At 41.7% G+C, this 72,089-nt stretch overlaps 1 protein-coding gene, 2 long non-coding RNA genes, 7 other non-coding genes and 2 pseudogenes across 10 annotated transcripts; 2 read left to right on the top strand and 10 right to left on the bottom strand.

Moving 5' to 3' along the window:
- Positions 1-36,973: 36,973 nt before the first annotated feature.
- Positions 36,974-37,095, bottom strand: LOC120105357 (small nucleolar RNA Z278; annotated as a pseudogene).
- Positions 37,096-37,443: 348 nt separating this feature from the next.
- On the bottom strand, positions 37,444-37,559 carry LOC113461265 (small nucleolar RNA Z278). Its single transcript, XR_003383416.1, has one exon. It is a non-coding gene; the product is annotated as a small nucleolar RNA Z278 (small nucleolar RNA).
- Positions 37,560-37,745: 186 nt separating this feature from the next.
- Positions 37,746-37,835, bottom strand: LOC113461255 (small nucleolar RNA Z223). Its single transcript, XR_003383406.1, has one exon. It is a non-coding gene; the product is annotated as a small nucleolar RNA Z223 (small nucleolar RNA).
- Positions 37,836-38,479: 644 nt separating this feature from the next.
- LOC148714631 (metacaspase-5-like) lies at positions 38,480-40,428 on the bottom strand (annotated as a pseudogene).
- Positions 40,429-45,695: 5,267 nt separating this feature from the next.
- LOC103696878 (uncharacterized) lies at positions 45,696-49,473 on the bottom strand. Its single transcript, XR_015975209.1, has 2 exons — positions 49,321-49,473; positions 45,696-49,190 (listed from the first exon to the last, which is right to left on the bottom strand). It is a non-coding gene; the product is annotated as an uncharacterized LOC103696878 (long non-coding RNA).
- On the bottom strand, positions 46,684-46,778 carry LOC120108147 (small nucleolar RNA snoR109). The gene has a single exon (XR_005509635.1). It is a non-coding gene; the product is annotated as a small nucleolar RNA snoR109 (small nucleolar RNA).
- Positions 47,681-47,795, bottom strand: LOC120108145 (small nucleolar RNA Z278). Its single transcript, XR_005509633.1, has one exon. It is a non-coding gene; the product is annotated as a small nucleolar RNA Z278 (small nucleolar RNA).
- Positions 48,082-48,198, bottom strand: LOC120108155 (small nucleolar RNA Z278). Its single transcript, XR_005509643.2, has one exon. It is a non-coding gene; the product is annotated as a small nucleolar RNA Z278 (small nucleolar RNA).
- LOC120108151 (small nucleolar RNA U36a) lies at positions 48,527-48,611 on the bottom strand. The gene has a single exon (XR_005509639.1). It is a non-coding gene; the product is annotated as a small nucleolar RNA U36a (small nucleolar RNA).
- LOC120108153 (small nucleolar RNA snoR134) lies at positions 49,042-49,185 on the bottom strand. Its single transcript, XR_005509641.2, has one exon. It is a non-coding gene; the product is annotated as a small nucleolar RNA snoR134 (small nucleolar RNA).
- Positions 49,474-51,477: 2,004 nt separating the features above from the next.
- On the top strand, positions 51,478-54,323 carry LOC120105351 (putative disease resistance protein At1g50180). Its single transcript, XM_039117717.2, has one exon. The coding sequence runs from the start codon at positions 51,602-51,604 to the stop codon at positions 54,299-54,301; it is 2,700 nt and encodes an 899-aa protein (XP_038973645.1). The 5' UTR covers positions 51,478-51,601; the 3' UTR covers positions 54,302-54,323.
- An 8,437-nt stretch (positions 54,324-62,760) lies between these two features.
- On the top strand, positions 62,761-65,722 carry LOC148714630 (uncharacterized). Its single transcript, XR_015975208.2, has 2 exons — positions 62,761-62,939; positions 64,497-65,722. It is a non-coding gene; the product is annotated as an uncharacterized LOC148714630 (long non-coding RNA).
- The last annotated feature ends 6,367 nt before the right edge of the window (positions 65,723-72,089 follow it).

The following is a 72,089-nucleotide window of genomic DNA, read 5'->3' as shown; positions in this document are numbered from 1 at the left end:
TCGTCTATATGTCTCTAATAACTGTTAGGTGAGGTGACATGCAGATTGGTGGGACCGCAGCACCCCACTCGAAATTCTAAGTCGCAGGTTTCCGTATCTTTACCAGGGGAGTGTGAGAGATCCGAGAAATAGTGGAAGGATTTGATCCAATTTTGTTTTAAAAGTCCCTAAAACAAATTAATGTCAAATACAAATTTCTAATTAGAATCTTTACTCTCTGTAGATGTCAATGGCTTCCAACCCGATAATTCAAATTCTAGATAACAATAGGTTGACCGGACCAAACTATTAAGATAGGCTCCGCAACTTGAAGATTGTCTTGAGTTGCGAAAAGATAGCTTATGTTCTTGACCATGAACTCCCGGTGCTACCAACCCGTACAACCAATGAGCAGCATGAGACGCATGCAAAATGGTTGGATGATGACAATAAGGTTAGGTGCTACATTTTGGCATCCATGTCCAATGAATTGCAATGCCAGCATGAGAGCATGAAGACTGCTAAGGACATACTTGATCACCTACAAGAGTTGTATGGTGAACAGAGTCGCGCAGCAAGGTTTGAAGTGTCCAAGCAGCTCTTCAAAGCCAAGATGCGTGATGGGCAGTTCATCCATGAACATGGTTTGACCATGATCAAGGATCTTAAGGAGCTTGAGAAGCTTGGCATGACCATGCACAAGGATTTGCAAACGGATTTGATCCTACAATCGTTGCCATCTTCATATGGGCAGTTTATTGTAAACTACCATATGAATAAAATTGAATGCACCAAACTTGAATTGTTGAATATGTTGGTGACAACTGAGGGAGCCTTGAAAGGTTCAAGGGGCACAGTTCTCGCTGCTGAGCTAGCTTCTACTTCCAAGAGAAAGTTTACTGGGAAGAAGAAGAAACCTGCGAAGAAGCAGAAGATCGAGAAAAAGCCGAAGAAGGAAGTTCCTAAGAAGAAGGCCGAACCCAAAGAAAAATATTTCCATTGCAATGAAGACAGCCATTGGAAGAGGAACTGTCCTATCTACATGGAAAACATAAAGAGCACGAAGGGTGACACGTCTTCTGAAGGTATGTCTAATTTGCTCATTATTGAAACTAATCTAACGGTTTCTTCTATTTCCAGTTGGGTTATAGACTCTGGTTCTGGTGTTCACTTGTGCACTACCATGTAGGGTCTAAAAAAAAGTAGAAGGCTTACGGAAGGTGCGGTAACCCTAAGGGTTGGCAATGGAGCAAGAGTTGCTACTGTTGCTGTGGGTACATTTCCTTTGTATTTACCGTCAGAATTTAGTTTGATACTTAGAGATTATTATTTTGTACCTAGTGCTAGCAGAAATCTGATTTCTGTATTTTGTCTAGCATAGGAACATTATGAATTCAATTTCAATAAAGACTACGTTTCTATTTATTTGCGAAATAAACTATTTGGACGTGGTTTTATGATTGACGGTCTCTATCACTTACATATGGATGTATCTGTGAACGTATCTGAGCATACAGTGAGTACCATAGGATCAAAAAGATCAAGAGATGAGATAAATCAAAAGTATTTATGGCACCTCAGACTTGGTCATATAGGAGAAGACAGAATTAACAAATTGGAGAAACATGGACTTTTGAGTTCATTGACTTTTGAGTCATATCCGATTTGTGAATCCTGCCTTCAAGGAAAAATGGCCAAATTACCCTTTGTAGGACACGGGGAGAGGTCCACTGAAATACTTGCCCTAGTACACACTGATGTATGTGGCCCATTCGATGTACAGGCTAAGGGTCAATTTTTCTACTTTATTACTTTTACCGATAATTTCTCACGGTATGGTTATGTCTATCTTATAAGACATAAATCTGAAGCATTTGAAAGGTTCAAAGAATTCAAATTTGAAGTAGAAAAACAGACTGGAAAACTCATTAAGGTTCTTCGATCAGATCGAGGAGGAGAATACCTTAGTGGAGAGTTTCGCGATTATCTCAAACAAAATGGTATAGTTTCATAATGGACACCTTCTGGAACACCTCAACTCAACGGAGTGTCAGAAAGAAGAAATCGGACCCTATTGGATATGGTCAGGTCCATGATGAGCTTCACTGACTTACCCTTATTCTTGTGGGGAGATGCCCTACTTACAGCTATCTATATATTGAATAGAGTTCCCTTAAGTCCGTTCCTACCACACCGTATGAGATATAGCATGGTAAGAAACCAAGTCTTGGTTATCTCAAGATTTGGGGATGTCCAGCCCAAGTTAAGCGACAACAGGCGGACAAGTTAGAGTCTAGGACAATTGGTGCTCGTTTCATTGGATATCTTAAAGAGTCGTTAGGATACAATTTTTACATCCCAGAAGATCATAAAGTATTTGTGAGCCGACATGCCATCTTCTTGGAAAAACAGTTTATCCTTGATAGAGGCAGTGGGAGAAAAATTGAGCTCGAAGAGAAAGTCTCTGAAGAGCAACGAGCAATTGAGCCTAGTGAACCTATTCACATTGAGCCAATACTTGAAGAACCTCGTCCACTTCGTAGATCCAGTAGGATCTCCCATCCTCCTGAAAAATACTTAGGTATGCTTACAGAGGAAATAGAGGAAGAGTTCCTCATGGGAGAAAGAGATCATAGTAATGATCCCAAGACCTACAACGAAGCGATGTTAGACATCGACTCCGAAAAATGGATGGATGCGATGAAGTCAGAAATAGACTCCATGCATTCCAACCAAGTATGGACCTTAGTAGATCCGCCTGAAGGTATAGTACTTATTGGGTGTAAATGGATCTACAAAAGAAAAATGGGTTCGGATGGCAAGGTAGAGACCTATAAGGCAAGGTTGGTGGCAAAAGGTTATAGTCAGCGCGAAGGCATTGACTATCAAGATATCTTTTCACCGGTAGCTATGCTGAAGTCTATTCGAACGTTGCTTGCCATTGCAGCTTATCATGATTATGAGATATGGCAAATGGATATGAAAACTGCTTTTCTTAATGGATATCTTGAGGAAGATATCTATATGGAACAACCTCAGGATTTCACTTCTAGTGATGGTGATCACAAGGTCTGCAAGCTGCAAAGATCCATTTATGGACTAAAGCAAGCATCTCGGAGTTGGAACACTCGTTTCAATGATGTGATCAAATCGTTTGATTTTATCAAGAACGAAGAGGAACCATGTGTGTACAAAAAGGTCAGTGGGAGGGCTATAGTATTCCTCGTATTGTACGTGGATGATATACTCCTAATTGGGAATGATATTCCCATGCTCACATTGGTCAAGTTATGGCTGTCTAAGAAGTTCTCCATGAAAGATCTAGGTGAAGCATCTTATATTTTGGGGATTAAGGTCTATAGAGATAGATCTAAGAGGATGCTTGGCCTATCACAGAAAATGTATATAGAGAAAGTGCTGAAGAGGTTCAGCATGGAAAACTCTAAGAGGGGATTGTTACCCCTAAGGCATGGGATAAATCTCTCCAAAAAGATGTGCCCCAAAACATCTGAAGAGATTAAGCGCATGAGTAGGATCCCTTATACATCGGCAATAGGGAGCCTCATGTATGCCATGCTATGTACTCGACCTAATATAGCACATGCTGTAAGTGTCACGAGCAGATATCAGTCAAATCCAGGCGAGGAGCACTGGATAGCTGTGAAAAATATCCTTAAGTACTTGAGAAGGACTAAGGATCTATTTTTGGTCTTTGGGGGAGGCACAGAGTTAAAGGTAGAAGGATATACTGATTCAGACTTCATGACTGACCCTGATGATAGAAAGTCTACATCAGGATATGTATTCTTATACAATGGAGGATCGGTAAATTAGAAGAGTTTCAAGCAACCGATTATTGCAGATTCTACCATGGAGCAGAGTACATTGCTGCATCGGATGCAGCGAAGGAAGCGTTCTGGTACAAGAAGTTTGTCGAAGAGCTAGGAGTCATGTCATCAGATGCCATAACCCTTTTCTGCGACAACAACGACGCCATAGCACTGGCTAAGGAGCCGAGGTCTCACCAGAAGTCCAAGCACATAGAGCGGCGATTTCATCTAATTCACGACTACCTCAAAAAGAAATATGTAGAGGTGCAGAGAGTAGACTCCACTGACAACGTGGCGGATCCATTCACTAAGCAGCTGAGTCAGAAGAAATTAGAAGTCCATCTTGAAAAAATGGGACTTAAATATATGTCTGATTGGCTTTAGTGCAAGTGGGAGATTGTTAGAAGTATGCCCTAGAAGCCAACGTGGCTGACGCATATTTATAATTTGGGGCATAAATTTGTAATTTGACACTTATTAATAAATAAGATTGGGCAATTTATTTTTCATTCATGTTTGTATGCGTCCATGAATCATCCAAAAAATTAATAGATGATGACACATAATTTCAAAGAGTTGAGAATTTGAGGCATGTGTCATTAGAGATTAATTTCTAAATGCTCCTGATCGATGGATCCATCACGAGGGATGATGATCGATCCGCTGAGATTAGTGCACAGATCACTTAGTTAGATGGACGAGTCTCGAGTCCACGGTGTAGAGACACTGGAGTGATTATGCAAGTACTTGTTAGAGAACAAGGTACTGAGCGTGACCAAAGATAGTAGTCACATGGATGTCTATCCACTCGTCAATGACTACTTATGCTGCAGTTGTATGACTGGTCCTTTGACCTGCGATGCCTCAGCTATTCACTGTGAGGTTGCTGTAGTTTGATGAGCATGTGAATTTGGGCCCTAGTCATTCGGATCCTTGTAGTGCAAATTGGCTGCAGTAGGTTCATTTTGGAATAGGGTTGCATCTAGATGGGATCTATCGACCTTGATAGATTAAGAGTAATCCTATGTGATTTATGAGACTGAGTTCGATAAATTTCTGGCCAGGTATTTTGGAAAAAGAGTTTTCCATATCTCGAACTGGAGTCGTATAAATTTGACATATGACATACGATGGGATTTGACGAGATATCCATAACCTCCGTCACATCGGGATCCATGATAGAGGGACTGTATCATACGCTAATTGCACCAAGAGGTTCAGATATTCCATTCTGCTGGGTTGCCACCACATACTGCTAGGTGTCACAAGTGGATTGTGAGACTCGAAGGCATTCACTTAGTGATCAGTGAACCCTAAGAGTAGAACTGAAATCATTTCAGTCCATTGAAAGGAGTTTCAGTGATATTGAGATGGAGATCTCAATATTTCTCACTACCAGTCAGAATAGAACCTACGAGGTCGCACACATAGAGGATTTAATTAGTCAGACTATTATAATTGTGATTTGGAATCATAATAGAAATCAATCATCAATATGATTGGTGATTGAATTAACCCACTAAGTGTTAGTGAGTTAATGGAAGAAGAATTAAGTGGAATTGATTGCAATTGGATTGCAATTGGGCTGATTTAATGAGCCAAATCAAATTGGGTTCGACCCAAATTGATTTGGGTTCATGATTGGGTCAATTTGATTAAACCAAGGTTTGTGCGGATTTTAAAGACCACATGTCGTTGTAGGATGAATATAACTTAAGTCATGTTCACACTATGCGGACTTTAAACTCCACATGGCGTCGTAGGATGCACGCTCCCAAATCAATTAATTCTCCTAATGAGATTAGGAATCCTAATATGATTAGAAAATTAATCAATTGATTAAATAGACACATGTCATGCATCTATGAGCACAAGGATTGGACACTTGGCATTAATCTAAGGGTGGGTTATAGTCCCATACTCCTAATAAGATTAGGAGGAGCCCTAAACCCAATCTATAAAAGGATAGCAAGGGAGAAGTTATGAATTAAATTTTTTCCTCTTCCTCTCCATGCCTCCTCTTCTTTCTTCCTCCTTCTCCACGGCAGCAAGGGATCTTCATCCTCCTCTTCTTCCACGGTAGCAAGGCAAGGAAGATCCACGTGCAAGGTTCCTCCTTCCTCTTCCTCCATCGCGAGCAAGGTTGAAGAAGAAAGGGTTCTTCTTTAAGGAGGTATGTTGCAGATTTTTATCTTCTAATCTATATGATAGTCATGAGAGGTCTTTGCAAGGAGCTAGCACTCTGGTAAGACCCTATCTCAGATGATTAGATCCTCGTGTGGATTAATAAGTGCTAAATAATGCATAAACTAATATCTTATTCATAGCACTTATCATTATTTTAATTCATATATTTTATAAATTTAACTAAAAAAAAATATGTTTCCTTCATCATTGCATTTTAATAAATTATTAGAAGTAATTCAAGTTTGATTGATTTTATTGGTCATGTCCAATCTATGCAGGTCAAATCTAATGTATGCAAGTCGAGTCAAATTCATTTGGGATGACCCCTGAACCCAAATCGCATGCACTCCAAATCGCTGATGAGCTACCCGATTCCCAACCAACATCTGCGTACGCGAACAAGGCACGAATCAGATCCTCCCACATTTCGATTCAGCCGTCCGTTCCAATTCTCTTATTTCTTTCCCAACATTGAGCTCAACAACCAACTTCCCTGTTCACACCTTGCCATACTTCCCACGTCCGCATTTTCCAAGTGTCTTCCCTCTTCCGAACCAACCCAGCCAAATTAAATTCGCATCATTTCATCCTCATGCGATTTACTATCCCCCATGTCCACCGAATTTCCCAGCTCATGGTTCATCATCTTCTTCCCAACGAAAGGATCAGCTTCATCCGCATCAAATCCCCTGCATCTCGGATTACATCCTTATCACATACATCCCGTTCGTAATCCATCTTTATCCCAAAGCCGTCCCAGCTTCATCCCTTCCGTGTTCAAAGCCTCAGCTCATCTCCCCTTCATTTCGTTTAGCATCCATCTTCATTCCATCAACTGCATTCATCCCATAATACGACTCCATCCTCCCGAGCCTCACGGACCAGCAAACACGGCATCTAAGCTTATTCTCCCCTGTTCCGGATCACTTTACATCCGTTCCCAACCGTGAGCTTCATCCAAACTCTCGGATTAATCTCAACCTCATCCGCGAGCCATCCCGCGATGCAGATCAAGCTTCCAGCACCTTCACTCCCAACGCCCGAGCTGCCGAATCCCATGAATCATCCCCTGTTTCACGCGTCTTCATCTCAGCCATTTTCGCTAGTTTATCCTCTTCTCTGGATCATGTCCACTCACGTATCCCCTGTTTCAAATAGAGTGCCAGCCTATCCACCCAACCATGATGAATCCAACGAGTCCTAACTTCCTCCCATCATTTTAGACTGATTTCATAGACTATCTCCTGGATCACCTCTTCCGAATCAAGCCAACCAACCAAATCTTAGCATCCCGTGCCATTTTTTCTTCCGTTCGCTCCCAGCAAATCTGATACGCATCTCCTCTGCGGTGAAACGACAGCAGCTCATCACTTCCCAGACTTCACGGAAACAGAACTGGGAGCTTCATTTTGAGCATCAGTGGATTCCGAAGTGCCCGTGAGGATCAGATCAAGCAACCTTTGCTTCCAGCGCCCGAATCAAATCATCTACGCGTCTCACCCGTGTCAGTTTCTTGGCCCTTATCTTCCCACGACGCGATGAGATAAGAGGAGCCGGCAGCCTATAAAAGGGAACCAGATGTGAAAGAGGGGGCATTCTTCTCTTCCGTTCCTTTCTTTCTCACCCGATCCATCCTTAAGCTCTTCATAGGCCAAGTCCCACGGAAATAAAAGGAGGAGGAGACGGATCCCATGGAGGAGGAGGGGTTCGGTTCCATAGCTTCTTAGGTGACTTCCCATATAGTGCATAAGAGAGATAATAGTTTGGGCATTTCGGGAATTCCCATATAAAAAAATGAAATGCTGAGGCAGAGGAAGCCGATCGTGATGGAAGCCCGTTGCTGTGCCGCTACTGCCGTCCACCACTGCATGGAAGCTTGATCTCCTCTCTAGGGCCGGATGCAACCCTAACAAAGGGCCAAGGGTTTTGTATTTTTGATTTATGTTCTTGGAATTGTATAAACTTTTTTGATCTTAATGAATATTTCTTTAATTCCATATTTGAAATTTGTGATTTTAAATATGATGTTTATACAATTGTTCTTCATGATCACTAAGTAAATATAAGATAGTCCATGCTTAAGGAAGATGCGATGTGCTGCCACCTTAGATTAGGGTAGACATTTCATGCTAACTAAAGATGGATTATGCCTAAATTACTTTTGTGAAATTTTATTCGAATGCTTATTAGGCTTGTAGCCAATTTGCATGTTAATCCAAGAACAAATTAAAATACAAATAACCCTTGTTCCGATGTTAGTGGTGAATTTCTTGCCCTAGGTCCCCTCACACTGATATCACTTCAATTGCATTTTTATTAAATTCCTTAGTTTAATTTTCTTCACAAATTTCTTTTTTCAAATATTTTTAAGAAAACAACTGTACTCCAATCCTTGTGGATCGATACCCGTAATCACTATCCTATCAGATACGTGCTATTACGTGGTCTTTAAAGTTGACTATCATGGATACCTGTAGAGGTCGGACAATTATGTGGCTCAAACAGGAACCTAGATAGATCATCAGGCTACAGTGTTCTTCACCTGCAGAATTTTTGAAGATGAGATCTTCAAATTAATTTCTTCTGATTTTAGTTTCAGTTTTATGAATCTTAATCAACCTTCCTCAGATCCTAATCTCCCTACCCTAATGAATTCAAAGATCTTCTGGATTTGGATCCAGAAAATTTTTTGAATTCTATGATCCGAGGCGCGTTCATGCGATTAACGACGTCCCATTCGAATTCCGCTGCGAACGTCGCATCAAACGGGGCGTAACCTAGCATCAAGGGGTCTAGTAGTAGAAACACAGTTTATAGACTTAAAAGAGCTTCTAGATTGTTTGCCAAATTGACATGCTCTACAAATTTTATTTTTCTCAAATTTCAGCTTTGGCAAACCAATCACAGAATCTCTTTTAATTAATTTAGGCAGTGTATTCATGCTTGCATGACCTAATTTACGATGCCATAACCAACTTTTCTCATTTAGCTTAGTATCATCAGCTATTAAGCAGCGGCTGTTTTTAGCAAGATCATCAAGATTTACTACATACACATTGCCACGTCTTATTCCTTTGAAAACTAGGCTATTGTCAATTGAATTGGTTATGATGCATGAAGATGACTTAAACAAAACATCAAAACCTTTATCACATAATTGACTAACACTAAGTAAGTTATGCTTGAGACCATCTACAAACTGAACATTATCAACAAGAGTTGAAGGTGTGATTTGTATTTTACCGATGCCAATGATGTAACCTTGGTTATTGTCTCCAAAAGTGATAAGTGCTAAATAATATATAAATTAATCTATTTTACATAGCACTTATTACTATTTTGATGCACATACTTCAGATTTAAATATAGAAAAATGTGTTTCCCTCCATGATTGCATTTCAATAAATTATTAGAGATAATTCAAGTTTGATTTGATTATTTATTATCGAGCCTAATGTATACAGGTCAAGTCAAACTTATTTGGGATGATCCCTGAACCCAAATCGTATGCACCCCGCAAATTAAATCCTCTCAAATTCTGATTCGGTCGTTCATCCCAACTCCCTTATTTCTTTTCCATCATTGAGCTCATCCCGAACAACTTCCTTTCACGAATCTCCGTGCATCCCAAATTGAGTCACCTGCATTCAATTTCTTCACACGTTCACCCACTATAAACAAGTCTTTCTACGTGTCCAACCTTCCTAAAATTCCTCTCACACATTAGCTCCTCTGCATCCACGTCAACCAGCCAAATGAACCTCTTCATTACAGACATAACCCCATATCCAAAGAACAGAAGCTCGTGTAAACCTCCTAGCTTAACAAAATGAGTTCAAGCCCTCTCTTTCATTCTCCCAAACTCCTTATCACATCCGTAGATCAGCTTCCATCCCAACCTCCAGATTTCCCCTCACGCCCGTCTCCACCCTCCTGGCATTTTGGTAGAGAGCCCCAGCTCATCTCCCCTCCTCTTCGCCCGTGGGATAAACTCAAATCCCTGTTTCTTCCTGATTGATCCCAACGTCCCAAGCTCTCCGAGCTTCCTCCTGTGTCCCACGAACGAAGCTAATGTCGTTCCATCCGCGATTCAAGGCCCCTTCCGGATCAGCTGCCAGCCGAGTCCCAAGCATCCAGCTTCATCTCTTCCGCATTCCAACTCCCTAGCCCTCCTCCTATCTCGGTTCATCCTTATCTTCCCGTTCACGTATCCTCCAGCTCATCTTATCTTCATCTTCCGAATCAAGCTCATCCCAAGTTCACGTGCTCACCTCCCCTATTCCGAGTCCATCCTATATCCAAAGCAGCCTTATCCCACGGACCAACCATCAGCCGAATCATCTACGGATTCATCTCAACATCCATGGTCTTCTCCAAATCCCGAGCTTATTCTCCCACGAATAGAACCAAGTCAAACGAATCCAACATTCTTTCGGATCACCTCTTCCCAGCCGAGATTCTCTCAGCCTCACACAATCCTTTCCTCCCCTGTTTTAGCTTCAAAACAGAGCCAATCTCCCGTGTCAGAGCTTCCAATCCCTCTTCCCAAATTTCACGGAAACAGAACAGAGCAAGGGAGCTTGATCTCTAGCATCCATGGATTTCGAACTCCCCGTTAGGATCAGATCACGTCCTCCACAGCTCTGCGATCGAGTTTATCTTCCTAGGTTCATGGATCGGTTCCTAGCTCGCATCCAGCGATTTCATCCCCCTGCATCCAGCTCTCATCCACGAGTTCCTCCCAGCCGTGAACATCATCCCTGTTTTCAGCCGAAGGATTCCCAGCTTTATCCGCGATCTGGCTTCATCCTCCCGAGCTTCACGGACGGCAAACTCGGCAACCATCTCCTCTTCATCACGGATCAGCTTCTTCCGGATTCAAGGCTTCTTCTACATGATTCACCAAATCCAGCTCCTCCCAATCTCCTTGCTATTTTCTGCATCCAAGGATCAATCGGCATCCAGCTTTTCTTCTTCCAACTTCCAGATCGGCTCCAATCTCGTCGTCCAAATCTTCCACGCACGCGTCAGCCGTTCCTCTACCCTTATCTCTTCACTCGGGAAGCTTATCCTCCGCACAATAATAGAGGCTGGTGAAGGCTATAAAAGGGGAGGAGACGGATCCCATGAAAGCATCTTTCGGAGGCTGAATCCCATTAAAGACAATGGGGAGAGAATACTTTTGGGTATTATGGGAAGACTTCCCATGGAAAGAAAAAAAATTGAAATGGGAAGGAGGGGAGGGGGAAACAGAGCTTCTTCTACCATCGCATCATCACGCTTCCTTCTCCGACTAAAGACACCAGCCATGCCGTCTTCGTCCTTCTTCACTGCCGTCGTCCACCACTCCATGGAAGGTTGAACCCTTCTCTACGGCTGGATGCAGCCCTAGCAAAGGAAGACGGGTTTTGTTTATTTAATTTCATATTCTTGGAATTGTATAGACATTTTTGTTCTTAATAAATATCCTTTTACCTCATACTTAAATTCTGTGATTTCAAGTATGAAGTCTATACAAAAGTTTTTCATGATCATTGAAGTAAAAATAAGATAGTTCATGCTTAAGGAAGATGCGATGTCCTACCACCTTAGATTAGGGTAGACATTTCATGCTAACTAAAGATGGATTATGCCTAAATTACTTTTGTGAAATTTTATTCAAATGCTTATTAGGTTTGTAGCCGATCTGCATAATAATCCAAGAATGAAATAAATTACAAATAACCCTTATTCCTGAGTTAGTGGTGAATTCCTTGCCCTATGTTCCCTCAAACTGATATCATTTTAACTGCATTTCTTATTAAATTGCTTAGTTTAATAGTCTTCACAAATTTTCTTTTTCAAATATTTTTTTTTAAGAAAACAACTGTACCCCAATTCCTGTGGATCCATACCCGTAATCACTATTCTACTAGATACGTGCTATTGCGTGGTCTTTAAAGTTGACTATCAAAAAGTCACTACACCTCCTTTCTTAGATTCTAGGGTGAAGAATTGGTTCTTGTCACCCGTCATGTGTCTTGAGCAGCCACTATCCATGTACCAACAGTGTTTATTGAGCTTGGCCGCAAGACACTCCTATACACAAAGAAATCAAGCAGTCTTAGGTACCCAAGTTTTCTTGGATCCTTCTAGGTTAGCTATGTTAGTTCCTTTTGGAACCCAAACCTTTTTTAATCTTTCTTTTAGCTTCTGTTTTTCTATAGTTGCATACATTAGCTTTATGTCCTATTCTATTACAACAAAAATAGATTACATCTTTAGCTTTACTTTCACCGGTATTTACAAAGAAGTTTTTAAGAAATTTCTGTTTGTTCTTAGGCTTATACCCTAACCCGGCTCTATTAAACACAGCTCTTTGACTATTAAGAATCATTTCTAGTTTTTCAGAGCTATAGGTAAACTTCTCAACTATAGGCTTGTATTTTTCAACCTCTTTAGTTAATTTCAAGTTTTCTTCATTTAATGATTTAACATTGTTAATTGAATTATCTTTTAAAGTCTGATTACTGTTTTTAAGTTCAGAAATTTTCTTAGTTAATCTTTCTTTATCTTTAATTAAAGTTTCAGTTCTTTGAGTTAGCAATTGGTTGCTTGTTTTAAGTTCTAAATTTTTTTTTGATAATAGTGTCCTTATCATTAATCAATTTATCAGTTTTATGAATGTAAGATTGATTAATTAGCTTCAATTCTTTGTTTTTAAAGGATATTGTCCTATATTCATCCATTAGCTCATTAAAAGCATCATACAATTCCTCAAAAGCAAAATCTAAATGATTTTCAGTACTTACCTCATCCTCGTTGGCCATAAGGCATATGTTGGCCTTCTCTTTTTGTTCTTCTTCCGATGATGAGTTATCGGATTCTATCCAAGTAGTGAAGAGGGCTTTCTTCTTCTTGAATCTGCCTCCCTTTTTCAATGTGGGGCAGTTGGCTCTGAAATGACCCAATTTTTTGCACTCATAGCATCCGATTCCCTCACCTTCCTTCTCCTTACCCTTGTCCTTGTGGAAGGAGCTTGAAGGAAACCTTTTCTTGTGGAAGGTTTTCTTTCTATTGATGAACTTCCTAAATTTCCTCACAAGAAGTGCCTCTTCTTCATCCTCCTCATTGTCCTCTTCTTCACTACTACTACTACAAGAAGGATCTTTGTTAGAAGAAGTGGACTTGAGGGCAATTATCTTTTTCTTATGGGAGGATTCTTCTTCGCTGTGTTGTTTCATTGTGAGCTCATGTGTCATTAGAGATCCAAGAAGCTCCTCAAGTGGCAGCGTGTTCAAGTCTTTTGCTTCTTGGATTGCCGTGACCTTGGCTTCCCATGACCTTGGTGGACAGCGAAGAATCTTCCTGACAAGATCACTGTTAGTATAACTTTTGCCAAGGCTTTTTAGGCTGTTGACAATATCAGTAAATCTGGTGAACATGCAAGTAATAATTTCATTAGAATCCATTTTAAGTAGCTCATATTTATGAACTAGAATGTTGATTTTGGATTCTTTGACTTGATTTGTGCCCTCGTGGGTTACTTCAAGTCTATCCCAGATCTCTTTTGCAGAAACACAAGTAGAGATTCTATTGAATTCATTTGGGTCTAAGGCACAATATAGTATGTTCATTGCCTTAGCATTAAGTTGTACTTTTCTTCTATCAAATTCATCCCAATCTTTTTCAAGCTTGGGAATGGACACATTATCTATCGTGTTTGTTGGAATGTGTGGTCCATTTACTATGATGCTCCATACATCATAGTCTTAGGCTTGGATGAAGATTCTCATCCTAGCCTTCCAATAGGTATAATTTGTACCATTGAACAATGGTGGCCTATTGGTGGATTGCCCTTCACTAAGGTGAAAGAGTAGATACCCTATAAGCCAATCATTTGATGGGTTTCTCTTTGTAATCCTTCAAATCATGTACTTTGACACTCGATATATATCAATAAAAGTATTGTGTTTCATCATTTGCTGCTTATCTGTTTTATTATTGGATGATGAATCCCATAAATTAGGACATTAGTTTTAGGGTTATGATGAGATCATACCAGTGAGACCTAAAATCCTAAAATCCTAATTTAGAATATTTCCAGTCAAATTGGTATATTGAGTCAGGGATCAATATTACCGGAAAGACAAGCACATCTTATGTATGCTCGATGAAGAGGATGATTGATCTCACAATCACTTGTGTGAGACACTAATACAAAGATGTGGGTGCTCATTAGAGGAATGAGTTCACTGAAATGACCAGCCATAAGAACATCTTATGGATTCTTACTTAATTATCAAAAGATGGTTCTTATAGTGGGAGTTGTGCAAGTGATCCTTAGACCTGAGATCACCATGGTACCTTGTGCACTTGAAGCTATGTTTTGGTTTACCCTCATTCACGACATTGCGTTGTGTACGGGGTATTCTGGATATGGTGATTTTGTATGAAGGTTGTGAGTAGGTCAACAAGAAATCAGTCACTTCTAGTAAGAGAAGGTAACATCCTACTTACTCTAATCTTATGATGATTCAAGAAACCTTTGATCAAAGCAAAATGAATATTAGAAAGAGTTTCTAATGTTTCATTGTTTGAATTATCATATAAAAGATTGAGAGAGACATGAATAAGTGATTGAGTTTGATATTGATCCATACTCATGCACTTATTCAGGATGTAGTATGACTGAGGGATTGAATTGCATGGTAACTTGCCACTGAAGGATATGTTTGAATTTGTCCAATACATTCCTCATCTTCCGGGTAGACATGATACGTTCCTAGACGTCAATCATGTCTTGTGGGTTGATCGGATCAAAGAGTTTGATTAGATCAAAGCATCAGAAAGGTTCTGATTGCTAAGTCAGGTTTAGCACTAAATTGAACCTAAATTGGATTAGAGGTATTCTAATCAGGCTAGGTCAACTTGCACCTGCACCTACTGCTGGCTAAGATAAGGAACCCAATGGGTCACACACAAGGGAATTGATCAAGGGTCTAATTGGATTAGATCATGTTTGCAAGATGAACATGCTAGCACGTGTTGCAAACCCTAGCTCCTGATTCAAATTAAATTCGAATCTGATTCTTAGATTAGGTTGATCTAATATGATTAGATCATGACCTAATATGGGTTAGCCAAGAGTTGGAACCCATTTGGCTTTAATTAGATCTGATTTGATTAGGTTTAATGTTTTCTTTAAGTTGGTTAAAACCCAATTGGATTGGGTTTGATAGGGCCTTCACTTCTGGACCATTGGATCGCTCCCTGGATGAAGGATCTGGTCCACTGGTTGGCACCTTCATCTGGACCATTGGATGGATTTCTGGATGAAGGATCTGGACCATTGGTCAGCGCTTGAATCTGAACCACTGGATGGCTCTCTGGATGAAAGATCTGGACCGTTGCTCAGCGCCTGAATCTGGACCATCGGTGATGGCAGCTTGCTTCTGGACCATTGGATGGCACCCTGAACGATGATGCCTTGATCTGGACCATTAGATGGTGCCTAGATCTGGACCATTGGCTTTGGTTCACTGCATTTGGGCCCTTGGATCATCAGGATTTAAGAGAGAGATGTGAAAAAGAAGTTGATACACCCTTCTCCTTAGCACCCCATCATGATGGGATGCCTCTCTTGGCACATGCCTCATCATGATAAGGTGTGTGGATGGGATGCATCCCTTTATGATGCATCCCTCTATCTCTTATAAATAAGAAGGTGCCTTGGGGTTCTAAAGATCATCAAAGAAAAAGTCTCTCCTTCTCTCTCCCTTATCCCTTCTTTCTTACAAGCCTCTCTCTTTTGTCCTAACCCAAGACAAGAGGGGCTTCTTTAGGACAAAAAGGCTAGTGAATATTTTAGAGGTAGAAAGAAAGAAGGAAGTGAAGGAAAATCAGCCAATTAAATTCTTTGGAAGGATTGAACAATTAGAATCAAGTTTTGGTAGAGCTAGAGTCTTGAACCCATTCCTGTATGGATCAACATCGGAGGGTGAACATTTGGGCACCTTAGGACATCTTCAGACATATTGGATATAGCGTGATAGGTATTCTTCTATACCAAGATTATATTTTCTACATTATTTGGTTATACTATTAAGGTGATCTTGGCTTATTAGGGTTTCATATAATGGGTTTTATAAGAAAATTTTATAATCCCGTATCTTCCGCTTCGCCCTAGAGCACTGGGAAACCCAACAGTGGTATCAAAGCCACCCTTAATCCTTTTAACCAAAGGATAATACATGCTATTATCTTGATGCTATGAGATAGCTAGGTTGTTCGTATGCATGATTAGTTTATGCCATGAGATAGTGTTATATTCATGTTGTAGCACTGTATAATTGCTAGTGCTAAATTATAGAATGTGCAATGAGACCAATATAGTAGTATGAAAACTTTGGGCTAACCCATTCTGGAACAATCGACTCAGTTGGTGTCTAGGAAGGAAGCCACAGGTGGTTACTTAATTAGGACCTCACTCTCTGAGTGAGGGGTGCCTCCCACCTACTTTCCTAGCCAATTATTTGATTGTCCTTTATGGTTGAGCTTAATGTTAGTAAGATACTACTATTTGAAAGCCCTCACTAAATTCATAATTAAGTCGTAGTGTTAATTGCTTTAAGCTGAGCCATTCTGAATCAATTGACTAAGTTGGTGTCTAGGAAAGAAGCTACAGGTGGTTATTTAATTAGGATCTTACTAAGTAAGGAGAGCCTCCCATCTGCTTACCTGGCCAACTATTTGATTGACTTTCATGGAAAAGCTAATTGCTGATATAACACTATAAAGGTCCTTCCTTCATGCTTAGATATTATTATGTCAATATCTATGCTAGCTTGTTGTGATTCTCACAAGGCTAGTATTAGGGATTGATATTGTAATATCTTGGTGCATTGATGCATATGGCATATTTTAATGTGTTGCCTTGTTGTGATTCCCACAAGGGCAACATTATTCAAATATGACTGTATAAAAATGAAAGGTTTGACTTAACTAGACACAATAGTTTGTTGTGATTCCCACAAGACTATATGTGTGCTAGAGGACAGAATAAAGTTGAAAATTGCATCGGATGTAATTGGAAAGAGTTTCCTACCTTTGAACTTATAAGGGCTTGTTGTGATTCCCACAAGGTCTTTTATAAGGAATTTGGATCTCAACCCTACTAAGAAAATTAATATTTTCTCGTTCATCATACTTGAGGGTTATGATATTCGATAAAAATAGTGGAAGTAACAATTAGATAAAAGTCCTTGTCTGATTGAATACATGTCATCATGATTGGTCTGCTTATATTAGTGTTCTTTGTAATTATAGATTAATTCTGCAAAAATGGCATCTTCACTCTCACTTAGAGGTATCTTAGATACAAACAAATTGACTGGTCCCAACTATGTGGACTGGTTGAGAAATTTAAAGATTGTTCTCATACAAGAAAAACTTTCCTATATTCTTGAAACCCCTGACCTAGGGTCAGCAGGGGAAGATGCAACTGAGGAGAAATTGGCCACATATCGTATGTGGAAAAATGACAGTTTGACTGTCAAATGTATCATGCTTGCTTCTATGAATAATGAATTGCAGAGGCAGCATGATAGCATGGATACTCACTCCATACTCCTTAACTTGAAGGAGTTATATGGTGAGCAGAGCAGAACTGCTAGATATGAGATATCTAAGCAGTTGTTCCGTGCTAGAATGATCTAGGGATCGTCTGTGCAAGACCACTGTTTAAAGGTTATAGACTTGATCACTCGATTGAGTCAACTTGGCTTTGCTATGGACAGTAAGCTCAGTCAGGATTTGATCCTGCAATCACTACCCAACTCATTCTCGCAGTTTGTTGTGAATTATCACATGAACAAACTGAATTCCTCCCTGCCTGAGCTTCTAAATATGCTGAAAATAGAAGAGTCTCACATCAAGAAGGACAAGGGTCCGATGCTTCTTGTTGGTGAGAGCTCAAAGAAGAAATCGGGCAACAAGGGTTCAAAGAAAAAATTAAACCCTAAGAGTCGCATCAAAAAGAAGAAGGAAAAGAAAATCTCTGGACCCGGTACCTATTTCCACTGCGGCAAGACGGGGCATTGGAAAAGGAACTGCAAGAGCTTTCTTGCAAGTGTGAAGCCTGATGCAAGTGCTGCATCAAAAGGTATGTTTTTATTACATGCCAATATAACATTAAGTTCTTCTGATTCTAATTCATGGGTATTGGATACCGGTTGTGGTTCTCACATATGCAAATCTTTGCATGGACTGCAGAAAATTAGAAGTCTGAAGAAAGGTGACTTCGAGCTATATGGCGCTGGAGGAGAATCCATCCAAGCTGAAGCTGTTGGCACCTACATACTAGAGCTACCCTCCGGAAAGTTCTTGAAGCTAGAAGACTGTTATTTTATGCCAAAAATCATTAGAAATGTAATTTCAATTTCTTTGTTGCTTAAGAAAGGATTCGAAATAAATGGAAAGAGCAATGGTTGCTCCATTTCTTTATCTAATGAGTATTATTGTCATGGCACTATGGAAAATGGTCTTTTAGTATTATGTCTTAATAATGTTATGTTTCATATTGGCAAAGATAATAAAAGAAAAAGAGAGAATATTAATAATACCCTCCTCTGGCATTACCGATTAGGTCATATTAGTGAGACAAGGTTACACAAGTTGTATAAAGATAAATTCTTTGACCCTTATGATTTTGAATCATTAGGAACTTGTGAATCTTGTCTTATGGGTAAAATGACCAAGTCTCCATTCTCAGGACATGGAGAAAGGGCAAGTGAGTTGTTAGAACTCGTACACACTAATGTGTGCGGTCCTATGTCAACTCCAGCTAGAGGTGGATACTCTTACTTCATCACATTTACTGATGACTTATCAAGGTTCGGTTTTGTGTATCTAATGAAACATAAATCTGAAGCCTTTGATAAATTTAAAGAGTATCAAAGTATGGTCGAAAAATAAACTGGAAAGTGTATTAAAATCCTTCGATCTGATCGAGAAGGAGAATACCTTTCTAGTGAATTTTTAGACTATCTTAAATTAAAGGGTATACTCTCTGAATGGACACCTCCATATACGCCACAATTAAATGGTGTAGCTGAAAGGAGGAATCGTACCTTATTAGATATGGTATGGTCCATAATGTGCTTCACAAATCTTCCAATTTCCTTCTGGGGACATGCCCTAGAAACTGCTGCATTAGTATTAAATAGAGTACCATCTAAGTCTGTATCTAGCACTCCATATGAGATATGGAAAGGAAAGAAACCTAATCTTAAGTATCTTAAGATATGGGGTTGTCATGCTTATGTCAAAAGAAATTTTGGACATAAGCTAAGTGCTAGATCGGACAAGTGTACATTTGTAGGTTATCCTAAAGACAGTTTAGGATATATCTTCTATGATCCTACCGAACAAAAGGTATTTGTTGCTAGGCATGCCACTTTCTTGGAGCAAGAGTTTTTCTTAGAAAAGGGCAAGGATAGAAGAATTGAACTTGATGAAGTTCAAGACTTACAAGGTGAGACACATAATAATCCTCAACTAGATGTACCCATGGAAGAGGTACAGCCACTACACTCTACTCCTCTCTGAAGGTCAGAAAGAGTGCGAAATGCACCTGAGAGGTATGGATTTATCATTGAGAATGATGAAGCCCACATCATTGATAACGATGACCCTCTGACCTATTCGGAAGCTGTCAAGAGTAGGGACTCTGACAGATGGCTGGACGCCATGAAATCCGAGATAGATTCTATGTATACAAACCAAGTGTGGACTTTGGTTGATGCACCTGAGGGAGTGATTCCAATAGGGTGCAAATGGGTATACAAGAAGAAGATAGGAGCTGATGGCCAAGTAGAAACCTACAAGGCCAGGCTAGTGGCAAAAGGTTTCAGGCAAAAACAAGGTATTGATTATGATGAAACTTTTTCGCCAGTAGCTATGCTCAAATCTATTCGGATTATGCTTGCTATAGCTGCATACTATGATTATGAGATCTGGCAGATGGATGTCAAAACCGCCTTCCTTAATGGTCACCTTGAGGAAGAGGTTTATATGACACAGCCAGAGGGATTTGTCTCAAGAGGGAGAGCAAATCAAGTATGTAGGCTAAAGAAATCCATTTATGGATTAAAGCAGGCACTAGGAGTTGGAACATCCATTTTGACATGATAGTCAAAGAGTTTGGCTTCTTTAAAAATATAGATGAACCTTGTGTGTACAAGAAGACTAGTGGGAGTGCTATTGTCTTCTTGATATTATATGTGGACGATATATTGCTCACTGAAAATGATGTTCCAATGATGCAATCGGTCAAGACTTGGCTATCAAAGAAATTTTCCATGAAAGACTTGGGTGAAGCATCCTATATACTTGGTATAAGGATCTATAGAGATAGATCTAAAAGGATGCTAGGTTTGTCCCAGTCTAGGTACATAGATAATGTGCTGAAGAGGTTTAGCATGGATGGAAGTAAGAAAGGTTTCTTACCCATAGGACATGGCATACAACTCTCTAGGAAGATGTCTCCTAAGACATCTGAAGAGATGAATAGAATGAGTTCTATTCCCTATGCTTCGGCAGTAGGGTCGATCATGATGCTATGTTATGTACCAGGCCTGATGTAGCTTATGCCTTGGGTATGGTAAGTAGATTTCAGGCAGATCCCAGGGAGGATCATTGGAAAATTGTGAAAAGCATTCTCAAATACTTGAGAAGGACTAGAGATATTTTTCTGATTTATGAAGGATCAGAATTGAAACTAGAAGGCTATTCAGATTCTAGCTTTCAATCTGATCCAGATGATAGCAAGTCAATCTCTGGATATATCTTCACTTTGAATGGTGGAGCTGTGAGTTGGAAGAGTTCCAAACAGCAAATTGTAGCTGACTCAACTACTGAGGCAGAATACACAGCTATTAGTGAAGCTGCAAAGAAAGCAGTCTGGATGAAGAAGTTCATCACAGAGCTGGATGTAGTTCCTGAGATTGCCAGACCAGTCCCAGTTTATTGCGATAACACTAGAGCTGTTGCACAGGCTAAGAAACCAAGGTCTCATCATAGATCCAAGCACATTTTGAGATGCTTTCACCTTGTTCGAGAGATAATCGAAAGACAAGACGTCAAGATTGAACGAGTAGACACAAAGAACAATATAGCAGACCCATTTACTAAAGCTCTACCATAGCAGCAATTCAATCGTCACCTCGATTGTATGGGGTTAAAATATAAGGGCGATTGGCTTTAGTGCAAGTGGGAGATTGAAAGAGTAGATGCCCTATAAGCCAATCATTTGATGGGTTTCTCTTTGTAATCCTTCAAATCATGTACTTTGACACTCGATATATATCAATAAAAGCATTGTGTTTCATCATTTGCTGCTTATCTGTTTTATTATTGGATGATGAACCCCATAAATTAGGACATTGGTTTTAGGGTTATGATGAGATCATACCAGTGAGACCTAAAATCCTAAAATCCTAATTTAGAATATTCTCAGTCAAATTGGTATATTGAGTCGGGGATCAATATTACCGAAAAGACTGGCACATCTTATGTATGCTCGATGTAGAGGATGATTGATCTCACAATTACTTGTGTGAGACACTAATACAAAGATGTGGGTGCTCATTAGAGGAATGAGTTCACTGAAATGACCAGCCATGAGAACTTTTTATAGATTCTTACTTAATTATCAAAAGATGGTTCTCATAGTGGGAGTTGTGCAAGTGATCCTTAGACCTGAGATCACCATGGTACCTTGTGCACTTGAAGCTATGTTTTGGTTTACCCTCATTCACGACATTGCGTTGTGTACGGGGTATTCTGGATATGGTGGATTTTGTACGAAGGTTGTGAGTAGGTCAACAAGGAATCAGTCACTTCTAGTAAGAGAAGGTAACATCCTACTTACTCTAATCTTATGATGATTCAAGAAGCCTTTGATCAAAGTAAAATGAATATTAGAAAGAGTTTCTAATGTTTCATTGTTTGAATTATTATATAAAAGATTGAGAGAGACATGAATAAGTGATTGAGTTTGATATTGATCTATACTCATGCACTTATTCAGGATGTAGTATGATTGAGGGATTGAATTGCACGGTAACTTGCCACTGAAGGATATGTTTGAATTTGTCCAATACATTCCTCATCTTTCGGGTAGACATGATACGTTGCTAGACGTCAATCATGTCTTGTGGGTTGATTGGATCAAAGAGTTTGATTAGATCAAAGCATCAGAAAGGTTCTGATTGCTAAGTCAGGTTTAGCACTAAATTGAACCTAAATTGGATTAGAGATATTCTAATCAGGCTAGGTCAACTTGCACCTGCACCTACTGCTGGCTAAGATAAGGAACCCAATGGGTCACACATAAGGGAATTGATCAAGGGTCTAATTGGATTAGATCATGTTTGCAAGATGAACATGCTAGCACGTGTTGCAAACCCTAGCTCCTGATTCAAATTAAATTCGAATCTGATTCTTAGATTAGGTTGATCTAATATGATTAGATCATGACCTAATATGGGTTAGCCAAGAGTTGGAACCCATTTGGCTTTAATTAGATCTGATTTGATTAGGTTTAATGTTTTCTTTAAGTTGGTTAAACCCAATTCGATTGGGTTTGATAGGGCCTTCACTTCTGGACCATTGGATCGCTCCCTAGATGAAGGATCTGGTCCACTGGTTGGCGCCTTCATCTGGACCATTGGATGGATTCCTGGATGAAGGATCTGGACCATTGGTCAGTGCCTGAATCTGGACTACTGGATGGCTCTCTGGATGAAAGATCTGGACCATTGCTCAGCGCCTGAATCTGGACCATCGGTGATGGCATCTTGCTTCTGGACCATTGGATGGCACCCTGGATGATGATGCCTTGATCTGGACCATTAGATGGCGCCTAGATCTGGACCATTGGCTTTGGTTCACTGCATTTGGGCCCTTGGATCATCAGGATTTAAGAGAGAGATGTGAGAAAGAAGTTGATACACCCTTCTCCTTAAAACCCCATCATGATGGGATGCCTCTCTTGGCACATGCCTCATCATGATAAGGTGTGTGGATGGGATGCATCCCTTTATGATGCATCCCTCCATCTCTTATAAATAAGGAGGTGCCTTGGGGTTCTAAAGATCATCAAAGAAAAAGTCTCTCCTTCTCTCTCCCTTATCCCTTCTTTCTTACAAGCCTCTCTCTTTTGTCCTAACCCAAGACAAGAGGGTCTTCTTTAGGACAAAAAGGCTAGTGAATGTTTTAGAGGTAGAAAGGAAGAAGGAAGTGAAGGAAAATCAGCCAATTAAATCCTTTGGAAGGATTGAACAATTAGAATCAAGTTTTGGTGGAGCTAGAGTCTTGAACCCATTCCTGTGTGGATCAACATCGGAGGGTGAACATTTGGGCACCTTAGGACATCTTCAGACCAGGGCCGGCCCGAGCCTTAGGCGACCGAGGCGGTCGCCTAAGGCCCCGGGCCAATGGAAGGCCCCCCGGGAGGTGAAGAGAGAGAGAGAGAGAGGGAGGGAGGGAGGGAGGGTCTGACCGTGACCAAAAGGAAGCAAAGGCCCCATATCGAGTCTTCCCCCTTGATGGAAGGGAGGTGGAGAGTTTCTTGGCCTGCAGAGGGGAAATTTTGGAAGTTGGGGACGGTAGTTTTGTCTTGGATGGAGAGAGAGAGAGAGAGAGAGAGAGAGAGGGGAGGGATTTGGTTGGCTTGATACACGCCTGAAGCCACTCTTATCTTTCATCCTTTCTCTTGTTTGGTTTTGGTCTTGGTTTTCCTTCCCTCACATTACTCCTGATCCAGCTGGGCCATCAGGAAGAAAGGGGGACTGGAAATGGACTTCTTGGAGTGTGGAGATTCTTTTAATTTTCTCCTCTCGGTTTCTTCTCCCCCCTTGGGTGGTAGAGAGAGAAGGAGGGAGGGGGTTGAATGGCTGCTGTGCTGTGATGTTGCGGTTGCTGGGTACTCACTTGAAGGGGAGATGGAGGGATGGGACTTTTATTAATTAGATGGAGTCAATTTCCCATAATGCCCCTACTTTCTCTTATAGAGAAGCTTCTTCTTGGATAAATACTTTTCTTTACCTTGTCCATGAAGTGCCATGGAATGACCTTTTCCTATTCCGCTCGACATGATAAACAATATTGCCAAGCATTATCTCAGTTATTTAATTAGTTTTATGGCCCTTTTTTTAGAATAATTACTTTTCTGCACTTCCATTCAAAAATAATATTAAATAAAAAAGATTTCTTGGCTATCTTTGTTAGATTCATGTATCTTTGTTGAAATAGTGTACTTGATAGCTATATATTTTCATATCATTTTTTAAATATTTTATATTTATTAAAAAAATTATTATTAAAAAAAGGCCCCATTCATTGGATTCGCCTTAGGCCCCCAAATGTATTGGGCCGCCCCTGCTTCAGACACATTGGATATAGCGTGATAGGTATTCTTCTATACCAAGATTATATTTTCTACATTATTTGGTTATACTATTAAGGTGATATTGGCTTATTAGGATTTCATATAATGGATTTTATAAGAAAATTTTATAATCCCGTATCTTCCGCTGCGCCCTAGGGCACTGGGAAATCCAACATAAGGGACGATCCAAATGGGATTGTCATCTTAATCTCTTACTCTTTTTAAAGATTGGAACACTAATCGATATGAGAGCACCTGCTCTGATACCACTTGTTGCCCAAGGAGACAACTCAAGAGGGGGGTGAATTGGGTTTTAATTAAATATTGACCAATTAAAAATAAGATGAGTGATTAACTAAATCTATTGCAAGTGAATTAGTTAGATCACTAGATGCAATGAGTGAAGGGAGAGAAAGAGACGACAACCAATACAAACACAAAAAGATTTATAGTGGTTCGGAGCCAACTCTTGCACCTACGTTCACTCCCTAAGCCGTACTTGGGAGTTCACTATAATCTCTAGGATTACAGCCGGTTGTTTTGCAAGCTCACAACCTAGCCTGTTTTTTTTATGAGGTCACAACGAACTCGGTCGGTTTTGACAGGCTCACCGACTAGAACCACTCGATTATTTTTTTGGGTTTACAATCAAACCCAGTTGGTTTTTTTCGGTACACCAACCACAACCTTACACCGTTGGTTTTTTCTTTGGCTCACCAACAAATCTTACAACCCTTGATTCAATCCCCTGATTGAATCAAGTATACAAAATAAGAGTTTAAAGTTCACAAGAAGAAGCTTCTAAAAAAAGCAAATATGAAACAATATAAGCAAGGTTGAGTTAGAAGCCCTCAAATAGATTTGAGATGAGGAAGTGGGGGCTTCTCGATTTTTGAGTCTCCTCATGACTGAGCCGAAGGATGGAGAACAGTAGGTGGAGCCTTGAATGTGAAGGAAGCCTTTTTGGTTGGAGTTAAATGCACTTCTTCCTTCTTTTGATTGGATTCACTCTACGGAAGCTCTTGGTGGTTGAAACCCTTTAATGTTCAAATGGAATAACTCTCTTCTTGTTTACTATTGTTCACTCTAGCTATTTAAGTAATTCCTTTTGAGAACTAGCCGTTAGAAAGTGATTTGAAGCCGTTCTGACCCGTTTGCACAATCTGACAATGTATCCGTTGGGATCGGAGTCGACTCACGCGATCTGGAGTCGACTCGTCTGTTACTGGAGTCGACTCGCGTTTTACTGGAGATGACTCCCCTACTATTTCAGATTTGAATTAAAGTGCATGCCTCATCTTGGGGTCGACTCGCCAATAGCTGGAGACAACTCGGGCACTTAGGGGTCGGCTCGTTCTCAGGGTTCCAGAAATCCAACTTTCTGTTTTTCTTCCTTGAGTCGATTCGGGTTTACTTGGAGTCGACTCGGCTGACTTGAGAGGTGACTCGAGATCTTCGGAAGACGTCTCATTCTCAGAGACCGAAAAATTGATTCTCTATCTTTTGAACTGATCTGCCTCGGAGTCGACTCGGGCCTTATTGGAGTCGACTCGGCTAACTTGGGGGTCGACTCTGAAACACTTGGAGTCGACTCGTTCACAGGATCTCCGAAACTGAGTCTCTACCTTTCAGATTGTTTTTCTCTGGGAGTCGACTCGGACAAACTGGGAGTCGACTCGGCTGATGTGGGAGACGACTCGACGTCTTTGCGAGTCGGCTCGCTGACAGGGTCTCAAAAACTAACGTTCTGTCTTTTTGTCAGCTTTGCCATGGAGTCGACTCGGGACCATCTGGAGTCGACTCGCAACCTTTTGGAGTCGACTCGTTAACAGGATCCAAAATTCATCGTTCTGTCTTTCTGTCTGTTCTCAGTTGGAGTCGACTCGAAGAGTTCCGGAGTCGACTCGAAGAGTTCCGGAGTCGACTCGAAGAGTTCCGGAGTCGACTTGAGCTTGTGCCAGAAACTCCAATTGTGCCGGAGTCGACTCGCAAGGTTCAGGAATCGACTCGTGATGCAGACTTTGGTTCAAATAGAGTTCAATACTTAACCAAAATATCTTGAACCAAAGCTCGAGGCACTTAGATAGAAATTCACAAAGATTTATCTGAAACACTAGATTGAATTCATTAGAACAACATAAGATATACTCAAATGCTTTGAGCTCATCAAAATCAATTAGGAATTTACTCAATCACTCCACAATATATATATATATATATATATATATATATATATATATATGAGTTAGTATTTTGCACTTATACATGAAAGTTAAAAAAGTATACCTGCGATCATAATATATTTAATTAATATGGATATGTCTATATTATAATATATTTAATTAAAATGCATACCTCTAGGGGGTGTGGAAATTGGAGTTCTTCTCTGCGTATAGCATCTAAAAAAATACAAGTATCATGAGCAGTACCTTCCCATCCAGCACAAACAAAAGTGAAACATATGTCAAAATCACAACAAGCCATAACATTTTGTGTAGGAATCCCTTTTCGGCCAATATATGGTACTTGTTTGGATGGGAAAATTTTTACTGGTATATGGGTGCCATCAATTGCTCCAATGTAGTCCTTAAAATATGACCACTAACGACTATCATCACGGATTTTACTTGGAATATTTTTGAACTCTTTACCCAGCGGGCTAATAATATCCTTGGACATTCTTAAAACATCATTTAAAACATAGATGAAACATCTACTAACTGTTTCTCCGGAATGTTGAAATCTTTCTTGAACCATCCTATTTCCAAACCCATGTCCTAGAATCATCAAAAATATAGACACCAGCTCCTCAATAGGAATATATCTAGAAGCCTTTAAACCATATCTGACTTTCAATTCCATGCACAAATGAATAAATACATGTTTTTCCATTCGAAATTGTTGTTGGCATCTATATGGATTGCCATGTAAAATTTCTGATACAAACTTGTATCTGGTTTGATAAGAGGTCCTACAAGGCTCCTTCTTAATATATTTTGTGTAATATTCAGTAACCATACCAACAGTTGTAGTTACTAGAACATAAAAATTATCATCATCAACTATCTCATCTTCACTGGATAATTCTCCTCAGAACTATTGTCAATGCTGCCCATACTTGTAGAAAACATACCTTTATTTATACGTTCATTCGTATATATATTTATTTATGCATTTATTTATTTATTTATTATTTTATTCATTGAAATATATTTATTTATTATCTTATTTATTTATTCATTCATTCATTCATTTATATACATATTTATTTATGCATTTATTTATTTGTTTATTTATTTATTCTTTTTTTCTTTTTTTCTTTTCTTCTCTTTTTTTTTCTTTCCTTTTCTTCTTTTTTTTCCTTTTCTTTTTTTTCTTTTTTCTTCTCTTCTTCTCCTTCCTTCCTCTCCCCCTTCTCCTTTCTTCTCCTCCTGCGCGGCCAGCGACGCCAAAAGGGGGCCAGGCCGTGGCTGGCGGCGCCTATGGTAGTCTCGGCGGCCGTGGCTGGCCCCCGCGAAGTACTCTCCTCCCGCGACGCCGACGGTGCCGGAAAGGGGCCGAGCTGTGGCGGACGCGGGAGGGGGCGGGTCATGGCCAGCGGCGGCCGCAGGAAGTGGGAGGGCGCCCCCTTCTTCTTCTTCTTCTTTGGCACCTCCCCACCATGGGGGTGGAGACATCTACGGCGACCGATCGACCTCCTTCTTCTTCGGCACCTCCCTATCCGTGACGGGGACATCGTGGCCGGCGGTGGCGGCGGGAAGGGGAAGACCGCCTCTTCATCCTCTTCTTCGGCACCTCCCCACCGTGGGGGCGGCGGCATGGGGGACGACGGCGGGGGAGAGGGAGGGGGGGTGGGAGAGAAACGGAAGGGGGGTGGAAGAGAAATGGGCGGTGAGAGCGTTCGGAGAGGAAATTTTTTTTTAAAAAAATGGGGTTATTTTGGTCAAAAATACAGCTTTCCGACAAAGCTCAAAACAGCGTTTTCAGAAAGCTCCAAATTAGAGCTTCTGCCAAAAAGCTATTTCAGCTTTTCAAAAAAGCTGAAACAGCTTACCGAAATGTTTACCAAATACTATTTTTTATCTAAAAGTACTTTTGGAGGGCCAAAAAGTGCTTTTCGGCCCTCCAAAAACTCCCCCAAATGGGGCCTAAGGCAGTTGAACTATATCAGTTTTCTTTTCTTTTTTTGCCTTGCCAGAGAATGCTCTCATTCAGATTACTCGAGCAGAGAATCCTGTTCTTCCTATTAGGTATGGTTCTGCCATTAGTTGCATATGATGGAGTTTTCAGCAAGCTACATCTTCTCTGAGATATCCTCTTGGAAGTCAAATATGATTGAAGCATATTATGTCTTGCTTACTGTCACGCCCCGAGCCCGAGGCGCGGCAGATGCCGCACGCCCGCACGGCGGGCCGCACAGGCTTGCAAGGTAGCAGATCATATCAAAGCAATCACATATATTTAAAGATAACATAATTATTTAAGTTGGTCAAAAGCAGTCTTACAAAATTTCAAAATAGCATATGTCAACATAATTCAAATGTCCAAGCTAATCTAACTAAAATGTCAATAACTGAAGGAATCATCGGAAAATCTAACGCACTCCCCCAATCCCGTACGATCAAGTCTCTGGATTTGAAAAACAGAAAACAGAATAATGAGCTACACTAGCCCAGTAAGCAACAAAATATCCCAAAGTGGGGTCAGAGCATATCAGATCAAAATACAGGATAATGACTGGAATAAATCATAAATAACATCATTTTACTGTTTTCAAAACTTATTATCATTTTTCCAAAAACTTTGATACCAGAATCTCAACATAATAGGCTACGGCTACGTAACTCAGTGGCATGGGTTGCACAGAGTGCCAGAAACCACTATTGTTAGTCACCGGTGGCAATGGTGTCTAGAAACCACTATTCTAATCACCGGTGACGCGGTGTTGAAACCGGTTCCTTACAGATTACAAGTCGACAGGTCCAACGTATAATCTTCATTGGCGGGGCCAGAACAGAGCAAAACAGATCATAGCCATGCTGAGAATGCATATATATATATATAGAAAAATAGATTTCATAAATTATCCAGTCATATTTTACGAATTTCAGAGCATACAACAAAATTTTCAAATAAAATTTAACATGCCTGATCCATTTTACTAAATACGAAACATATGTCAAAATTTAATCAATTTATCAAATAATTTGGAAATCACACTTGAAGTATTAAGTTACTTACCTCTTCTCGCTTAATTCCTACTTCAGATCGGCGGATCAGGTTCACCTGTTTAAATTTAGTTAATTTCTTTGTTAATTTCAGAGCTAAGCAAAACTAAAAATAATATTATTGCACACGGCCCAATAGGGCCCAGAGTCGGCACATAATGGGCATGACTCGATAGGGCCCACATAGACCCGGCCCAATGGGGCCCCCAAGGTTGGTCTCAAATAGGTTCATTTATGCAATAAAATTTATTGCAGGGACCAATACTTAATCACAGGGCACTGTTCCATAATAAAACTTGAGTAAAGAAACCAAACAACATATTTGAGGACCTTTACGTAATAAATCTTTCTTATAGGGATCCAACATAAATTACAGAAGATCCTTTTGATGAAATAATATACTGTCAAGGGCTTAATTGCAAAATTCCATTTATTGGCTAAATGGGTTCGGGTTTCAGGTGTCGGGTTCCGGATTTCGAGTCAGGTTTCGGATTTCGTATTTCGGATTTTGGGTTTTTTTTTTAATCGGGCCCAAGTTGGGCCCATAGTAAACCAGGCCAAGTCGAGCCCACGGTGAACAGGGCCCATGCTTGGCCCTGTTCGGCCCGTAGGGGCCTTCTTCCTCCCCAAACCCCCATGGACAGGGAAGGGAGAGGAGGAAGAAGGGAAATTGGGGGAGAGGAAGAGGGCCGGCATGATGGTCGGACTGGGTGGCCAGAGGCCATCCCTCGGTTGACGGCCGGCTGACTGCGGTGGCGGCCGGTGGCCGCTGCGGTGGCCAGCGTCAAAAGAACAACCGAGAATGATCTTGGTTTGGGGGCAAAACAAAGAAAATATGACATGATTGATCTTGTAATCAAAGGCTGGAGAGAGTTTACCGGCGGTGGCAGAGACGGCGGAAGGGAGATCTCGGCTCAGTTCGGAAGCTAGAAGCGGTGGCGGCGCTTGGAACCGAGGGGACGAATCTCAGAACAGGGGAAGGCTTGCGAAGGGGATTCGGACGGTGATCGGGCAGCACCAGCCACTCGGGAGGCAAGAGCCGAGGAAGGATAGGAAGGAGGGGGAGGAGAGGGAGAGAGGGAGGAGGTTCGGAGGTGGCCTTAGGGGAAGGGAATGGGGGTTTTTATCACCCCTTTGTAACGCCTCTCCACCGCAAAAATCGCTGCAGTCGAGCGGAATCCGCGATCGCAGATTGGCCGCGGATTGATCGAAGGGGGGTGGCGCGGGATACCCGCGGCGCCTTCGCCTCAATCAGCCTCGGAGGAGCCGGAGAGGATCGCAATCGCGATCCTCTATTCCGGTTCTTCCCAAAAGAAGAACGGGGCTGAAGTCGGCTGGGGTTGCCGACTTCAGCCTGTATCTCATATTCTCTCCTCCTTAAAAAAATTTCGTCCTCGAAATTTAACATATCTTAGTTTGCAAAAAAAAAGTCCGAATATTTTTCCTTCATCTCGTCCTCCAGTTCCCATGTAGCCTCTCATTCTGAGTGATTGCTCCACTGGGTCTTGACATAAGGAATTGTGTGCCTTCTTAATTCTTGTTCCTTTCTATCAGCCACACGTACAGGCTGCTTAATGTGCATAGCAGAGAACTCGAGGGAAAGTATAAGCACTACTATCTATGAAGCTAAATTCAGTGTCTCCAGGGATCTAAAATTTTACCCGCTTTTCATGGCAGTTAATGGTAACGAAGTGTGACGCTAACCAGTCCATACCGAGAATTATGTCAAAGTCATACATATCTATAACTATCAAATCAGAAGGCAAGTCTCTACCTACTATCTGAACTGGACAAGTCTTGCAGACCTGATTACCAATCCTCCCACTTCCGGCAGGGGTGTTAACATGCAAATCATAATCTAACGGCACACAAGGTAGGTCATATTTTCGCACAAATATCGATGACATAATGAATGTGTAGCACCAGAATCAAATAGTATATAAGCATAAACAGAAGCAACCGGTAGTGTACCTGACACCATAGTATTGGATGCCTGAGCATCCTGCTGAGTCAGTGCATAAATACGATCCAGTGTGCGCGGTCTCCCTCCTTTCTGCTGCTTAGGAGAAGAAGGCTGAGCTGACTGAGCCGGAGCAGGAGAAGCTTGCACTTGCTGGGTTCTTGTAGTTTGAGGCCTCTGAACTGATTGAGAGTTTTGCTGATTATAAGGGCACTCCTTTATCCTATGACCCTGTTGGCCACATTTGAAACAAGCACCGGACAACCGTCTACAGAGTTCTGTCTTATGGGCGCCTCCACATGCTTCACATTTAGGCTTCTCTTGTTGAATAGTCTCTCCATAAGATCCCTGCTTTTCTGATTGCCCAGACCTATTACGAGATTTTGCTGTCCTGCTAGAATTTTGTCCACTATGAGTATCATCATCTCTGCTCCTCTTCTTTTGTATTCTATCTTTTGAATCTTGTGTTTCCTTCCAGAGTTTCCTTCCAGACAATTTCTATATTCTTGGCCCTGTCTACCAGGTCATCATAGTTTGTTGAGTGCACTGCGGCCAAACCCCGACATAAGTGAGGCTTCAATCCTTCTTCAAATCTCCTCATCCGGGACTCTGCATCTATGACGAGGGTGGGAGCAAACCGAGCTAACATGTCAAACTCTGCCTCATACTCATCCACGATCATAGTTTCTTGAGACAGATTTAAAAATTCCCTCTCTAGCTCCCTAAGGCGACTTGAAGGGAAATACTTGGAGTAGAAGGCTGTGCGGAATCTCTGCTAGGTAAGTGCCTCCTGTTCGGGTGCCAATATGTGCTCCACAGACATCCACCAATGACGAGCTCGGTCCTGAAGCATATAGGTGGCAAATCTGACCTTCTCTTCATCGGTGCACTCCATTGCCCTGAAGGCTTTCTCCATTTCATCTATCCAGGCTTCGGCCTCTTGAGGACTAGTGGTGCCTTTAAAAGCCAAAGGTGTCATTCTCTTGAATTCTGCTATACTTCTTCTTTGCTCAGGAGGAGCAACATCCTGCTGGACTAGTGGCTGAGGTTGTTGCCTCTGTTGGCGTACTAACCCGACGACCTCCTCGATTAGTTCGAGCACTCGGGTTTGATTTTCGACGGCCGTTTCTGGAGTTGATTAACCCTGGGGCCCTGAGCTATGCGATGCCTCGCCCGCTTGGTTAGTGGGGGCTCTTCCCCGAGAGCCCCTAACCATCCGATTCAAGCTACGGACACGGCGAGGCGGCATTCTGATTCAGTAAAAATATATAAATTTTATAAATTTATCCAAACAGAATAATACAAAATAGTTAACAAAACAAATGAACATTATCCCTTTGTCTAGTTACTACCCCATCTCTCAACCTTTTCGACGAATCTTAGGAATCCTTTCATTTAGGCTCTAATATGACTGTTTTACTTATGGTCTCTAGTGATCTTAGCCTGAGCTCTAATACCACCAAATCTGTCACGCCTCGAGCCCGAGGCGCGGCAGACGCCGCACGCTCGCACGGCGGGCCGCACAGGCGTGCAAGGCAGCAAATCATATCAAAGCAATCACATATGTTTAAAGATAACATAATTATTTAAGTTGGTCAAAAGCAGTCTTACAAAATTTCAAAATAGCATATGCCAACATAATTCAAATATCCAAGCTAATCTAACTAAAATGCCAATAACTGAAGGAATCATCGGAAAATCTAACGCACTCCCCCAATCACGTACGATCAAGTCTCTGGATCTGAAAAACAGAAAACAGAATAATGAGCTACACTAGCCCAGTAAGCAACAAAATACTCCAAAGTGGGGTCAGAGCATATCAGATCAAAATACAGGATAATGACTGGAATAAATCATAAATAACATCGTTTTACTATTTTCAAAACTTATTATTATTTTTTCAAAAATTCTGATACCAGAATCTCAACATAATAGGCTACGGCCACGTAACCCAGTGGCATGGGTTGCACAGAGTGCCAGAAACCACTATTGTTAGTCACTGGTGGCAACGGTGTCCAGAAACTACTATTCTAATCACCGATAGCACGGTGTTGAAATCGGTTCCTCATATATTATAAGTCGACAGGTCCAACGTATAATCCCCATTGGCAGGGCCAGAATAGAGCAGAACAGATCATAGCCATGTTGAGAATGCACATATATATATATAGAAAAATAGATTTCATAAATTATCCAGTCATATTTTATGGATTTCAGAGCATACAACAAAATTTTCAAATAAAACTTAACATGCCTGACCCATTTTACTGAATACAAAACGTATGTCAAAATTTAATCAATTTATCAAATAATTTGGAAATCACACTTGAAGTATTAAGTTACTTACCTCTTCTTGCTTAATTCCTACTTCATATAGGCGGATCAGATTCACTTGTTTAAATTTAATTAATTTCTTTGTTAATTTCAGAGCTAAGCAAAACTAAAAATAATATTATTGAAGACGGCCCAACAGGGCCCAGAGTTGGCACATAATTGGTATGACCCGATAGGGACCGTATAGACCTGGCCCAATGGGGCCCCCAAGGTTGGTCTCAAATAGGTTCATTTATGCAATAAAAATTCATTGCAGGGACCAATACTTAATCACAGGGCACTGTTCCATAATAAAACTTGAGTAAAGGAACCAAATAACATATTTGAGGATATTTACGTAATAAATCTTTCTTATAGGGATCCATCATAAATTACAGAAGATCCTTTTTATGAAATAATTTACTGTCAAGGGCTTAATTGCAAAATTCCATTTATTGGCTAAACGGGTTTGGGTTTCAGGAGTCGGGTTCCGGGTTCCGGGTTTCGGATTTTCGGATTTCAGATTTCGGATTTCGGATTTTTTTTAACCAGGCCCAAGTTGGGCCCACAGTGAACCGGGCCCAAGTCGGGCCCACGGTGAACAGGGCCTATGCTTGGCCTTGTTCGGCCCGTAGGGGCCTTCTTCCTCCCCAAACCCCCACGGACAGGGAAGGGAGAGGAGGAAGAAGGGAAATTGGGGGGGAGGAAGAAGGCCGGCATGATGGCCGGCCTGGGTGGTCGGAGGCCATCCCTCGGTCGACGGCCGGCCGACTACGGTGGCGGCCGGGGGCCGCTGCGGTGGCCGGCGTCAAAAGAACAACCGAGAATGATCTTGGTTTGGGGCCAAAATAAAGAAAATATGACATGATTAATCTTGTAATCAAAGGCTGGAGGGAGCTTACCGGCGGTGGCAGAGGTGGCGGCGCTTGGAACCGAGGGGACGGATCTCAGAATAGGGGAAGGCTTGCGAAGGGGATTCGGACGGTGATCGGGCAGCACCGGCCACTCGGGAGGCAAGAGCCGAGGAAGGATAGGAAGGAGGGGGAGGAGAGGGAGAGAGGGAGGAGGTTCGGAGGTGGCCTTAGGGGAAGGGAATGGGGGTTTTTATCACCCCCCTTGTAACGCCTCTCCGCCACGAAAATCGCGGCAATCGAGCGGAATCCGCGGCCGCGGATTGGCTGCGGATTGATCGGACGGGGGTGCCGTGGGATACCCGCTGCGCCTTTGCCTCAATCGGCCTCGGAGGAGCCGGAGAGGATATATTCCGGTTCTTCCCAAAAGAAGACCGGGGCTGAAGTCGGCTGGGGTTGCCGACTTCAGCCCGTATCTCACACTTACTATTCAATTGTCATATAGTCCTGCAAAGGAAAGATATTGCAGAACAGATCAGTCCCGCCTTCGACCTGTGCCTTAGCTGCAATCGGCCATTTCAATGACCGAAGGATTACAACTTTGTCTCCTTCATCTACAACTCCTGTTTGTCATCTTATGTCTTGCAGCAGATTGTATTATGCTTCAGAGGAGGTACTAGACGTGGTATGAGAATCGATGATGGAAAATTGGTTGTTTTCTTGTTTCAAATACTTTCTCAAGCTTCTGTGAAATTTGGAGCTTGTGGCCATTCTGGATTCTGGTGCTTTTTTCTGAAAATCTTTATGAAGTTGCTTGAAATTTTTAGGCAATGAATGCTTCTGCTTATTGGTCTAGATGAGGTTCTTTCCAGCACTGATTATCAGACACTTGTTTTGGAACTATTTAGCTTCTTTTTCTCGCATCTGTTCCTCTCCTTTCTTGACAATGTAACTCATCTCTACCCCTCATCTCTGCTGTAAATACGATTAAGCTTTAATAAAAGCTGGGTGACTCCTTTTTACATCAAAAAAAAAGAAAACAATTTGCAAGCCTTCAACCCTCTCAACCATACTTTCTCGAGTTATTTTTTTCCCGATTATTCCCTATTAACAACTAGGGAACACTGCAACCAGCTCCCGTGAAGCTCCTTTTCATGATTCTGTGTTATAACCTAGTGAAAAAACAAATGCAAATATGCAATTTCATAATTTACTTTCATACCATTTCCAAATCCAATGAATCAGTTTATACATGCAATTACCACCACAGCACGTGCACAGACATGCCTTGGTATCCACAGCATATGTTTTGTTTAAGAATTGATGTGATCTTAATTTAATGATCACCATGTAAGTTCTGCAAGCCACAGCAAGCCAGGATCATTTCTTTTCAACGGCATTAAGTTTCAGCTCGCGCAAGCAAGCCACAGCAAGCCAGGATCATTTCTTTTCAACGGCATTAAGTTTCAGCTCGCGCAAGTTCATCTGTTATGACTTCTTCGAGAAGTCAACAAGAAAGAGAACTTCCAATGCAGTTATTCGGCAATAAATCAGCATAAATTATACCAAACAAATCTTACTGCAGATCGCAGACAAATACAAATAAACGTACAAATAAATAAGTAAATAAAATGTCAACGGCCCTCTGAAGACGTGCACAAATAGCAGCTACAGGCTCTTCGATTCTTTGTACTTCTTGGCCGGCCAATGCGCCCATGTCGTCATGTGGATCAGGCTCGGTCCTCAAAGTTTCAGCTGCCTTGATTGAAGACGTATTCCTTGAGCGCAAGGTTCCATCCTGCTGCCAGTTCTCAAAACCATTTCTTTGACACACTCATCAGGATCAGGTTCCGCAAACTTCTCTCGCACGTAGGCATATTCCAATTGTTTTGTACCCTCAATTGTTCCAGTAGCTATGGAATTATCAGGATCAGGTTCAGAGATATTTGGGCAATTCCGAACCTATCTTGTCTAACCTGACATGATCTGAACCAGGCTCTTCAAAAGATTTTGTAACCCCACCAACCAGGCTCTTCTCATTGGCTTCTTTCCTATCCCAAACATCCCCATTTCATTATTTAAATATTTCATCTTTAAAAATGCAGGCATAGCTAGCAAGAAGCATCTGCAAAAAAATTCTTAACAGTGACAGTAAATTCAAAGAAAATTCAAAGGGTGAATATATAGATCTCTTTGCCTCAGAAGTATCTGCATGTTGATGTCATGCTAATTACTGCTGCTTCCCCAAGTAGGTTCTCCCTGCAAGCAGGGACTTGGTTCCGCAGCACATCCATTTTGCAGACAAATCATCATTGGCAGTGGCAAAAACCTGATGCTTTATATATGGGAAAGGCTAAAAACTCTTGTTTTCACGAAAAAGGCTTACCATTCAACAACCAAATATTTTTGTACAAGATATATACTTCAAAGTAAGCGTTGATAAAGCAAAAAAGGGTTATGCTTCTACCATCATGACCAGCTGAAATCGCCCCTCGACATTCTTTACAACCAAAACAAAAGAAATCACTCCTCAACATTTTTCATTAAAAAAATCGTACGCTAAACACATAAAAGAAATAAGAGTTTAGAAACGGCCTGAATGTACTTTGCTAATCACTACAATTCATATATGGCAAGATAACGTCGTGATCAAAAAAGAAACAATGCCTCAGAAAAGTCCACTGATGCCATTTGAATGTAGCAGCTCCAAGTAGGTTCTCCCTGTAAAACAGGGATTTGAAGCTACCTACACCTGATAAACTTGAACATATCATCATAGGCGGCTGGCAAAAATACCATTCCAGTTCTCAGAGACCGCTAAAGTCAGTTCAAATAAATTGAAGTGAAGAAAAAAAAAACAGCTATCCTAGGTGAAGAACTACAGAAAACAGTGACAAGTCCACAAAAATACAGCTATCCTAGGTGAAGAACTACAAAAAAACAGTGGTAAGTCCACAATGTACCGAGGCTCAGATTTTTTTATCAGCTTCTTCTGTCATGAATTTTCTAAAGCAGAACTGGCGTTTTGAAGCTGTCTAGATGCTCATCAAATAGAACAATAGAACATCTCATCATCCTAGCATTTGAATTTTTTTCTAGAAAATTATAAGCATATCCTAAAAAGATATGCACATAATTTTGTTGCATCGGGAAATTCAACCATTCTTTCCATGTGCATCATGCATAATTATCAGAAGCGCAAGTAGGTTATAACAATTGCCAAGAGTAGAGTACTTTAAGTGACAGAAGTATGGTACCCCCTCCAAAAAAGAAAAGAAAAAGAATAAGGAAAAGCAAAAGCATATCTGAGTTGCCACCGACATCATTCAGAGTCAAAGGATAGCCTATCCCCACCGACATCATTCCGGCCTTATCAGGACATGAGCACCTTCATGTTTCGCATCTAAATGGACTTTTGTCAAAGAGGCAACAACTACCCAGCAGCAATGAATTCCCTCAGAACCTCACCAAGCTCATATTGCAGGTGTTCAAAAAAGAAGAATGGGGGAAGAGAATTATAGTTCTGCCCGTCTTTACAATATATAGAAGCAGCCTTTATATAGTATTAGGAGGCTGACGAAGTTTGATTGGGCTGACTATGTTTGGCATAATCAATCACAAATTAATCAAGGATGAAGTTTCGTAGGGCCGACTAAATTTGGCACAATCAGTCTTTATGGAGGCAGATTATATTTGGCACAATCAATCAATGGTCCTACAATGATTCTAACATCCCTTCTCAAACTCAAAGTGGTAAAGTGGACACCAACTTGAGTTTGGAAACAAAAGATCAAAAGACGCCAGGAGGATGAGCTTTGGTGTAGACGTCCGCAGTGAAGACGGATCTCAAAGAGAAGACAACTGAAGTTCAACGATGCTCGTAGACGAAAGCACCATAGAAGAAGAGCAAGAGACCTTGAACTAGATGATGAAGAAGTCGGGAGTAGCATATAAAACTAGAGATTGAGGACTGGGGCGGCGCCATGTAGATGTATGCCTCCATGATCGAGAGCGGGACTTCTCCTACCAAGTTTACCTTCGCCAAATTTCTGACGAGACAGTGTGGCGCGCTGCTGCTGGAGTTTGGAGTGGAATAGTGCCTGCCGATTTTACCTTCGCCAAGTTTCTAATGAGATAGTGTAACGCACTACTGGAGTTTGGAGCGAGACCGTGCTCGCCGAGTTTACCTTCGTCAAGTTTCTGACGAGATGGTGTGGCGCACTACTTTTAGAGTGGGACCGTGCCTGCCAAGTTTACCTTTACCAAGCTTCTGATAAGATGGTGTGACGCGCTGTTTAGGTTTGGAGCAGAACCGCACCTGCCAAGTTTACATTCGCCAAGCTTCTGACGAGATGGTGTAGCGCCATGCTGCTGGGGTTTGAAGCGCTACCGTGCCTGCCGAGTTTACCTTCGCCAAGCTTCTGACGGTACTGTGTGGTGTACTGCTCTATGCTCACCTAGTCCTCTGGAGTTTGGATCCGGACCGCGCCTACCAAGTTTACATTCGCCAAGCTTCTGACGGTACGGTGTGGCATGCTGCTTTATGTCACCTGGTCCTCTTGGGTTTAGAGCGGGACCGCCCCTATCAAGTTTATCTTCGCTAAGCTTTTGATGGTACAATGTGGTATGATACTCCATGCTCATCTAGTCCTTTTGGGTTTGGAGCAGAACCGCGCCTACCAAGTTTACCATCGAGTGGGCATGCCGAGGGAAGTCCAAGATCTGCTCACGGATGGCCTGGAAGGAGTGGCAAGGGTCCGAGTCCACGAAGACGACGTCGTCTGAGACCATGGATTTGAAAGCCTCATGGACTTGTTTCAAGAAGGCCTTGAAGCTAAAGCCAGCTATTTGCTCCTTTGATTCATCAATTAGGCCACCGCTCTGGCAGGAATCCGACATGATGGTGATCCGGCAGCCCTCCGGGACTTTGTCAACGAACTCTCTGAAATCATCATCGGTGATGAGCTTCATGTCGCAGGAGACGATGCACTCGTCGTAGCCGGTGTCGTCGTCTTCGCCGGTCTCAGCGGGGAGGCGGTGCCGTGGCCGCTGTAGTGGAAGAAGAGGTAGTTGCCGGGGCGGGCAGAGGTGATGAGCTTGGCGACGGCGCAATGGATGTTGGCTCCCATGGGCTGGGGGTAGGACTCGTCGGTGTCGACGAGGACGGCGATGTCCTCCTCCGCAAAGCCGTAGTGCTCCACCAGGCAGCGATGCATCCGCCGCACGCCATTGATGTTGGCTCCCGTGGGCTGGGGGTAGAACTCGTCGGTGTCGATGAGCCCATCGATGTGCTGCTCTGCAAAGCCGTAGGGCTCCACCAGGCAGCGATGCATCCGCCGCATCTCGTTGATGCAACCCTTCAACTCCGCCTTCGTCCCCGGGTAGTTGCACCCCACCAGCACCGGTGTCGTCGACGAATCTGTCGTCGTCGTCGTTGGCGGTGTCCTTGGGGCCACGCTTCTTGGGACCAAAGCCCTGGTCGTAAGGGCGAGATCGACGTACTCCGCGTCCTTGTAACTGTTGCAGATGAGGAAGGCCTCGGGGCTTCCTCGAAGGAGGCAGCTCATGGCAAGGAGGAGCTCTGGCTTGGATCCAGCCTCGAGACCGAAGTGAAGAGGGGCACCGGCCTCCATGATGTCCTCCACGACGTAGCGGTCTAGATTGCACTTCACCGGCCGTAGACCCCCTAGTAGCGGGAGCCGTAGCCGGTGGATCGGAGGGCGAGGTCGAAATAGTTGCGCTCGCCGGCAATGGCGGCGAAGTCGGAGGACTCGTCGATGGGGACCTTGCGGCGGACCTCCGGCGAGGCGAGGGCCTTCTTCCGGCAGACGAGGAAGGTGGAGATCTGAAGGGGGGATGTCTATCTACACTAACTTCTTAGCATTCAAGTGGGATGGCATCACTTTCCGATCAAAAGTCAAACAAAAAATCATGAAAAAATAACAAAAAAACAATTAAAGGGTAAATGGAAGAAAGTAAGAAGGCTAAGATTTTATTAAGATCTCGATAAAAAGAAGGAAACTTTAAAAGCCGCTGAAGCTAGAGCCCGGGCTACCCCCCTCCTAAACGAGGCAGGAGAAACAAAAAATCTACGTGCGACGGCGATAATCACTGCAAAGGCAGAAGAGATGAAGGCAGCAGGTTACGTAATCGGTGGCTCTGATACGATGTTGAAAAAAGAAGAATGAGAGAAGAGAATTGTATTTCTGCTTGTCTTTACAATGTATAGGAGCAGCCTTTATATAGTATAGGAGGCTGACGAAGTTTGGTAAGGTCGACTATGTTTGGCACGATCAGACTTTATGAAGGCCAACTATATTTGACACAATCAATCACAAATTAACCAATGGTTCTACAATGTTTCTAACATTCCCCTCAAACTCAAGATGGTAAAGTGGACACCAACTTGAGTTTAGAAATAAGAGATCGAAAAATGCTGGAAAGATGAGCTTTGGTGAAGACATCCGCAGTGAGGACAGATCTCAGAGAAAAGGCAATTGAAGCTCAACGATGCTCAACCAAATCAATCAATGGTCCTACAATGATTATAACAGCAGGAGTCTGCCCTAGAAGTGGACCTAATGACAACTCTAGAGAAGCTGCAAAACCTCAAGAGTTCTTAGATTATGGAGGGGGGCATATGCAGGGAAAGCGATGCAAAACCAACCGTCTCTGCTTATAATGAGAAGCGTGTCGCTGCATGCCTCCGAGGGGACGCAAAGCAAACTTTATCATTTTCTTTGGTGGTTTGCTCTACAGGTGGCTTCTTGAAGCTGCAACAGTTGCAGATCCTCTGAAAAATTGAGGGGTGGAGCAGGGGGCGATGCCTGCTCTCATCCACTCGTCTATTAGTGACTGTGAGGTACTGGAAGATATGTCAATACCCTTAAAGAGCTGGAGGTGCTGCGTATGCCTGCAGTATTTCGTGATAGACTTCGGGAAAATGATGGTGAAGATTGGGATGCAATAAGCCATGTTCGCTCCATCATCATATATGATACCTGACTCGGTTTCTAATGCTCGAAGAATATCTTTCGTGACTGTATTTGGTGGTGACCTTGTTGTTTCAGCATCTTGAGTTCTGATTTTTGATTTCATGGTTTGTCGTGAGATAGTATTTGTTAGCATAATTTTAGAAATTAAGTAACAACCTATATTAACCTATATTATTTTTTCTTTATTAGCGTGATTCTATATCGGTCAGTATTATTCCATATTATTAGCCCAATATGGCCCACTAACAACCTAGCCCAAATACCAGTAAACTGGACTTTAAAATTATTGGGCCCAGTTAGCATTGGGCTCGGACATTACAATATCAGCCTATATTATTTTTGCTTATATGGAGTCTGTACACGAATGTACATAACCTTTGAGATGTACCGAGTATAATGGAACAGAAATATAAAGTGCTCTTTATTTTGTTTTTCTCTTCTTCTTCAAATATTTTAACAATATTCATTGGATTTTCTTTATAGAAGTAAATACATTGCTAATGCTCATGTATTTTGTTGATGGAGTACTGTAGTTTTTGTTAAATAAAATTTCTCCCTTTGCACTTGAAGCTTTACGATGAAACTTTAAAGAACAACAAACTATTGCATGCGGTGAAATAGTTGTCTTTTATATTATGGGATTCCTTCTCTTCCATGCGCGATGAAACCACCACTTAAAAATCAAGATGTCCTCTTCTTTTTAATGTAAAAGGAGTTAAGCGACCATTTACTAGTGAGAGATTAAAATTTCAGATATCATTGTATCCACCTATAAATGCTTGTTCTTGCATGTTTGTAGGAAAAATGATTGCCCTTTGTTTACAATTCAAAAATCTTGTAGAAAGGTAATTTGAATCCTGTAATCAATTTCTGCTTCACTCAACTGCTAACTAACGAATGGGGTTGATCTTTATATTTTGAGATACTCAAGAATCACGTATATAAGTATGTATGTATATGTGTGTATATAAGTATGCATGTATGCGCGCGCGTATATATATCCTGTTATTTCTAGTAGACATATTTGTCTTTTCTTGCGGTACTGATCATGTGGCAGGATTCTTGTTCTGAAATTTCCGAAATTTCTTACTATCAGTTCACCATCAATATGCCTAAAAATCCATCACAAACGTCTTAAGATTACATGAATCCAACCTCGGAGTGAAATAAGTTCAGGCTGGATAGAGAATTCAAGGCATAAAAGCTAAAACTCTAACCAATTAACACGAAAGGACAGCTCAAGGCAAGTCCTAATGCAACATTAATCCGTCGACCTGTCTTAATATGACACACAATTGAATTCTAATACAGACAAATTAGCAGTGGACATTAAAATCCTTTTAAAAGAAATAAGAGGACGGAAGAGAGGGAGAAAAGAGGAGCCAACACTGGAGCGAGGCTCTTTCGTCTCCGTGACCCGGACGTCGGCCGGAAACCGATCCCTCTCCGCGTGCTGGACCGCGACGGCGTTGGCAGAGACGACGAACGGCCTCGAATTTTGCGAGGGAGAGGAGGAGACGCACGGGAAGGAATGGCGGGAAGAGGCGAGCTTCGGAGAGGATGCGGGCTTGAGATTCTTGGACGACGGCATCTCCGTAGAAGAAGAGGAAAGAAGCGAAGGACGAGAGCGAGAGGGGAGGAGGTGAAGAGCGGAGTTAACGACGAGCTCCATTTCCTGGAAGAGGATAGAAAGAAGCTGCTTGGAGCTCGGGATTTTTCAGAGTGGCGAGGACATACAAGCGGCGTGGTCGATCGGTTGGACTCGCGGAAGCTGCTTGGAGCTCGGGATAACCCTTATTCCTTCCTTTATCTTGCCAAATCATCTTTTACCAGCGGGATAGTCCAATTACCTCCCTGTATCATCACAAGAGGGATATCATCCTTTGGGTTCAAACGGGTGGGACCATAAATAACCGGGTCCAACCTTGTTCTTTATTCATATCCAACCTAATAAAAAATTGGATCAGATCCAATTCATAGCTATAATTTTTGATTCAACATATCATTCAGATTGGATCGAATTTATGTATAACTCGATCCCAATCCAAAAAAATTGGATCAGGATGGGTCCGAGTTAGATTCAAGTTGGATTCAGTTCAAAGCCAATTCTAATTCTCTCTCTTCGCCGAAGTTCCGATTTCTTATTTAACCAGTATTCACTTTCTCAAATTAAATCATACAAATAAATGACATGCTTGACAAGGTACAGTTGCTGTCGGTGTTCATCAACGCTGCACATCTCTCAAGGACTTTTATTAACTTCCTTAGGCAATGACTCAATTTTTTTTTTGGTAGAAAAATAGGAGGGGAGAGGGAGAGACCAGCCCACCCGCATAGCAGCCCCCACTGGACCCCCCTTCCACCAGAAAATGTTCGATACAAGTCGCAGGTTTCGCGTGCCTTTTCCGACCCGTGGGCTCACCGCCACACGTGTAGGTACGTCACCCCAGCGCCACCTTGGTACAAGTGGAAGGAAAGCATGACCACCAGCAAGACATCCGGGCGTGGGGCATCTAGTTCCCTAATTTAATCGACGCCCGTGCGTTTCAAACCCGGACAACTTGGACGGAATTATCGCCCCCTTACCACTAGGCTACTACCTTGGTGGCAATGACTCAATTTTTCAAACATATACTTCATAAGAACAAACAAAAACACTAAACCAGTGCAGCAAACTTTTGTAAAACCTTATTTCAGGATATTCACAAACAACTACTTAAAATGAAGAAATGTTTTAAAACCCATGGTGGGTCACAGCCGACCCATTGAACCCCCACTAATATTTTTAGGTAGGGTCACATCAAAATTAATAACTATATTTTATACCAACTATTTTTAATCAATTTTTATTATAACAAAAAGATAGTAAAAACCTTAATCCAATTTTTACATACCTACAACAGCTTTAATATTTTAATAACTAAAACTTCTATAGGTTGGGCATAACAACTAAATTGAGCTTCATCTAAAAAGTAGTTTTCAGCTTTCTGAAAAAGCTGAAATAATTTTTCAAAATTTTTATCAAACATTCTTTTTCATCCAAAAATACTTTTCAAGGATCAGAAAATACGTTTTGCCCCTCTAAAAGCTCCTCAAACAAGGCCTTAATTATCAATACTATTATATACCGTTGTAACTTATAATTTTATAATTAAATGTTTCTAACACATTGGTGCTACACATATGCATTGTACAGCCTTGTTAAAAAAATTTTTGATCAAGATTATATAATTAACTGAAATAAATTAAATAAATTCAGTTTAACCTTTATAATTATATAATTGTGATACAAATTGTTATCAAATAAACATGCCAAGTTTTGAAAAAAAGAAGTAAGCTCTTTTTATTATATATTGACATTAAAATTAATTATAGGGTCTGTTTTTATATTTATTAATTTAATTTCCATTACTTTTAGATCTTTATGTACTTCATTAACAACGGGTCAACCGCGGACATAGCCACCAAAATGGGTCAGTTCAGCCCAGCGGATTCACAACATACACATGTCGCCTTGATGTTAAACCAATCAAATTCAATTTACCATGGGAAACACAACAAAAGGAAATGTGTGGAATTTTAAACTAATCGCATAAAAGTTTCGCTCTCAGGGTCTGTTACACAGTGGGAGGCACCTTTGAAGAGCAGCTATGCAGCTAGATTGCATGCTGTCAGGGTTTCTGAGATCAAAGATTCAAAATTTTCTTTCCGTGGTGACTCGCACGGCTAACTTCTGCCATTAATAAATCACTGTTTCCATTCAATCCAACATCCTTTCTAGAAAGGCATTGTTCAAGTTGGTATTTCAATCCACATCTTCTGGGGCAAGGCAAACAACCAACCAATTATCCCATTCGCTCCGCAACTTCTATATCCAGAGCAAAGGCAACCAACCAGCCAACTTTGTGGCCAACACCATATCTTGTAAATACAAGCTAAAATTCATTTAATAAATAAATCAAATGTTTACAAGCTCTCAACATGGCTACAATTAGAAAGAATTGGAGGCTTGCAGACATTCAAGTAACTTTAGGCTATATCTATATATAAATCTTCACTGCAATCACAAAGGAAAGATCTGCATAATAAAAAGTCACACTTGGTTTTCAGTCCTTACAAGATGTTAATAAAGACTAATAAACTCTGGTCCTTGTCACCCAGTAAGCAACAATGAGTTGTCCCAGTATATCAGTGATATCATGTTGACAATTCAAGAATTTGCTGCAGTACAAGACTTTGTGTCATTTCGATCCTGAGATTGAAAGCCCAATCCAAAATACCAGGACCATATGTTTTCAATCTTTCTGATGATCAGCAACAGGGTAAAGACAAATCTAACACCTACTTAAAATCTTTATAAAGCTCTTTCTACAGTAATTAAGCTCTGCAACCTCTTTCTAATTTGATGGGTGGCATATCAGCCATAATCCCAGATCAAACTGGTTGCACTTAGGTGTGAAGTCCAAAACATAGAAGCACCAAAATGTTTCATAGCAATACACAACCAAAAAAGTAATTAAAAAATTAAACGATACAAACTAATAAATCAATATAAAAGTACAAATATTTCCTCAAAAAACAAATAGAGTGAAAATAAGAGCAAAAATATAATTGCAGATTATAGAGAACAGCATGGACCAATAGAGCGACAGATTAAAAGAAAATTAGATCAAATGTAGGCATTGATGACACAATCTGCAGCCGTTAAAAAGCAGCTTGCCTGGATAATGGCCGAGCTATCATCACTTTGAAAAATTAATAAAAACATTAAAAAATCAAAGAAAATGGATAGCTCTTGCTGTGTGAGAAGGTCCTCTAAAAATGGCTAACACATGCACCATATCCTTCTTCTGCCCTTCTCACAAAAAATAAAAAAGAATAAAATAGGAAGCTACTTTTTAAGAACCGATTAATGTGGGAAGCTTGGTAAGCGGGTTGCCAACAATAAGGAGGACAAGCCGACCAGTTTTCTTCCCTCTTCTCTTGATTCATATAGCTACAGCCAGATCTGGCAACTTCAAGACCAGGGCAACCCAAAACCCTAACCTTGGTACATGTAGCGCAAATCCTAACCATCATTATAAAATCTACCACATAATATCAGGAGAAAACGGAGAAAAACCTAAAAATCAAGAGGGAAAAGAAGGGATAAGCTCTATACTGAGAGAGAGAGAGAGAGAGAGAGACCTTAAGGACAAAATTCAACATCATAGAGAACGCGACCAATAAAGCATACAACAAAACAATAAGGTTCACATATTCCATCAATAAGCTCCACCAAAAAAATGTAGAGAAGCAAAAAAGCTGAAGTGTCGACATGTTAGTCCAATGATAACCTCAGAATGAAAAGATTTACTTAGACATGGGAACAATGTAGAACCTCCAATATCAACTATAGCCAAATAGAAGAAACATGTCCTATGATTAGTTAAAAGCAAAATACAAGTAAGAATAATCCCTATATTTTTGTAACTCAAGAAGCAAAAAGATTAATTATCAAATATTATTGTTTCAAAACCTTATCAATCTTGGGAGCACCACTAATTATTTGAAGATATTGAGTTTAAAATAATCTAAAACGTTACATATCAGTAAAAGACAGAATGCTGTGGAACATGTAGCCTAAGTTTAAAATATTACATGCAGACCGAGCTAAAACTTGAGTTGGGGATTTAGTTCAGGGTAAGTTGGCCTTTACATTAGGAGGAAAGGTAGAGCTGCAGATTGTTTTATGCACAAAGTATATTCGCCTTCCATTCTGAAGATGTACCCTATGCCATGTAGTGTGTTGTATAGATAGTGTACATAAGAATTACAGACATAGCTTGCAAGTAGCATCACCAAAAATTTCTTAACAGTGAAAGAAAAGTCAAAGAAAATTCAAAGGGTGAACATATAATTCTCTATGCCTCAGAAATATCTGTTGATGTCATGTTAACTGCTGCTTCCCCAAGTAGGTTCTCCCTGCAAGCAGGGACTTGGTTCCACAACACATCCATTTTGCAGACAAATCATCATTGGCAGTGGCAAAAAGCTAAAAGTTTTGTGTTTCACAAAAAAGGCTTACCATTCAACGACCAAATACTTATGTACAAGATATACACTTCAAAGTGAGTGTTTAAAAAGCAAAAAAGGCTAATGCTTCTACCATCACGTCCAGCTGAAATCACTCCTCAATATTTTTCATTAAAAAAAAAGTATATTAAATACATAAAAGAAATAAGAGTTTAGAAACAGCCCGAATGTACTTTGTTAATCACTATAATTCATACACATCAAGATAACATCATGGTCAAAAAAGAAACAATACCTCAGAAAAGTCCACTGAATGTCATTTGAATGTAGCAGCTCCAAGCAGGTTCTCCCTGTAAAACAGGGACTTGAAGCTATCTACACCTCATAAACTTGGAGATATCATCATAGGCAGCTGGGAAAATTACAATTCCAGCTATCAGAGCCCGCTAAAGTCAGTTCAAACAGATGGATGTGAGAAAACAAAAAATCAACTATCCTAGGTGAAAAAACTAGAAAAAAACAATGATAATCTAAAATGTACCGAGGCTCAGAACAGCTTCCTCTATCATTCTGAAGCAGAACTGGCGTTTTTGAAGCTGTCTAGATTCTCATCGCAGACAATGCATCACAATGAGTCTAAAACAAATAGAAGAATAGAATACCTCATTATCCTAGCAGTTGAATTTTTTCTAGAAAATTAAAAGCAAATCCTAAAAAGATATGCACATTTTGTCGCATCAGCCCATATCAAGGAATTCGACCATTCTTTTCATATGCTTCATGAACAATTATCAGAAGCGCAGGTAGGTTATATCCATTGCCACGAGTAGAGCATTTTAAGTGAAAAATATAGTACCCCCTCCACAAAGGGGAAAACTCAATCCATTTTTTCCCTCGTATCCTGATCGCAAAAATATCATCAACAGCCAATATAGATACTAGAGAAACTTATAGAGGCATCAAACAATATCCACTTGAAGGGAAAAAATAAAAAGGGTTTCGGATCTTTTTTAGCTCATCACGTGATATTGGCGAAAAAATACAAATTTCCAAGCTTTTGTTGGGCACCTAGTTGTGGCGAGAGATTTTAGAGGCAAAACCATGGAAAAAGGAGTAAGCCCCCACGTTAACCCCGCCGTTTTCGCTGTATGCCTCCATGACTAGGCTCACTGGGGAACGAAACCTCAAAAAGCCAAAGGTGTGGAGAGGCAAAAGATAACAAACAGATGGAAAGAAACATCATAAAAAATCTAAAGTTTAGCCGTTACATTGACACAGATCGGTCGCAGGAATTCGTGAACAGAACTGCAACAAGGAACGGCGAATCTATCTGGCACCAGCATTGGGGCTTCCGTCGTCACGGAGTTCTTCAGCAAAGCCCGGGGTGCTTCGTGCAAGACTTCTACAAAGAATCAAGATCCTAAAATCTCTCAAGTCCTAACTTTAAGAATTACTTCCATTCTTAAATCCAATGCCTCGAACACGAAAAAAAAAAGAAAAAGAAAAAGAAAGATTAAAGATGAAAACTTTACTCGAATCAGAAGCGCCGAATCGAGAAATCGGGTTGTTTGGAGGAAGAAAACGGCTGCCCGGCGGAACCCTAAGCCCGGGCAAAACCCTAGAACAAGAAGAGGAGGAGGTATAGGACGCGAAGAAAAGGGGTGCGCTTTCCCCTATTTATAGGAGTTTGAGCAAACCGTGCACCAAACGGGAAATCAGTGTACTTATCAGAACCGGCTTGGCCGGTCTGACCGAACTCCTATAAAACTGGGCCGCTGCCGAAACCGGCTCCATGTAAAAAAGATCGACCTTGGCACAAAGCCCTTTATGTATCTTCTAAAAATAAAATGAAATATTGTTTTTTTTTCCAAAAATATCATTGTGCTGGAACTTTAGACCTGCTCAACCGTCAGGTAGCCCATCCAAGCCGGATACATTTTTGGACTGGTTTGAGCCTGATTTTTCAGCTTGGTGGGTTGGACTAGGCCAAAAATTTAAGCCCATCCTTTAAATAGGTCAAGCTCGAGTTTGCAACAACCCGACCCAAACCCCAATTTTTTAAATTAATAAATATTATATCTATTATATAAATAGTTATGGTGATCCATGCTAGACTTGTCTAATTAGGTGAAATTTTTGAATTAGATCGAGCTATTTGATATCTTTTAAGGTTTCAGGTTCATTTCATTGCTAGGCACCAACAGTTAGGGTTAGCTTCTCCTCCTTGCCTCCTCGCCTCAATTAGACAACCCTCTACCTTATTAGGCCATCGGCCACTGACCACTAATGAGGCCCCCACCCCTTAACCTAACAACCCCACGCCAACTATCAGCTTCTTGCCTTCTCTAGCCTTTCCATCATTGGACAAAAAGAATCCATCCTCTCCTCTCATCTTGTCTACCTCTGATGAAAAATGTCCACCGACCACCATACCTTAGTCTCCATGCTTAAATTTTTTGCTGCATAGCGCATCAACCAACTCTTTTACAGTCGGCCTATTTTTCTAAGTCTGATCACAGCTCAACCTTAGCAAGCGATGCTACATGGCTAATTAGTAGAAGGGATGTTAACGGCTCTCAATCTTCGTTCTATATTCTAAACCAAGTCAATTTTTCATGCTTCTCTTGCTAGGCCTCATAGGGGCTACGGTCCTACAAATTCTAAGAGAAAAGTAGAGGCAAACTTGAGGTGAAATGGGCTTAATTGCTTGTCGTCAAATCATATTTAGAATTCTTTATTGCACCATTGTGCGTAAATGCGGGGCTATACTAGTAAAAATGCGGAAGTGATGTCTAGGTTAGCTTGGTACATCACATGTAAACTTCTTAAGAATTATATTGCCCAAAAAAGCCCAAATGATGGACAAATTTTGAAACTCCACAAAACCAGAGGTTTGGGCTAGAAGCCTGAAACTGGATAAGTAGCGGTCTCGAAGCTAGAAGGTAGATCCAAAGACTGAGTGAGGCCAATCCCGCTTCTGATAAAATGATGTAGCATCTTAAGCTGAGCCTAGCACGAATCTAGCTCGACCAACCCGATTAGCAAGTCCCGCTCGAATCAATCATTGTACAATAAAATTAACAAACAACACCTCGGTCCGCGCTTTATACAATGGAGGTATAATTTTTTTTTCAGTATTTATTGGCCTTTGTTAAAAGTTGTAATGACCTCTATACATTCATATTCGAAAAAAAAAAAGAGGAGACTTCGATGCATTATTCCCATATTTGTAAATTTACTATGGGCTTAGATTAAATCTCCTTCTAATTACATTTGAAGGTCATTGTAATCTTTACTTCTTTTGAAAACTTTTTTTTTCTGTTCTTAATATATTTTTCATTAAGGAACAATAATGATACTTCATTGCAGGGAATGTTTTCTCCTGTCATCAAGGACCACTTCATCTTGATTCATAGACTCTCGTGGAAAAATAAAAATACAGAAACAACAACAATGCAAATAGACTCTTAGATTTGATTAAAAAGGACGTAAAAAATTTACTAAATTGCAACTTGAGATTACTTATTATTTGATTGGAAAGGACCGTAAGAAATTTACTAAATTGCAACTTGCGATTACTTGTGCTGGTCAAACCACTACCGTTTAAATATATAGCTGTTTACCATTTACTTGCGATTACTAAATCTTTTGACTTCTATGTACAACTTGACAAATGGGATCCAGGGGAGGCCCATCTGTGCTGTAGCAGCAATCATGGCTGGATGCCTTTAGAGCAAGCAGATCTTGCAGATCTAGATGTGTTTCTGAAGCTATAATCTCACTTCCTTTTGGGAAGGAGAACTGAGAGCAGAAATGGCTGAGGCTGTTGTTTCTCTTGTGGTGCAGAAACTCGGAGACTTCCTAATCCAAGAAGCCGAATTTTTGTATGGAGTCCGTGGCCAAGTCAAGTGGATACAGGATGAATTGCGGGGAATTCAATGTTTCTTGAAGGACGCTGACAACAAACGGAAGGGGAACGATGAGAGAGCGAAGAATTGGGTGAGAGATGTCAGAGATGTTGCTTGCGACGCTGAGGACGTCGTCGAAACATTTGTGCTCAAGATCGAGAGACGGCGGAGGCGGAGAGGCTTCGGGGGCCTTGTCATTAGGTATGCCCTTATCTTCGGTGAATTAATAGCTTGCTATAAAATTGGCTTGGATATTTCAGAGATCAAGTCAAGGATCCTTGACATCTCCGATCGTAGAGCTCGATATGGCATCGCCAATATAGGTGAAAGTGGGGGAGCAGGGGGGAGCCATGCAGATGAGAGTGTGCAAGCGCGGCGGCGGATATTACCACATGTTGATGACTCAGATACTGTAGGTTTCGAGGATGACAGGAAAGCAATTGTAGAGCAATTACTCGATCCGAGAAATACACGGCTTTGCGTGATCTCGATAGTTGGAATGGGTGGTCAGGGCAAGACTACACTTGCTAAAAAGGTTTACAATACCGGCGAAATCAAGAGAAGCTTTGAGAAATATGCGTGGATATCAGTTTCTCAGGACTATAGTGGGACAAAGATTTTCAAGAACATCATGAGGAAAATTATGGGAATTTCAGAGGAAGAACTGGATAGGATGGAAGAAGATGACTTGAAAGAGAAGCTGCATGAGTTCTTGAAAGACAAGAGATATCTGATCGTGATGGATGATATATGGAGTACAGAAGTATGGAAAAAAATTGTGCCAGCCTTTCCAGATGCGAAGATTGGAAGCAGAATCATTTTCACTTCACGTTTGATAGATGTTGCAAAATCTGCCGATCCAGATTCCCCACCCTATGAGTTAAGGTTTTTAGATGGACAGGAGAGCTGGGAACTCTTTCTTAGGAAGGTTTTTCCAAATCAAGATGTTAAAACGAGCTGCCCTGAGAACTTGGAGATGTTGGGTCGAGAACTTGTGAAAAGATGTGGTGGTTTGCCTCTTGCTCTTGTTGTGCTTGGAGGCATGCTATCGAAAAAAGATAAAAATCCTGTCGTATGGTCAAAAGTGAAGAAGAGCTTGAAATGGGAGGCAGACAAAGATGGCAAACAATGCTTAGATGTACTGGCTTTGAGCTATGAAGACCTACCTTACGACCTAAAATCATGCTTTCTCTATCTGGGTTGTTTCCCCGAGGACTCAGAGATCAGAGCTTCTAAACTCATTAGGTTATGGACTGCAGAAGGCTTCATTCCGGCAAGAGAGAGGGAAACTTTAGAAGAAACAGCGGCAGATTACTTGGAAGAGTTAGTCCAGAGGTGCGTGGTTCAAGTTGTGGAAAGGAGGTCTGATGGAGGTGTTAAGACCTTCCGAGTTCACGATCTCCTGCGTGAATTGTGCATATCGGAAGCAAAAGAGGCTCGATTTGCCGACGTTTATAGCACCGAAGATCAGACAACCTCAAGTGCTTCACGCCGTGTGGCTTTATTCCACTGCAGTGCTGATCATGTACTGGAGTCTCTTAATTCTTCTTCTCAATTCCTGCGCACTCTCGTAGGCTTCAATTGGCATGCAAGCACTGGCCCTGTAGACCTGAGGCTACACAGTCTGAAGTTACTGAGAGTGATTGATCTGGAAGGGGCGTCACTTCAGGAGCTGCCCGAGGAAATCAAAAGCATAATCCATTTGAGATATTTGGGGCTGAGAAGGACCAGGGTGTCAGATATTCCACCATCCATTGGAGATCTTTGCTATCTACAAACTCTTGATGTAAGGCGGACTCCTGTAAGGTCTTTGCCTGATGCATTTTGGAAGATTCGTTCACTAAGGCATGTATTCTTTAGCCGGGCTTGCGCGATCCCGATCCCAAGAAAGATCTGTGCTGCAAAGAATCTGCAGACCTTGAAGGAAGTACGTGGTGGATCATGGATTGAGAAGCAACTGCCACAACTGACCAACCTTCAGAACCTCACGATCCTTGATGTTTCAGATTTAGATGAAATGATGCTGTTTAATTCACTCAAGAACCTGAGTTCTCTAGTTTCATTAGCACTCCGAGGAACTTTGATCCCCACCGACATCATTCCGGCGTTATCAGGACATGAGCACCTTCATGCTTTGCGTCTAAGTGGACCTATGTCAAAGAGGCCACAATTACCCAACAGCAATGAATTCCCTCAGAACCTCACCAAGCTCACATTGCAGGGATCTAATCTAGAAGTGGACCCAATGGCAACGCTGGAGAAGCTGCAAAACCTTAGAGTCCTTCGCTTGAGGTTTGGGGCATATGCAGGGAAAGAGATGATCTGCTCTGCAGGTGGCTTCTTGCAGCTGCAATGGTTGCATCTCCAGGGTCTGAGGGCACTGGAAAATTGGAGGGTGGAGGAGGGGGCGATGCCTGGTCTCATCCACCTGTCTATTGTTGACTGTAATGCACTGAAGATGCTTCCACAAGGACTAAGATATGTCACTACCCTTAAAGAGCTGGAGCTGGTGTTTATGCCTGCCACATTTCGTGATAGAGTTCGGGAAAATGGTGGCGAGGATTGGGTTGCGATAAACCATGTTTCCTCCATCATCATAAAATGATATCTGACTCAGTTTCTAATGCTGGGAGAATTTCTTTGCGTGATTGCATTTGGTGGTTTCAGCCTCTGAAGTTTTAGTTTTCGATTTCTTGATTTGTCGTGATAGTATTCATACGATTTTCTTGATGGCAGTAGATGCAGCTCGTCAATGCTCATGGATTGTGTTAATGGTCTGCGATTTCTGTTAAATAAAATTGTTCCCTTTCCACTCGAAGCTTTGCCATGAAACTTCAACGAACCACAAACTACCGTATGCAATGAGAGTTGTCCTTTATATGCTATGAGATTGCTTCTCTTCCATGTGTGATGATACAACCTATTAAAAAATCAAGATGTCTATTTAAAAAAAAAAAATGAAAAAGGAGCTAATCCGCCCGTTTGTTATGGAGAGATTAAAATTTCAGATATCATTGTATTCAACTGCAAGTGTTTGTTCTTGCATGTTCGTAGGCAATATGATTGCACTCTTGATCTTTGTAGAAAGGTAATTATAATCCTGTGATCAATTTATCCTCCAATTAACTTCTAATTAACCACTGAGGTTGATCTTGATCTTTTGAGATACTCGATAGTCCGAACCTGCGCATTTAATTCTTGCTAGTTTTGTATTTTCTACTTGATTACATCTGAGCAAACCTGTTTCTTTTCTTCTTGTTGGTGTTGCCTTCAGCATGAGAAATCTTGGCAAAATTGTTATGGGCATGGGATTGAACACTCGTACCATATGAATTAGTAGCCAAAAAATACCTTTCTTAGTCTCTCGAACTTGACCTCGTTAGGGTGTTCTATCACATTCCTATTGAGTAAACATAACATGGCCGGAACAATTTCCAAAGATATATATGAATTGCACATGTTATGAATAAGATAAGCAAAACTGATGATCTTGAAGAGTTTTTGCAGAACCGCGGCAGCCTCTGCAGGTGTAGCTTCAGATCTTAACGTTTCATAAGAAAAAGCACAAATAGCAGCCTCATATGGTAAATTATTTCATGCCTTACACTCGTATTATATATTCAGCTCCAGAATTGATCGCAACCCCGGCCGAATCCTGCGCATTTAATTCTTGCTAGTTTTGTATTTTCTACTTGATTACATCTGAACAAACCTGTTTCTTTTGTTCTTGTTGGTGTTGCCTTCAGCATGAGAAATCTTGGCAAAATTGTTATGGGCTTGGGATTAAAAAAATTTGATTAAATTCATGAATGGAGGGCATGCGGTTTTCTTCCATTGGTTAAAGTTCATTTTTCCTTAATATCACCTATCATTTGTTATAGGATTGAGCAGTCATTTATTATAGGGTTGGGCAGTCCCTATAACAAATAAAAGAATCGATAAGAGCTTCCGCTTCTATACACCGGCGGGGGGGGGGGGGGGGGAGATCGGAGTTGGAATACGAGTGGAGTTTGTGTGCGAGTACATTGGAAAGGTTTTGAACGATGAGGAGACGGGAACAGAAGAGGGGAAAGGTTCTACTCTTCCATCGCATTTGTTCTTGTGCTTAAATCTGTCTTGTTATTTGTTAAGAAGCCTTTTAAGTTCTCCAAAATTTTGGGGTAAGACCATGATCGATGCAGCTACTTGTACGATATTGATGATCACATTGATGGAGCCAGAGTTTTCTGGGAAGAGATCGAACCATGTGTGATCGATGCCATAAAATATGGGAATGTTTCTCGGTTTATTAATCACAGGTAATAACATGGTGTTTTTTGTTATAAATGAGAGAGAAGCAGCATGTCTTGTAGCATAGTTGTGCACCGAAACTCTTCCTTTGGCTATATCAATTATTTATTGTTAGCTTTTGCCATCTCTCAATTACATCAAAGCGCAGAGGAGATGAAGCTTATGAGAAAGGCTGGCATTACTGTTGTTGGTCTTGGTCAATGCAGGCAGGGGCGGCCCAATGCATTTGGAGGCCTAAGGCGAATTCAGTGAATAAGATTTTTTTTTTTGTAATAATAAAAAAATTTAATAAGTATAAAATACTTAAAAAAATGATATAGAAATATATAGCTATCAGGTACACTATTTCAACAAAGATGCATGAATCTAAAAAAAATAAAGATAGACAAGAAGTCTTTTAATATAATTCTTGAATGGAAGCACGGAAAAGTAATTACTCTAAAAGAAGGGCCAAGAAACTGATTAAATAACTGAGATAATGCTTGGAAATACTGTTTACCATGTCAAGCAAGAGAAGAATAGGAAAAGGTTATCCCATGGCATTTCATGGCCAAGGTAAAGGAAAGAATTTTTTCGGAAACAGACCTCTCTCTAAGAGAATATCAGATACATATACTATCATGCAAGTATATTCATATCAGAAATCATATAAAACATACCATCACATGCCAAATCAAATCTATCAATATAAATCACACATTGCAAATCCAACAGTACTAAATAATAAACATATATATAATTATATTACTGACCAAGTACAGGGATCTTTATTTCTATCGTAATCTAACACAACTATAATACTACCAATCCATACACAAAATGTTGCAACCAAGCTAGACAGATCCTGGCACTTTTTTTCCATCTTCAAAGTCATAAAGAGCATTCAAAATCACAAAATGCTTTTCCATAGTTAGCAATGGATTTGGACTGCATCATGTGGTAGGACCTTTCCTTAAGAAACATGGAGGCAGAGAGAGAAGCAAGAGTGTAAGGCCATAAGGGGCCCTCTACTTTTTTTTTTTTTTTGACACATCGGTACCTCACATTATGTACGCATGAGTGCACCTATAAGAGTCATAGAGAAGAAGAAGATGAAGGGGGGAAGGGATGGACTCAAAACTCCCCTATAGGAGTTCTCCTGAATGGTGTGCCGTGAAGGAAGCGACCCAATCTGCTGCACTGTCCACTTCTCGAAACACATGAGTGGCCTAGAACACCACGAGCCTCCTCACAAGCTCACACATATCACGTAGTAGCGGATGCCAGACACCCCATCGGTGCCTATCAATACTCTGCTGAATCCAGCCGATCATCGTTGCAACATCCCCTTCGAGGTGGTTACACTCCACTCTCAGCACAGTCCTAGCATAAGTAATACCCTCCCAAGTTGCTCTCAACTTTGTGGCACTGATAGACTCATCAAATATGTGTCGTCCTCCAACTGCCACCAGCCTAGACTCGTGATCCTTGATCACAAAGCCCACTCCACTGTTGCCTCCCTCCTCAGAGATACTACCATCAAAGTTGACCTTAAGAAAGCTGAGGGATGAGGGTTCTCAGGATACTAGGATAGTCTTGGTTACTACATGATCTAGATAGGAACCCCAAATGTCCCTGGCCAACCCAGGTGAGGTGATAGCAGCACCACCAATGATCTCCATTGTATGGAGTAAGGCATTATCAGCCACTTTTCCAGAATGCACTATCTTGCTCTTAAATATCTTGTTGTTCCTATCTAGCCAAATGTGATAGTCCATATAGGTGCATCTGACCCCCCCACTCCAAGAAGCTTGGACTCTGTCAGGATTCTTTCAGCTGGCTCAGAAAGTCCTCAGTAGATGACACTCCCTGCGGCGGATCTACAACACAGCCCCAGACCTGCACTACACGCAGGCATCTAAAGAGTACATGGCTGATGGTCTTCTCCATGCCGAGGCACTCCGCACAAGTTCAAGCGACCACACCCCCTCTTAGCCAGGACACCTCTGGTCGGCAAGCAATCCCATGCCACCTTCTAAAGGAACAGGGCAACCTAGGGGTAGATACACATCCTCCAGATCCACCCTCCATCAATCCGCCGAGTCAGCTCCTCACTGATTATGGTCTGTAGATCCCGGGCCCTAACCCTTGTCCCACTGAACACACTCCAAACCCTCCTATCCAAGGTCTCCATAGCGGGTAGTGGCACGACCAAGATCCTCTCCACCAGTTGTACCCTAAAAGCTCATTGGACGAAGTCTTCATCCCATCTTCTCTCTCCGAGCACAAGGAGATCACATACCGTCCTCCCTACCAAGCGATCCGGGTCAACCATGGTGGGCCACCGTCCAAGGGGCTGCTCTGACACCTAGCTATCCTCCAAGGCATCAATATCTCGATCATCGCCAATAGCCCATCTGATGATTGGCATCAACATCGGGGCCTGAGCGCAAATCTCTCTCCAAATGAAGGAACACCAACATCTAGTACGAAAGGAAGATCCTATCATCCCGTCCCCATACTTTGCCCCCATCAACGAACTCTATAGGCTCTCTGGCTCTAGAAAATACCTGGCTGCATGTTTGGCTGCCATAATCTCCCGCCTAGTGATCAGAGACTAGACGCCCAATCCTGGTCGGCTGACAAATCACATCCCTGGCAAGCAAGTGAGTGCCGCACCCTTCCCCCTCTCGCTTGCCCCAGATGAAGTTTCTAAACATCTGCTTCATGGACCTTAGGGGTGCCACCGGCAAAATAGTATTGGACAACAGATATACTGGGATCGAACTGAGGATTGACTTAACCATGGTAACTCTCTCCATCATTGATAAGGCACTCGCCTACCATCCCTCTAACCTGTGCCTGATACTTTGCTCGATGGCTAAATAGTCACCATGATGTAGGCATTGCCCCATGATCGGCACCCCAAGATATCTCAATGTACTACCCTGCTTGTCTACCCCCAGGATCTCCATGATAGCCCCCTTCAGCCGCTCCTTAATCTTTGGGCTAAAACAAACTACTAACTTTGATAGATTCACCTTTTGCCCAGAGGCCTAACAATACTCCCCTAGAACTCTCTATAGAACTAGGGCAAAGTGTCTCGTCGCACAAGCAAGCAGTAGGCAGTCGTCCACAAATAGTAAGTGAGAGACCTGGATAGACGTCGCCCCCAATATATTAGCCTCCAAATCCTGAAACTCGACAGCATACCATAGCCATCTAGATAAAGTATCCACATATCTGATAAATAGTAGTGGTCATAGCGGACACCCCTGCCTTAAGCCAACCACCAACTCAAAAAATGGGGAAGGTGAGCCACTCACTAGTATGGCAAATGAAGGGGCACAGACACATCCCAGAATCCACTTGATCCACTATTGATGAAGCCAAAACTCTCCAAAGAGTGAGCCAGGAAACTCTAGTTCATTCTGTCATAGGCATGTTCCATATCCAGCTTAACAGTCATCAAACTCCTTCTGCTTGGTGCTTCTTGGAGGTCAGCCATAAACTCTTGTTCTATTAGCAAAGTATCAGAAATATTGTGCCCCCTAACAAAACCCCCCTGCTCAGGACTGATGAGCCTAGGCAGAATGCTGCTAACCCTTCTTACTTGAATCTTTGCTACCACCTTGTACAAAGTGGTGCACAAACTGATAGGGCGGTAGTGGCTCGTCTCCGAGGCATTATTTCTCTACGGGATCAATGTGATGTTAGTTCTTTTCCACCCACTAGCCATGCTTGCCGAAGTGAAGAGCTGCTGAACCACTTCAGAAACGATCTACCTCATAATGTGCCAATATCTTCTAAAGAAAATTGAGGGAAAACCATCCAGTCCCACTGCATTGTCCTCAGCAAGCGACCATAATGCCTCTTGAATCTCTAGAACTGATACCGGCCTAACCAACTCTGCATTCTCTTCCCCATATACCTTCGCCATTAGTGTTGGCTCACTGTACAAGCCCCTCCTACTTGACACCTCCATCCATCTAGATCTGAAGAACAGCTCCAGCACACTCTTGATAATGCTGGGGTCCTCCGTCACCTGCTCGCTACTCTCCCTGATACTGCTAGTCCTGTTCCACCGTCGGTGAATAATTATCAACTGATGGAAAAATCTGGTGTTCCTGTCCCCCTTCATAACCTACTATATCCGCGACTTCTATCTCCATAAAGTCTCCTGCTATCGAAGGAGTGAGTGGTGCAACACCAGATGAGCCCTGAGTTCCCCCTGCTCCACCTCAGTCAAGCCCCCCCTTCGCTCCTCTCTCTCCTGAAGGTCAACAATCGCCACTTCACTTTTCTCAATCCTTCTAAATATAATCTCCACCTCTTCTCGGTTCCACTTTCTCAGCCGTCGCTTGGTTAGCTCCAACTTTTTGGTCACTCTGTACATGGCACTTCCCCGCACAACGGTCTGCCAAGCCTTCCTCACCACCTCCTAAGACCGGGGGTAGGAAAGCCAAAACTTCTCAAAATGAAAAGAACTGAAATAAGAGCACACAACTAAGGTACTCACTAGGATAGAGCAATGATCCGATGCTATCTGAGGTAGATGGCTCACTCGATAATCCGGCCAGTGCTGGATCCATCCTACTATGGTGAAAACTCGATAAATCCGCTCTCAGACTCTTCCTCGACCCAGCCTGTTGTTACACTAGAAAAATCTAGCCCTAGTGAACCCTAGGTCGACCAAGCCAGTCGTTGTGATGAATTCCTAGAACTTTCTGACTTCAACATTGTTGGTAAATGACTTGCCCCCTCTCTTCTCTTGAGGCCCATCAATATAATTGAAGTCACCTGCCACAACCATTAGGAAGACCTATTGTACCATGCTAGCTATCTCACCCCACAGCACCCTTCTCTCCCTATAATTAATACTCGCATACACTGCCGAAAGGACCCATGGATGCTCGTTGCCTTCTAATATTACCATAATAACCTGCCAATTACATTGATGGAAAATATCCAGATTACAATTCCCCATTTTCCAAGTCACAATGATGCCACCGGATAGCCCTTGGCCTTTGCTCCACTTGTCCGAGAAGCAGGGGGCTCCGACTCTGTCGGTGTCCACTCGCACCACCGGAGCTCACCCCCTTCTTGCTGGAGCCTCGAAAGGTAGGCCGCAAACCCTCCACTCTCGCCTCCTATCGCTGCTGCTCCCCCGTAGGTTTGGTTCGACCTTTAGGTTTCCTCCGGCTGCTTCCAGCACCAACAAGCCTCACGCCCTTCTCTCCTTCCTCACTGCTCCCCATTCCATCCTCCACCACCTTGGGATGAGGTAGTCTGGGGTTTCGCCTGCGGTCACTACCCCCCCTTCTTTCTGTGGCAAACCTTCGGCCTAAGGAGACACGGGCGCAACTCCGGTCCATGGGGCCCCAGTCCGACCTCCTTCGGGCCCTTATCCATGCCAGCTCCCCCTAGGCCCTTAAAGGCGGACCCATTGACCAGGCCCCCATCCTCCGCACCCTCACTTGGCCCACTTAGCTGGCCCGATCCTATCTCCACCAGCCCATCCACCTTTCAGGCACTGGCCGGGCTTGTCGCCCGTTTCAACGAGCCCAGCCCAGAGGCCACCTCTGCCATGGATACGTCTTGTGGGCTTCCTCAGCCCGCTCCACCAGGTTCATCACTTGAGTCCAGCCCGAAGCATTCCTTTGGCTCGCTCCAGACTTAGAGCCATGGCCCTCCTAGCCAGTCTCCTCTCCTGAGTTTGTTGAGTCATCGGCCGGAGCACCCTTCATCGGCAATCTCATCCATGCCACCTTTGAGGGCTTCTGCCATCCATCCGAGTTGGGTGAGCTCAACCGGGCTCATGGAGAATTTGACCCAGATAGACTCGACGACGGATCCGAGTTTGACTCGGGAGTAACCACACCCGTCCTCGGCCACCCTTGGCTATCTGATGCGAGTGGTGGTTAGCCACGGCCCGAACACCGGCCGTTGACCATGGTCGGACTCACTTCCTCCCATCTCGGAGGAGGTTTCCACGAACATCGGCATGGCCGAGTCCCTGTGCCTATCCTTCTCTGTCAACCCCGGCAAAGGTGGGGGAAACTTGCAATCACCCTCCAAATGGCCGATCCTCGCACATCTGAAGCAAAACGCCGGTATGTTTTCGTAGACTAAAGCCTGCCAGAATTTGCCTCCTACCCTCTGATGAAATTTTCAAGTTTGAGCAGCTTACCAGCATCCACTTCCACCTTCACTCTAGCATACCCAATCGTCCGGAGGTGGTTTGTGAACCCGTCCAAGACCATCGGCCGCCGCCGCTATCTCCTAGATCGACTCCTTGTCCCATTACTCAAGCAGCAGGAAGGGGAGCCGGAGCCACACCACTACCCGATTCACCACCTTGGCGCATGGGGAGAAGTCCGGCAGCCTGCAGTCCATAGCCAAAAGTTGGCCGGCCAATATCCATGGACCATCCGCCAACGCTGCATCTTTGTCTCCCTCACTTCTGAAATGGAGGGTCAAGTGCTCCTCCACCATCGGGAAAAACTCGACATCGTAGTCGAGCTTCCCCTTTTGCCTCAGTTCCCGGTGACCCACTCTGTCGGGACTTGCCTTCCCAAGCTCCGGACGATGACTGCCGTGGACACCCATGCCTTCCGAGCCTTCCCCACCCGCTCCGCCGGGAGTTCGAGTACCTCTGTGAAATGCCTTTGGAGGATCTCGAGCTCCTCCGATGGCTTGACCACATGGGTTGCCTCGGTGGCGCTTGAGCCACCGTTGACCAGGAGGGAGCCTTGCTTGGCCCTCTCGGAGCCGGCCGCTCACTGCCAACATCACCTCCCTCGTCTTCCCGTTCTCCACTCACCCCAGGCTATAGCCTGCCAATTGCTCGATGGAAAGACACTGAAATCGCACGTATATTGAAGCACTTTACCAATAGGTCGCACTCAGCGTCCCCCGATGCTCTTACGGAATGGTTTTCGGGAAAAAGTGCACAACCACCAATATAAACTTAGGCCCTGTTTGGGGGAGCTGTTAGCAGTAGAGCTGTTAGAAGTAGAGCTGTTGGAAGTAGAGCTGTCTGAAGTAGAGCTGTTATAAAAAGCTGTTTGCTGTTTGGTAACTACATTCGTAAAGTGCTGTGGTACTTTGTTTTGTGTTTGGTAAACAAACTGAGAAAGTACTTTTGTATGACAAAATTACCATAAAGGACATTGCATAGTATTATACAACAGAACATAATAAAACATAACATAAATTAATACATAAATATACGATATAGTATAATATTATTGTAATATAAAATAATATTATGTTGATATAGCATAATAGTAATATAATTATTAGAGTAAATTAATATTTGGTAATATAACATAATATTAAATTATTTAACATAACATATTAATTTATTATGATATAATGTAATATATATTATATTTATAGTATAATACAATAATAAAAGTATAAAATATTATAATTATTAGTATAAATTAATTTCTCATAATATAAAATAATATTAAATTATTTAAAATAACATATTAATGTATTATAATGTAATGTAATATAATACAATATTTATAGTATAATACAATAATAAAGGTATAAAATATTATAATTAATATTATAAATTAATTTTCCATAATATAACATAATATTAAATTATTTAAAATTACATATTAATGTATTATAATGTAATGTAATATAATATAATATTTATAGTATAATACAATAATAAAGTTATAAAATATTATAATTATTAGTATAAATTAATTTTTCATAATATAACATAATATTAAATTATTTAACATAACATATTAATGTATTATGATATAATATAATATGATATTATATTTATAGTATAATACAAAAATAAAGGTATAAAATATTATAATTATTAGTATAAATTAATTTTCCATAATATAACATAATATTAATTATTTAACATAACATATTAATATATTATGATATAATATAATATGATATTATATTTATAGTATAACACAAAAATAAAGGTATAAAATATTATAATTATTAGTATAAAATAATTTCCCATAATTTTCCATAAAATAATTTTCCGCGGTCCAGGGGCTCTTCTTCGTGGTCCATGCTCGAGGAGGACCTCAGCGTGGGCCGCGAGGTTGATGATAAAAGAAAAACAATAGATTGATTTTGGAAGGTATGGAAAAGGATTAAAAATTTTTTCTTCTAAAATGTGGTTCAAGATATGCATACAAAAATTGAAAAGAAAAATACCTTTTCTTATGGAAGGGAGTCTGACGGCTAGGGTTTTTGGCTCCAGCAGATTTTTAAGTTTATAAAGGGACAAACTATGTAATTATGTTATTTTAATATGAGCATTTTTGTCAAAAATATAGCTTTCCGAAAAAGCTGAAACAGTTTCCTCCCAAAAGCTCCAAATTGGAGCTTCCTTCCAAAAGCTGTTTTCAGCTTCCCGCAAAAGCTGAAACAGCTTTTTGAAAAATTTATCAAACACAGTTTTTCATCTAAAAGTACTTTTGGAGGACCAAAGAGTGCTTTCTGGCCCTCCAAAAGCTCCCCAAACAGGGCCTTAGGATCCTTTTGAGTACAATGCTGTTCTTTTCAATAAAACCCAAAGATGCGTCTAATGTGATTTTTTCGTCCTACTCTTGCTTACATTTCTTCTGCTGCTTCTCAAAGGAGTCAAATAAAAGCGAAGAAGTCCATTATCTAAGTTTCCAGGGGAAGAGTAATGTACACTCTGGCTTCGACCAAGCTTAGAGATCGCCTCAACGGGAACATCCTTAGAACTATCCACATCATGGGAGACACCAGTTATGCAATCATACCCATCTTCTAGAGACATGGTATTTCCAGCGGTCAAATTCTCTCACGAGTTGGTCTTTCGATAAATTTTCCTTGCTCTCAACGCTGTCAGCATCATCCAACTGAAACAAAGATAGGAGAGTCCTCCTTGCTCTGACCTCATTTGGCTTATTACCAGCATCGCCTCAACAATTTCACACCCTGAACCATCTGAAGCTTTCAAGCTTTGTTCTGCAGAACCAAAATTCAATAACCTGTCAATTCCTCTTCCCCAAATCCCCCGGCCCAGCTAGAGAGAGAAGAGAGAGAAAAGTAGAGAGAGAAGAGAGAAAGCCTTCTTCCTCTTCTCAAAACAGGGGAGGCTCTCTCTCTCCCTCTCCTTCTCAAACCGAGCCATGGAAGAGCTAGCGGACGGCGGCCTACAGTAGCCTCTGGTGATAGCAACGACGACAGCCCCGAGTAACGAGCCAGAGCCAGCAGTCGTCAGCAGAACCAAGCAAGAAGAAGAAAATATAGAATGTCCTGTTTCATGCTATTCCGGCAGCTCACCGGCCCAAATCAAACCGCGGCAATAGCCATGGAGCCGGAAAATCAGGAGGAAGAAGGGGTTTGACCCATTACTTCAGTCCGGCGAAACTTTATGGATGATCAGACGATCCTTTCAGATGGAATCCTGAGGAATAGCTCGGCAAATGCTTGGAAATCGGCGGCGATTCTTGGGTGTTCGCGACGGTTTCAACAGAGGAGGAGGAGGAGAAGAAGACTTAGTTAGGAGGGATCCCGACCTTATCCGGCCAATGGTTGGATCTTTGGGACGATCGAGGAGTGGGGAGTTTCTCTCCGCCTCTTCTGCGATCGGTCGACCACGATCAACAGGGCAGATCGGCCTGGCCTCTTCAGCCCGGCCCATTAGCCCAGAGATTCAGCTGCTCATTTGCTTGCTAGATTTACTACTTGAAATTGTTTCTGTGGTTTCCATCTCAAAAATTAATAAGGCTATTACTGTTCGCACATTTTTGCTACCTTCATTCCCGATTAACAACAAGGGAACACAACAACCAGCTCCCGTGAAGCCCAATGGAAAGTGACTAAGAACCTAATATTATAACAAATGCAGAGTTGTGTTCTTCATAACAGCAAAAAGAAATATCATATGATATGGTAGCCAAAAAATACCTTTCTTAGTCTCCTGAACTTCACCTCGTTAGGGTGTTCTATCACATTCCTATTGAGTAAATATAACATGGTCGGAACAATTTCAAAAGATATATATGAATTGCACATATTATGAATAAGATAAGCAAAACTGATGATCTTGAAAAGTGTTTGCAGAACTGAGGTAGCCTCTGCAGGTGTAGCTCCAGATCTTAACATTTCATAAGAAAAAGCACAAATAGCAGCCTCATATGGTAAATTATGGCATGCCTTACGCTCATATTATATTCAGCTCCTTACTTTTGATTTGCAGTTGTCTTCCAGATTGGTTGATTTGATGGAGCAGATTAATTCAATATATCAACAAATTGGGATGATGGCGCAGAGCAAGTAGACCCACTAGCACTATTATGTGCCCTACCTCATTTGATTAATGTCATTCACATTTGAGCAAGTCCCGACCTGTTCATTTGAACAGCCAGATTCATTTGTAACCGGTATCGAAACTAGCTAATAAGAACAAATCTCCAATTTTATCATTATTGGAGCCACCCTTTGCTTTTTTTCTTTTTCTTTTTTTGTGGAGATCATAACGGGATTCACCCACCGCTACTCGGGCTACTCCCTAACTACCATAATTACAAGTTTATAAGGGAAGGAATGTAGCAGTCAATCAATATGCAACTCCCACCACCTCCCTCTCCCTGTAATCCTTGCAAGTCAATCACATGACCGTTCCATTGCCACCATAAGTACTACAATAGATCAGTTCTAATCAATTTGGAGCTGATCTGGTTTTAGTCCATCCCCAGCATCAATACTCGAAGTAGAAAACGACTTTTCGATAACTTCTAGTGATCTTGTATAAACCATGGGATCTTCCAAACAATTTTTCTTCCAAAGGCAAAGGCTTTCATCACCAAAACAATAGTTCTCAGCCTATTAATCAAGCTGCCAAACCTCAATCACCACATAGTAGAGATCGTAACAGAACACCACTTGTCAAATCTGTGGCAAACAGGGACATGAAGCATTCAAGTGCTGGCACAGATTTGACAAAGCCTATCAAGACACTGATGTGCCTCAAGTTCTTGCTGCTCTAACTCTCAGCAATAATGCTGAAGATCAAGAGTGGACAACAGACACAGAGGCTTCTGCTCACATGACATCCAATCCAGGTATCTTAAAAAATTTGCATCCTTATACTGGAATCGATTATGTGATGGTTGGTAATGGGACATTGTTACCAATAACTCATAGAGGTGAGGCCGAAATTGGTAACAAACCCAACTCTCTCACTCTTGATAATGTTTTATTTGTTCCTGACCTTGAAAAAAATTTATTATCCGTCGGTCAATTAACAACCGATTATCCTATTAATTGTGAGTTTTTTGGTGTTGGTTTTACTATAAAGGACAGGGCCATGAATCAAATCTTGCTGTGAGGCCGAAGCAAGGTAATCTCTATACCATCTCCATGTCCCTAGAAGCCCACTTTTCTTTACGCTTTCAAGCTGTGAGCAATGATGTTTGGCACCAGAGATTGAGGCATCCACAAGCTACTGTAGTTCAAACTCTTCAGTCTTGAGGATTAATAAAAGTTATTGGCCGAAATAAAACTGCCACTATTTGTGGTTGTCAGCTTGGCAAATTCAGCCACCTTCCATTTCTTCCTTCTTTTCATAGTAATTATAACTTTTTTGAAAAGATCCATTGTGATCTTGGGGGACCTGCCCATGTTAATTCTATTGATAAGTTTTTATTCTACGCTGTATTAGTTGATGATTGTAGTCGTTACATATGGTTCATCCCTTTGAAACATAAATTTGATTTCTTTGCTTCCTTTTGCACTTTTGTAAAATTTGTTGATTGTCAGTTTTCAAAACAAATAAAAATTTTTCAGTCGGATGGTGGAGGTGAATTTATTAGCAATGCCTTTAAGAATTTTTTGCAGGATCAAGGGATCATTCATCAAATTTCTTGTCCTCAGACTCCAGAACAAAATGCCATTGCTGATGTCATCGAACCATTCGTGAGTTGGGCTTAACCATGCTCTTTTATAGTGGCATGCCCAAGCGCTTTTGGATAGAGGCCTTCTCAACTGCCGTTTTCTTGATCAATCGTATACCTTCTGTAAGACTTGGTAATATTTCTCCTTTTTACAAACTTCATGGACGGCATCCAGATTACTTATCTTTGCGAGTTTTTGGATCAAAATGTTTTCCATATCTTTGGAATAATCAAACTAACAAGTTTGATCCTAAGTCCCTTCCGTGTGTGTTCATGGGTTATAGTAATAAGCATAAGGGTTATAAATGTTTTTATCCTCCTACTAGACGTATGTACATTTCCCATCATGTTGTTTTTGATGAAGGTAGCTTTCCCTTCAAAGATTTTGCTGCCTTGCACTCACATTCCTTACAACCTAACACCATTTCCACATTTTCTGAATGGCTTACGCCATCCTTAGCCTCCATCACTTCGTCCAATTCGCATTCTCCTAATATTTCAAATACTACTAATGACACTATGGTGCAGGATGATTTGGATTCCCCTCCCATGTTGCTAGTTGCTCGTGAGAACACAAATGAAGCCTCTTACTCTTCCCCTCTTGAAGCAGCATCGCCTCCCATACAACCTGGCATCCCTGAATCTTCTTTTGTTCCTCCACTAGAGCCTCTTACCCCTCCTGACCCTTCGAGTATTGCAGGCAACATTCCCATTATTGATTCCGACACCACATTTTATAGTTTACCTAGTGCTGCTCCTTTACCAGAGGCTTCACCATCTTCGACGGCTATGATTCCTCATCCCATGATTACTCGATCAAAGGCAAGTATCTACAAACCTAATCCCAAATATGCCAATCTTCATAAGGTTTTACCAATCCCGCAGGAACCAAAAAGCGTTCGTTACATGAAGGGTGGACCAGAGCAATGCATGAGGAATTAGAGGCACTCCATAAAAATAACACATGGACCCTCATCCCTCGCACTTCTGATATGCATGTCATTGGTAGTAAATGGGTCTACAAGCCAAAACTCATAGCTAATGGTTCTCTTGATTGCCTTAAGGCACACTTAGTAGCCAAAGGATATGACCAAGTTGACGGTAACGTTTACATTGAGACTTTCTCTTCGGTAATTAAACTAAGTACCATTAGAATAGTTCTTACCATTGCTTTAGTACGCAAATAGATGATTAGGCAGTTAGATGTTAAAAATGCTTTTTTACATGGATTTCTAAATGAGTCAGTGTTCATGGAACAACCACCTAGTTTTGTTGATCCTACTCATCCCCATCATTTTTGCAAATTAAATCGGGCTCTCTATGGTCTAAAACAGGCCCCTAGAGCTTGGTTTGACAGATTTAGTAGCTTTCTTCTTGACTTTGGTTTCTTCTGCAGCATTGCGGATCCCTCTTTATTCATTTGTCATTTGCCTCATGGATCTATCTTTTTATTACTCTATGTTAATGATATTATCTTAACAGGTTCTGATGAACACTTACTCCATAATTTTATTCATACTCTTCATTATGAATTTGATATGAAAGACTTAGGTCCTTTACATTATTTTCTTGAAATTCAAGTGACCTATGCTACTGACGGTTTAGTGTTGTCTCAGATCAACTATGCTCTCGATATTCTTTATCGTGCCCAGATGATGGATTGCAAACCCGTGGCGAAACCTATGACTCCGAAGACGAAGGATTCTGGGAGCTCCACATCCTTCTTCGATCCTTCCCATTATAGCAGTATTGTCGGCGCCCTTCAATACTTGACTCTCACCAGGCCAGACTTACATTTCAGTGTCAACTTCGTATCTCAATTTATGCACACTCCTATTGAAGCCCACTACCAAATGGTTAAGCGTACTCTTTGTTATGTGCAAGGCACAACCACCATGGGCATTCGTCTTCACTCCAACTCCTCTCTCGAGTTATATGCCTTTGCTGATGCTAATTGGGCAGGGTGTCCGGTGATATGTCATTCTACCACTAGTTTTTGCATCTTTTTTGGTAATAACTGCATCTCTTGGTGTGCAAAAAAACAAAACACTATCTCTCGCTCCAGCATAGAAGCCGAGTACTGCTCCATAGCACACACTGCCGTAGAATTAACATGGTTGGCGTCTCTCCTTCGCAACCTTGGTGTTCTATTGCCCACAACTTCCACACTATTCTGTGACAACTTTAGTGCTCTCTATCTAACTTGTAACCTCGTGCTCCATACCCGAAGTAAGCACATTGAGATCGACTACCACTATATTAGAGAACGAGTTGCTCTTGGTCTACTTCACACTTAGCATGTGTTCTCTTCCTCTCAAGTAGCTGATATTTTCACTAAGCCCCTCTCCCACTTTGACCTTTATCGTCGAAGCACCAAACTGAAGAACCTCACAGATCGGCTCAGTTTGCAGGAGAGTATTAGCGATGAATCATCCTGCCACACCAATGACTTCAACGGCTAGTTTTCCAAACCAGCAAATGCCAATGCAGACTTTCTAGGATGAGCAGCCACGCCTCCTACAACCTCTCCAACAGCTAAAATCTTAGCAATGAATCCTCCTCCCACACCAGTGACTCCAACGGCTAACTTTTCAAACCAACAAATGCCAATACAAACTTTCTAAGATAAGCAGCCACGCCTCCTACAATCTCTCCAACAGCTATGATGACCCAAAGATTGATTTAAAGATTGATTTTGATGATCACAAAACCTTGAAGTATAAATACTAATGTTTGTGTTGCAAGGAGAAAGATATTTATTTTGCAAGGAACATAGCAAGTTGGAAAAACACAAGAAGGCCTCCAAAGCTCTCAAGAAAAGTTGGAAGAAAGCTACAATTTATTGGCCCAAGTCTCAAGTTCAAAGGATTCAAATTGGAGGAGCAAATTCAAAGAAAAATTCAAAAGAATAGTCTTCGAGTCGACTCCTGAGGAATTCGAGTCGACTCCGATGCTTGTCGAGTCAGCTCCAGAGTAGAACGAGTCGACTCCAGGGAGTAACAGACAGAAAGACAGAAAAGATATTTTGGACCCTGAGAGGCGAGTCGACTCCTAAAGAACTCGAGTCGACTCCAATAGCTGGCAAGTCAACTCCTAAGGAAAACAAGGCAAAAGTCAGAGAGCGATTTTCGACCCTGAGATTCGAGTCGACTCCTGTGGAATACGAGTCGACTCCAATGGTTGGCAGGTCGACTCCAAAGAAAGCGAGAGTCGACTCTCAGTGGAACACAAGGAAAAAGTCAGAGAGCAGTTTTCGGACTCTCAGATCCAAGTCGACTCCCAGACAACTCGAGTCGACTCCAAGGCAGCGCTACACCAAAATGGCAGAAGGCTGTGTTTCGGAAACTGAGAGCCGAGTCGACTCCGGAACAGTTTGAGTCGACTCCAAGACCAGACAAGCCAAAAATGCAGAGGATCAGTTTTCGGGCTCTGAGAGCCGAGTCGACTCCAAGAGAATCCGAGTCGACTCGAGGAAGAAAATCAGAAAGTATGTCCTCTGAATTTATGGGATGAGCCGACTCCGAAGATGCCAAGTCAGCTCCAGATGTTGGCGAGTCGACTCCGGGTTAAGACGAGTCGACTCCTGCAACAGACGAGTCGACTCCTGATCGCGCGAGTCGACTCCGATCCCAACGGTAATATTGTCAGGAAGTGCAGACTGTGTCCAACGGCTCTATTTTTGTCTCTAACGGCTATATTCTTGTTTCCACGCCATCTAAAGCTATAAAAACAAGAGGAGAGCTAGGGAAGACAAAAAAAATGGAAGTGGAAGAGAACATTTAGGAAAGAGATTTCAAAGTGATTACAAGGGAAATCTCCCATAAGCACAAAAGGGCCATTCAAAGTGAAATAGAGAGAAGAAGAGCATCCAAGTGAATCCCAAAGCTTCCTCTCCATCCGTGTGTCGCCTCGGTGATCCTCTACTTCGTGCCAAATCAAAAGAGGGTCAAGTAAAGAAGAAGCCGAGCTCCTTCATCTTCAAAACTCGTTTGAGGGCTTCTCTTTACTCTATTTGTTTATATTGTTATATTTGCTTGTTTAAGAAGCTTTGATTTGTTTTAAACTTTGTTTTTAATATCTTGTAACTTGATTCAATCAAGGGATTGAATCAAGGGGTTAAGGTTTGTTGGTGAGCCAAAGGGAAAACCAACGGTGAGAGGTTTGTTGGTGAGCCTAGGTCGAAACCAACGGTGTAAG

Source organism: Phoenix dactylifera, chromosome 2 (assembly GCF_051530095.1).
Source record: "Phoenix dactylifera cultivar Ajwa chromosome 2, Ajwa_hap1_PhDact_Kaust_v1.1, whole genome shotgun sequence".
In the NCBI taxonomy this organism is placed as follows: domain Eukaryota; kingdom Viridiplantae; phylum Streptophyta; class Magnoliopsida; order Arecales; family Arecaceae; genus Phoenix; species Phoenix dactylifera.
This window is presented reverse-complemented; position numbering and strand designations above follow the sequence as displayed.

Coding starts and splice junctions, on each gene's coding strand:
- LOC120105351 (XM_039117717.2), top strand. CDS start 51,602: ATGGCTGAGGCTGTTGTTTCTCTTGTGGTGCAGAAACTCGGAGACTTC.